The sequence below is a fragment of the Ammodytes marinus genome (genome assembly GCF_949987685.1).
Source record: "Ammodytes marinus genome assembly, chromosome: 19".
NCBI lineage: Eukaryota > Metazoa > Chordata > Actinopteri > Uranoscopiformes > Ammodytidae > Ammodytes > Ammodytes marinus.
In genome coordinates this window covers 21047847-21119935 of record NC_137223.1, presented here as the reverse complement: position 1 = coordinate 21119935, position 72089 = coordinate 21047847, and the positions used below count along the sequence as shown (strand labels likewise).

The window sequence follows — 72089 nt, the reverse complement described above, 5'->3', positions numbered from 1 at the left end:
CAAACAGCTTTTTGCGTACTGTCAAATATTTTATTACTGTGAAATGAATCAGCATGGCTCTTAAACGCTGTGCAAAGTAACATTTAATGGGTGTAACGTCAATATGGACAAGCTACATATAGAAAATAAGAGATTAATAATAAACATCTTTTTGTAGGGTAGCAGAGAATATGTTTATTGGTTAATGTAGCTAGCATGCTAACCTTAAAACAAATAAAAGTCCAGCTTGTTAATATGAAACCTTAAACTAATGCAATTTCAAAGCAGACTTTGAGGGAACTAAAAAAACAGGGGGAAAAAACTCTCAAAGCGTGCCTTTTTAAATGGTGGTTAATATGGAGCTGTCGCCAGCTAGCCTACCTTTGAACATAGACAGGCCAGCTGTTTCCACATGCTATGCCAAATGTCATGTCAAAATGTTTATTCGCAAAAGCTATCCTAGCTTGCTAATGTTAGCTAAAGGTTACATTTTGTTGATGTGATTGCAACAGTTGCTGAGTCACTGAGTGGAGTGCTGTGTAGGCTACTATGGCACCATGGGCTAATGTAGATACTTAAATAAAATAGATTAGTTTAGACCAAATATCAACACAAGTCAAAACCAAATGAAGATTATAATACATTTTAATATTGTTTAAACTTGATGGTCCATGTTGTTTAATGAGGTAACTTACTAACTTTGTCTAGCATACGCACAGTACTGAATGTTCATGAAGTTGCAGAAGATGCAGAATTATGTTTGAGGCTTTAGAATAAGACCAATTATGCGATTTTATTTTGCACCGTTTACCTACAACATGAGAATTTAAGTTATTTTCTCTTAGGAGATTCCAGGTATTTTTTAAATGAGCCTGCTTCCCCACGGCTAAACAAAATGTGCACCGTGGGTAACAACATAAAAAGCAAGAGAATCCTGCGCCCAACCATCCGAAATTTCCTGTTTCATACCAGCATGCCCTCTCTTCCGCTGCCTCTCATTACATAGTTAGTGATACACCTCAATTATGGGAATGTTCAAGGCATGCTGTTCAAATAATAAAAGTGTACAAACAAGCATAAAAGAGCCACGGGGGTAGCATCCATTGTCCCGTAAAAAGCAGAATGTTCCCATTTACTCCTGTGTGCATTCCCTCCCCACTTTGAATTCTGATGTGAATGAATGCATTGACGTTCCTGATGCAATTGGAACATGCTCTGATGTTTATGGATGAGGTTCTGGGAATGAACACAAAGAGCCGAAATGGGTGGTGTGGTGAGAGGGCAATAGAGCGATAAAATAATATACTTTAATTGTATTAGCACTAATCATAAAACGAGTTTGTCTTACTTTAACTGTTTTACTGCGAGGAGTTTGTTGAACATTTCTCTTTGAATCCCGCTATCCCAAGTAATAGTAGTAAAAATCATACCAATTTTCTCAGCAGTGGATTGCATTACCACAGGATGTCCAAATGAATTAAAATACATAAAAGAGCAGAATTCCTGATTTATATATGAAGTCAGTTTATCGGCCCCAAAGCCCCTCCACTTCCAAAATTAGCGTGATGCTCTGGTACTATGTGAGTATGACCCTAAACAAATGCTTTTGTTCACGGGATTCATTTGGATGATCCGCACTCAAAGATGATCATTCGTCAGCAAAATTCTCCCCTCAGTGCATCACTTCAATCCAACCGGCCCTGTTTGTTCTGCATAGGCACACATGGCCTGCTAATCTTCATTCACATTTGTCTGAATACAGAATACACACACTCGGCAGGCAAGAACACCCACAAACAAAATACAGACCCAGGCTGTGGCTTTTTGGCCACACATGCTAGGGAATGGTCCTGGGTCCTTTGTGTGAAAGCACCCTGATTGTTCAACTATACAGATTGAAGCACTACAAGAATGATATTAGCTCTGGGGCCAATCACAGCACTGCTGTTGGCATCACACCAAGTTAATAGGTGATTGTTATATGGTTACACAAACTAACTGGGAGAAGGCCAAAAAATACAAACATGCTAGACTTTTTGCAGTGCTTCTGATTTGTATTACCACATTCAGTTGCAGTGATTCCGCTAGGCACTGTTCACAATGTGTTAAGTCCCCATGATGACAGCAAGATGCACATTCAAGTATATTAAGTGATACACTCAAAACATCTGCAATATATATCTCTATGGCACAATGTTTAGAATCGTTTTTAAAGTAATGACTTTGATAGATAGATAGATAGATAGATAGATAGATAGATAGATAGATAGATAGATAGATAGATAGATAGATAGATAGATAGATAGATAGATAGATAGATAGATAGATACAGTATCTCACAAAAGTGAGTACACCCCTAACATTTCTTCACATTTTTCTTTATATCTTTCCATGCGACAACACTGAATAAATGACACTTTGATACAATGTCAAGTAGTCAATGTACAGCTTGTATAACAGTGTAAATTTACTGTCCCCTCAAAATAACTCGACACACAGCCATTAATGTCTAAACTGCTGGCAACAAAAGTGAGTACACCCCTAAGAAAAAATGTCCAAATTGGGCCCAAAGTGTCAATATTTTGTTTTGCCATCATTATTTTCTAGCACTGCCTTAACCCTCTTGGGCATGTAGTTCACTAGAGCTTCACAGGTTGCAACTGGAACCCTCTTCTACCCATTCATGACGACATCAAGGAGCTGGTGGATATTAGAGTCCTTGCGCTCCTCCATCTCCCGTTTTAGGATGCCCCAAAGATGCTCAATAGGGTTTAAGACTGGAGACATGCTTGGCCAGTCCATAACCTGTACCCTCAGCTTCTTTAGCAAGCCAGTGGTCGTTCGGAGGGGTGTTTGGGGTCGTTATCATGTTGCAGTACTGCCCTGCGGCCCAGTTTATGAAGGGAGGGGATCATGCTCTGCTTCAGTATGTCACAGTACATGTTAGAATTCAATGAACTGTAGATCCCCAGTGCTGGCAGCACTCATGCAGCCCCAGACCATGACACTCCAACCACCATGCTTGACTCTAGGCAAGACACACTTGTCTTTGTACTCCTCACCTGGTTGCCGCTCCACACTCTTAACACCATCTGAACCAAATACATTTATTTTGGTCTCATCAGACCACAGGACATGGTTGCAGTAATCCATGTCCGTAGTCTGTTTGTCTTCAGCAAACTTTTTGTGGGGTTTCTTGTGCATCATCTTTAGAATAGGCTTCCTTCTGGTATGATGAGCCATGCAGACCAGTATGATGCAGAGTGTGGCGTATGGTCTGAGCACTGACAGGTTGACCCCCCACCCCTTCAAGCCCTTCAGCAATGCTGGCAGCACTCATACGTCTATTTTCCAAAGCCAACCTCTGTGTACGACGCTGACCATGTGCACTCAACCTTCGTAAACTGGGCCGCAGGGTGGTATTGCAACATGATAACGACCCCAAACACACCTCCAAGACGACCAGTGGCTTGCTAAAAAAGCTGAGGGTAAAGGTTATGGCCTGGCCAAGCATGTCTCCAAACCTAAACCCTATTGAGCATCTTTGGGGCATCCTCAAACGGAAGGTGGAGGAGCACAAGGTCTTTAATATCCACCAGCTCTGTGATGCTGTCATAAATGGGTGGAAGAGGGTTCCAGTTGCAACCTGTGAAGCTCTAGTGAACTCCATGCCCAAGAGGGTTAAGGCAGTGCTGGAAAATAATGGTGGCCACACAAAATATTTACACTTTGGGCCCAATTTGTAAATTTTTTCTAAGGGGTGTACTCACTTTTGTTGCCAGCAGTTTAGACATTAATGGCTGTGTGTCGAGTTATTTTGAGGGGACACTAAATTTACACTGTTATACAAGCTGTACACTGACTACTTTACATTGTATCAAAGTGTCATTTATTCAGTGTTGTCCCATGGAAAGATATAAAGAAAAATGTGAAGAAATGTGAGGGGTGTACTCACTTTTGTGAGATACTGTAGATAGATAGATAGATAGATAGATAGATAGATAGATAGATAGATAGATAGATAGATAGATAGATAGATAGATAGATAGATAGATAGATAGACACTTTATTGATCCCTTGGGAGTGTTCCTTCAGGGAAATTCAAAAATCCAGCAGCAGCTGTAGTACATGCAACAAGACACAAGCAAGTCACTAAAATGCATCAATATACATGGTAAAAAAGTAAAATACAGATTTATATTTATAAATACATTTTAAAAAGAAGCAGCAGCAGCAGATGTTAGCAACAGTTATTCATTTATATCTCTGTTTGACCTTAGTGTGTAGTAATAAATAAATAAATAAATAGATTATGCAAGCTGTTGCGGTTATGTTCCATCAGCCACCCCCCTCCTCCCTCCATGTGTGGAGTTGTGGAGTATGATGGCACGATGGACAAATGAGTTTTTTAGTCTGTTGGTTCTGCATCTGGGGAGGAGCAGCCTGTCACTGAAGGACACGCTTTGAGTTGTAGCATCAAAAAATTAACTTTGGCAAAGTGAACTCTTGCTGCCCAGTCCCCTTTGTTAACATTTATCTACAAACAAAAACCAATCAAGTGCAGATCATTTGAAATATGTTACACACTATGGCTTTTATTTAGTTAATGAACAGAGGGATGGCAAACCAGTGCCCCTGTTTTGAATTGTGGAATAATAAAGAATAAAGAACCATCAGTCCTCTAGCATCAGGGTGCCTGGTGTTATTGCCTTGACATGACTCAGTGTTATTCATTCCCCTCAACCCGGTGACCTGTCTGCTTCCCAGCAGAGTCTAGAAAAAAAACATCAAAGAAAAATACAAGGAAAGCCAGAGCAATATGTCCAATAAAAATCTCAGTTGTGGTTGTAAAGGGAATACTCAATGCTGGGAACTCAACGGGAGAGGGACAGCATGAGTCAGGGGAGTGACTACGTTAAATAACCTTGGATTAAATGGGATTCTCAAAGGATCTCATCAAAGCAGCGTCATACTTTATGTTGGGAACCCTAAATAGCAGCAACGGGAATTGGACCTCCCAGAATCCTTTTAACTTGACACGGAGCATACCCATGTCTGCCTGCACGCTCTGTGATGTCTGATATCAAAGTTGTACAATGAGAAATCTGAAATGGGTGACAGATTGGTCTGGGTTCCTACGGCTTGCTCACTGCTGGTCCGGAAACAGTTTTGGTCAAAAACAAAAAAATATTAAAAAGTGCTTGAAAAAACAATGTTTTTGCCTTCCTTGTCTCACCTTAACTCCCACACTTCTGTCTCTCCCCAGATTTTGTGCACACTGCTGGTTGTCATCTCAGCCCGGGTTTTGACGACCACCAACCCAGCTGCCCAGCCACTCCTCTCTCCTCGCCACTATCAGCACACTGACCCCAACTCGGGCACCCAGCTGGTCTGTGACAAGTGCCCGGCAGGCACCTACGTGTCATTCCACTGCTCCCTAACAGCGGTAAGGGAATGCAGCCCCTGCATCGATGGCACCTTTACACGGGGCGAGAACGGTATCCAGCAATGCCATCGCTGTCGGGCTCCGTGTCCCGCAGGCCTTATTGAGAAAGCGCCGTGCACTGCCACCCAGGACAGAGTATGCGCATGTCCCCCCAACAGATATCTGTCAGGGGAAGGTGTCACAGAGTGTAAGCCCCACTCGCGGTGTCCTCCGGGGAACAGGGTGAAGAAGCGGGGCAGTGAAACCGAGGACGTGCTGTGTAAGCCGTGCACCAAGGGGACTTTCTCAGACTTTGAGTCGAGGGCGGTGAGGTGCCGAACCCACACAGACTGCCAAGTTCAGGGGCTGGTGCTGCTAACACCGGGGACTAGAGAGACAGATAATGTCTGTGGACCCTCTTCTACAGCCCGCGCTCCTACATCGTCGGTGTCCACAACCACCCAACTGGGGCCTCTACAGGCCATGCTTGTACAGGAACACCAGACTTCTTCATCCTCTCCATCACCATCACTCAATAGACCTGCACATAAAGGTGAGAGCAGAGACCCTGTTTCTTTTTTTGTTTCCAATCAAATTTCAAATCTAGTCACATATTATGCAAAACATATTTTTTCATGTTTTTGCAACATAAATATGGGTCCCTGATATGGGACTAGAGACTCCCAGAATATGTGCAAAAACAACTCTTTTCCTCCACCTCCAACTTTGCAAAAACTTGTGTTAAATAACCCCTGTTACTGTAGATGTCTCTCACAGTTTTACATAACATATCAATTAACTTCCTATCTTGCCGTTTTAAAATAATCTGTAAAAAACGGAATGTAATATATATTGTATATTCACGAGTTAACTGTTACTGTGTAATCAGAAATTTGAAGACACTTTGAAACATGTTTTTTTTTTCCTGTGGGAATTTTAGGCAGTGGCGAAGTTTTTTTTTTCATTTAACTTTTATTTATCCTCGAGAGACCAATTGAGGGGTGACCCTCATTTTCAATGACGTCGAGTCGAAGTGGGTAGGGAGTTCGCCTCTGGTGTGCAGGGTCGGAGGTTCGATCCCCCGTCTCCCCGCCACATGTCGAAGTGTCCCTGGGCAAGACACTGAACCCCGAATTGCTCCCGATAGTTAGCTTAGTTAGCTTAGCACCCTAGTGCTAAGCCTACCCTGCGTGGTAGCTGCTGCTATCGGTGTATGAATGTGTGTGTGACTGGGTGAATGTGTACAAAAAAACAATGTAAAGCGCTTTGGGTCTGTGATAAACGGAGATATAGCGCTATACAAGTCCATTTACCATACCATTAACAAGGAAGGACATATGTAGGCATGGAAACAAACTGGCGGCAGCTCCCTATCTCAGGAATGTTACTATTTGTGGCCAGGAGAAGTTATGGGTATTTCTTTCATCTTGCGTCACACTCCCTCTTTCCTTATCCCCCCCGCCCCCCTAACCTTTACAATGGCTGATGTACAGATCCCTCTCTTTCACTTTTGTCTTCCCGTTCTCTCTTCCCGCCCTCGTCATCTCTATTACTGTTTCTGTGTCACCCATGTCTAAGTCAGCCAGACAGTAATTTCTCAGAATCGACCAACCCTGGCCAGTACACCCATCCTTCCTGCACGGACACCCACCTCTATAATACTGTCACAACTGCTTGTGTTGGCATGGGACCGATGGCTTCTAAGCCCGTTAAATTTGACCTCTTCTGTAGAAAAGGGGAAAGTGGGGGTGGGTTGGTGTGGGAGTTAAACACTCATGACTGTAATTTCTCACCCCTCGTTTACCGTCAGCAGACGGGAAAGAAAGAACTTCCTTGGAAAAAGGAGGGGAGAAAGAGTTTTAGTACCCAAAAATTTATTTTCCACTTCACACAACAATAACAAAAGCTGAACTGTAGCCACTATATTTCCCATTATACATTTCATTAGGTGTAAATTAGCTTTGAAGTTACATCACAAGTCTCCATGCAAAGATAAATGTCCAGCACATATATTGCTTTTCTTGTTTAAATATGTATAAACTGAGTCTGACAAAAGAGCATCTGGAAAGCAATGAACGCATTTGCTGGACACAATAACATGCCTTTAAATACTGTTTATCATGGTATACGTTAGATTAACTAGAGTTTTTTTTAAGCATATAACATTTTGTTAGTGAATCCCATATATACACAATCACTGTTGACAATCACGGCCGCTTTGGCTGCACAATGTACATCAAATCAGGGTAGGTTTGATTCTTGCTTCGGGTGCGATACAATCCCGGACGAGCCCCCAATTTGTTATGGCTGGCTCACGGACCATAAAATAAACATGCCACATGTAGTTTTCAGCAAAAGGAAATTATTGTATTTAACAAAAATACATAAAATAGTGAAACTAAAGATGACTTTGTGTGCTTATTTAGCCGGCCCTACAAAACACCAACCTTAATTTATTGACCTGCACCTCTGTTGATAAGGGGATGAAATGGATTTACACACATCCAAGTGACAAGCCTAAAAAGCAGCAGCCCATTTATGAACTAATATCATGACACAACACCAATCCCATTAGCAGCAGAACACAGGCACAGAGCGAGCAGCAGGAAGGTGGTAGCGGCCAAATCGATAATCAATAAAGGTTTATGACGCACTTAAATTCAACTGACCAGCAGTTTGTTCCCATGTCTAAAATAACACTGTCCCTGCTGTCCTTGACGTCAAACAGGACAATCCCACTGTTCTTTTCCCATTTCAAAAGATTACAGAGATTTGTTTGGGCGTGAACCAATCCCAACGACGTTTATACAAATCATTCCTGTAATTGAAGCTAAATCTCATTGGATTTGACCTTCCTTAATCTTAATCCTGGAGCAGACTGTGGGGAGAGCAATTCAGGGCCCAACTGTTGTTATATTACAAGGTATAGCATGGACAGGACATCAGCATGGTGGAAGAGTAGAGGCAGAATAGACTTTGTTTGCAGTTTTGGGGTGGTAGATGATTTAACCTGATGCACATTTTTGTAACATGATTTTACAAATTTTACAATTACATTCATTTCATGCAAGGTTTCAGTTAATCATTTGCTCCCAGGAGCTCTAGAGTTATTACTGTTCCAGCTGTAATGACACACTCTTTCATCTGGCTTAAACACCTACATCATATTTTTACAGCTGATTTATTTACTCTGGAGTAAAGCCAGACCAACATATCAGTTGATTTGGGGCACTTTATATTTTCTCAGTGACTGCTCATTGATCTGTTATGACTTGAGCTGTACCAAATGACAAATTAACTGTAAATGTAATGTGAATATCAAATATCCTGCTTCCTAGACATATTTCCACTAAATCTCTGATAAAAAAATGTATACAGGATCCTAATAATTGTGTGTGTTATATTACGTAAGTAGATAACTTTTGAAACACTCAAACATTGGGATCTGCCGTAAAGATGTGGTATCTGCATGGCTCCAGCCACTTTGATGTTCAATGCCCATCCCAGTATCTAGGATGTCAGCAGGCCAAGCAGATGAGAGAAAGGACAAGGGGTGGAGGTTATCCTTCTTTCTGTTTGTGTGCCAGATTGCTAGCATGGATTAAAGCGTTAGGATTCCCTCCCGTGTTGCCTTCTGTTTTCATTGGAAATCTCTCCAGTGAGGGAATCTAACTCCCCTCCCTCTGTCTGTGTTGTCTCTCATCTCTTACTTCGGAACTATCTTGTGTCTCTTTGTTCTCTCTCATTTGTCTTCTTCTTCTTGCTTACTCTATCTTTGTCTCCAATCAAACCAGGGACCTATAGCCAGTCAGCAGCGATTCAACTGAGGGAAACCCCAGTTGAGAAGGACCAGGGTGCAGTGGGGCTACTCCTCAGCCGGTCTGGCACTCCCACCCCACCAAGCCCTGAAACCCCACGGACTCCACTGCTCCCAGCTAGCAATGAACTGATGGAGCGCGAACACCTGCCACCCAATTCCGACATTGTGCCAGGCAACAGCAAGAGAGCCATGGAGGGTCTTGAGGGTACAGAGGTAGTCAGGGTTGGGATGAGTATCGGGAAGGTATCTGGTCAGGGGAATGGAGGTGGTGGAGGTGGGGTCTCCAGCTACTACAGGCCCACTCGCAGGGGCTCCCCGAGACCGAGCACTCACAATCACTTTGACATCAACGAGCACCTCCCCTGGATGATAGTGCTGCTGCTTCTGCTGGTGCTGGTGGTGATCGTGGTCTGCAGTGTGAAGCGGAGCTCTCGCGTGCTGAAGAAAGGCCCCATGAAGGACCCTAGCAGCATCGTGGAGAAGGCCATTCAGAAGAAATCATCGGCGCCGCCAACGCAGGTCAGAGAGAAGTGGATCTACTACTCCAGCGGACAAGGTAAGCCCTTTGTATCATTGACTACAATAATGGTACCTAGTGAAAGGTTGAAAGAGAATGCTTTAGCATCCAGATGGCTACCACAAGCCTCCAAAAAGGCTTCAGTGCTTCTCTTCATTTCTCTGTATTTGGGGGATATACAGCATTCTTTCATAAAATGTTGGTGGAGATGTTGGATAGCAAAGTTTAACACATTGGTTTGAAATCTCCCATATTTCGAGTAGGTTGACATTGGTTGACTATGAAGGCCCAGACTTACTATTTTCTTTTTTCATACTCAAGCCATTCCGTTTGCTTTCCTCAACAAAACCTTCTTCAAAGTTGTATTGAAGGGTACGTACAGTATATGACGTTATGTTCATGTTATTGTGACATCCTGAGTAATACAATACTAGACAGCAATGTACCCTCAGAGAAAGTGTCTCACTGCAGGTCTGCCATGGTGTTATTGTAATCTGAGAGCTGATAGCTCTATATGGCCCACATCTGCAGCCATCATGGGAGGTTATGGATCTCTTAGACCCTGTTTCCACCTGGGATTATGATGTGATTTTGGTAATCCGATCAAAGGTGGCCAGCTCTCAGTCCGTGTGTTCACACTTGTCTTTTTACATGTGATTTATTTGTCTACTTGTGATCCCATTGCATTTACCCTCTCTGTATGTTTATCAACACGTGGCTTACATAATTTCCATTTGCATTGGTGTTTTTAACCGGTGGGGTTCAAACAAGTAAACATACAGGGCTGTACAGTGCCACAGTTTTAATCACATTTGGTATTACAATGCATTACGTGCGAAGATAATTACAAGTCTAGGTTGACGAGATAGGCTACTGTCTCATTTAGACAAGGAGGGGCGATGCACAACACTGCTTAGAGGGCTCTACATTCGCCAAATGCGGGTAAATATCATAGATAGTATATAAAAGTAAAACTCTTAGGCAAGTAAGTTATTACAACACTTTGGCTGGTGAACGATGTGTGCTCGCCGGGCGGCTTTTCTAACGTCTGCTACACTCTTGTCACCACCTCCAGTACACGGCTTTCTATATGCAGTTAAGTTACTGCATGTGTGAACAGAATATTTCCTGTGAGCCTTCACATTAAAAGCATGTTACTAGCCAAACGGGAGTTGACTTTTACTTTTAAGCAAATAAGAACAGGAAGTCGCTGCCTTGCAGCTCACCAGTCAATAGCAGCGATTTCCGTGTTTTCAGTTTACGTAGTAAAATGAGAACAGAGGACAGAAAGCTTGTCATTTGCAATATACTGGCGGATGCAACTAACGTTCATGAGGCTTCTATAAAAGCTGGATGAACGCCAGTGATGCATTTTCAACGTATTTCCGCTCAGGCAGGGGGCGGCAGTTGAGTAGGAGGTCCCTAATGTGGACAAAAGTCACATTGTTGTTTCCACTACCATTTGAATGCGGAAACATCGGACGCAAGCGACGTAAACCACCTCCGAATGTGGTTTTTGTGATTCGATCTCAATGCTTCTTGAAAGTGTTTTCTCCTGAAGTTAGAGCTGTATTCATGTGATCAGATCCAAAAACCAGACGTTAAAGACAAGTGGAAACGTGGTCTTAGTTGCACTGAGTGATGTCTCAGTCTGCTGTCATAACATGTATTAGTGCTGTTCCTGCAAGGTGCAGAACCATCTGTTGATGTGACCTCACCACCGTCTGTGGGTATTTGAACCTATCCATTCTGCCCCTCCACAACACAAGGTGTGGAGGTCAGTGGTAACCAGGTAATGACGTGACCCTGCCGTAGTATCCTCCTGCTGTCACCCCCCTAACACACACCCACACACACACACACACACACACACACACACACACACACACACACACACACACACACACACACACACACACACACACACACACACACACACACACACACACACACACAGGTTGCCTTGCTCCTATCAGTTCTCCAATTTCATCTTGGTGTCGCCTTCCTTTCATAATCTTTCGTTTTACTCCCTTGTTCTCAAAATATCTCCTCATAATCTTTAGACGGGTATGTAAGCAAAGGCGCCCACCATCATGCTGCTGAATCACTAATTTTCACAAAAAGTGAATTCGACAACAAGCATTCTCCAGAATTACTGACTCCACCATTAATTGTAGCTGGTCCCTCTCTGTTGTAATGCCTTGTATTTCCTCTGTCCGAAGCTTGGTCTTTCAATTTTGGATTTCACCCCTGTCTCTATTACCACTGTTAGCACTGTCTCCATTTCCCATCTGTTGATGCTGCGGCGTGGTGGAGTAGATTTTGCCCCACAGCTGAGCTCTTGATTTCACAATGAAAGCGAGGACAGACACAAACCCAGGCGACACCTCCAGCTTGAAGCCCTCAACTCGCCACTTTGAAACTCAGTATGTGTGTGTGTGTGTGTGTGTGTGTGTGTGTGTGTGTGTGTGTGTGTGTGTGTGTGTGTGTGTGCGCGTGTGCATGCTTTCATAACGCCTAGCCACTCGCCACCCTCTCTCTGCTTCCTCAGTGCCTTACCACAGAGAACCGGAATAATCTGGTTTCAGCTGCATCAGGGTTGTTGTTTGGTTGGCAAGGCACATTAATGGGTCAGTTGGGTCTCTTACGGGACGACAAAGACATACATAGTCAGACGGAAAGGAAGAAAGTGAGTGAGAGGGTGGGATGGTGCACGAGTTGTGTAAGTGGGTTTGTGTGTGTGGGGGTGGGGGGTGTTATTGTTTTTTGTTCTGCTGTTGTCGGTTAACTACAGTGGGATTTCCTAGCTGTTGTCTAGCAGCCCAGATACTTAAAGGTCACCTATTATGCAAAAAGCAGTTTATTTTTTATTTTTATAACATTAATATGCGTCCCCGGTGTGACTAGAGGCTCCCGAAGTATGAATAAAAAAAAGAACCTCTCTCTTCTTCCCCACCTTTCTGAAAACCTGTGTTCAAAAACCCCAGTCAGATTGCTCTCCCCTTCATTGTTTTTTTCATTGATTCAGCAATGTAAGAAATATGTTAAATAAATGTGTTTTTTTTTGGACACTAATATGAAAAGTAGTAGAAACCCAAATGAATTAAGCCTGACAAAAAGTAATGGACATTGAGAGAGATGGGTACATATTAAGCAACTTTTTCACTGTATAAAAGATAAGCACACGTTTACACCAAGTCACCCACCCATGAACTGTATGTAACTTCTCAACAAATCAGCTGGGTTGGCTAGTGCCACTGCAAACTAGGCATAAGCATAGATAAATAACTCATTTTCTTAAAGATGCACTGATTCATATTCTTACATTAACAATGGATAACTATATATTATATGTAATGTGAAAAGGGTCATGAAAACAATGATCACCCAAAGCAATTTCTCTGAAGTATTTTAGCATCTCTATATACAATGTGCTGTTTTTCAGAGCCTGCAACATAAGTTTGCCCAACTTAATGTCTCTGGGACCTATTGGCTTTTATTCTGGACAAAATAGGAAACACACACACACAAGCACACACATACACACACACTGGCATCCTCCCTGACCTCCCTCCCCCTTCCCTTGAGACATCACAATTTCACAGTATTGATACATTTACTTCTGAGAAAAACATTAACAAACATCATTTGTTTGTCAAGAAAGTACTAGAGTGTGAACATGTCCAGATAAAACCCGTTTCTCTGTGCCGATCAATGTTAAAGCCTTCAAGAATGTAAGGCCCTTTAAATCTGACTTTTTATATTGTTGCGTGTGTGTTCTCCTGATTGCATGAGCAATCCTGTGCCCATGTGTATGTATTTACGTGGTGATGTATGTATGCACATGCAACCCAAAGAGCCATTTTACACCGCTATTTAATCTCTAGAACATAAAACCAAACAGCTTCTTAATTCTTCCAAGGTGCGTGGCTGGCTCCCCTTGAAGGTTGTAATGCCCCTTTACTAGAGCAGTTAAAACACTGGGGCAATAAAGGAAAAGAGAGAAAGGAAATGTCAAAGCACAGATCACACAAATAACAGTACTTGGCATTTGCTATAAGAGCCGGTCAGGAAGTAGCAAAAACTGCTACCCCTCATCAAGAGGGTTGATTGGGGCTTTCCAAGAACAAGAAATAAGGATGTAGCAGTCAAATTCAATGAAAGGCAACCACAAAAATTTTGTATAAAGGTTAGCCCGAGGCTACAGAAAGCAGAACGTGCAAAACGTTGCCTGAATTTTGACCCAGTTTGTCATTTTGACACATATAGTCTTGGTTACGTAGCTGTGTAGTGACACGTGAATATATTTTCACATTCAAAACAACCTTTTGAAGTCGAGGTGGGTTAAATTCAGGACAGTTTTGTGACTTTTCAAAACAGAAAAGAAAAGGTGGGCAGGATTTCAACTTCTCTCACTTGAGGAGTTGCTTTCTGTTCATACAGGTATAATGCTGTACCTTGACGGAGAGAAACTGTGCTTCCTTATCGCCATTTATTCATTGTGTCAAGACAAAGACAAACATTAAACCACACATCTTGGAGAGTGATCGAGAAGTCAATAAAGATTCAACCAAGACAAGATGAGGATATGACAACAAGTATCTTGTGCTTCCTCCGAGTGTGGCCATTCGGAACAGATTACCTTGAAGCCTACTGGGCTGTGTTGATAGGAGCGCCTTGTTTAACGTACCGATGAGACATGAAATATGATCCGGGAAGTCCTGTTTGAGTAAGAGACCCATAAGTCTAAAGGCTTATAAGACAACAAAAACAACCCTTTGGTAATACTCAGAGAGGATTTTAAAATGCTGGAGAGTTGTCATGGTGACAGCTATTTTATCCTTGGTTGCATACATTTCGAGTTGACAGCACAACTTGCATGTATGTAACAGGGCAACACAGCACCTTGCTGAATGATGTTAAGAGGCACCAGAAATCAAACTGGTTAAACGTTCTTGCTTGTAATCTTTACATAACATACAGTATATGCAGTAGGTAGTTAATGGTCTCAAACATGGAAAACACCATAATGGTCTTGTAAGAGAACATTATAATAAGGGCAGGTTGCGCTTGGTGTAGACACCGGCCATATTATTTACAACATATATTTCAAAAGGCAGATGCAGATTGTAGAGGAAAACATGAAGGAAAACAACATTCTACCTGCCCACCATCCTCCCTCGTTAAACATCCACACCGTTAATAATGCCAAATTCCACATCCAAGCCCGGTGGGGAGCCACGTTTTAGAATATACTGTTCTGTGCAGTACCAGGGTGGGCCAAGGTAGATTGCTCTCAGTTCAGCCTGGGTTTGATTGTGAAGAGCATAGTGTGTGTGTGTATGTGTGTGTGTGTGTGTGTGTGTGGGGGGGAGGGGGGAGTGTTGCCTGGTTGGAGGTATACAGCGTCTGTTTTTTGTTCAAATCAACACACACACACACACACACACACGTTTCACCAATTTTAACGTTGTGTTTTCCCAAATGGGAATGGACCTGGAAGGACTATGTGATGTTATAAACAGAATGGTGTATTTAAAGATGCTGATGCACATGACACCACTCTGCTTCACATCATGTTAGACACAATAACAGGCTAGCTAGGATGACACCACTAGTTTGATCCATGTTTTCTTTACCCACTTTACCATTCCTGATTTGATTGGTACATTTCTAACAAAACCGTGTTTCATCTTTGTTTCTGACAAAACACATTTTTTCTATTTATATGGTGCTATGGCCAATAATGCTACAGTGCCCATAAGTCACAGCTGTTGTTGCTTTGAAGAAAAGATAGGCCAGAGCTGTGGAATTGCATGCTTTGCACATTCAGAATGCTGTGTCATCGTATTCAGGTCAGCAGATTTTTTGAACGGATCATAACTGAATCGCTTCAGATTGCTCAATTTGTTGAAACCCCTCTGCAAAGGTCTTCATTTAAACCACATTTGTGGGGTATTTTAAATGTAGTGGCTACCCAAATACACTGAAGAGAAGTACAAGAGTTCAACTGGAACATGAGATGGACAGACGGATTGGCATCAACAAAAAGGCTGACACTGTTACCAAACTGCCGTGGTGAAGGGGGATTAGAGTGATCCATTAACCAGTCAATCTACAGTGGATTTCAACCGTCACCTGTGGTCATTAGTTTACGATAATCTCCAAATGAATATGATTATGGATAAATGAGTTTCTTTTGCAAGGCGGCTGCATCTCAGAGACTTTTAGAGATAGAATGAGGATGTCATCTGGATGAAGTGTTTGAGTCAGAACAGTCTTGGGGGGGATACATTTCCCATCTGGGAATGCCTCTGCATCCCCCATGAAGAGATAAAGGCAAGGCTTGGAAGAGGTATGGCCTACATCAGCTGTTGTTAAGCAAGAGAGGAGCATTTTTTCCTTGTGAATGCAAAAGGAGCATGAGGGAATAATGAGTTTTGGTTACTGTATTACGATCCCAATCACACAAGCACATCCGATTCTGATGGTTAATCTGTGCAGCATATCAGTGTATAGGATGACATGGCACCTTTGTGTTACACAACCAATCTTAAAAAAAACTCTGTCTCATTATTGGCTGTAATACATGCAAAAATGTCTGACTTGCCTCAGGACAGCTAGATAGGAAAAGGCTGTCCCCTTTAGGCAGCTCTTCTGTGCATTGTATGACAGTTTGACTAAATGTGTCAGTCTCACGTAAGCAGCTGGGGTTTGACAATTAATTTGTTATGCTTTGGAGAGCTCAGGTGTCTACATTACAATACATAGAAAAATAATGTACAAACTCCAATACACACTATTAAACACACACCATCCTACTACTACTTCCCCATGCGAACACATCCGCAGGCTGACATACTGAATCATCACAAGAATTATATAGGTCATTTAAATGAGTTGCTATGCTGAACAGGCAAATTTCTCTTCTGTCGCTGTGTGGTATGTCGAGCAAAGTGGATAAGAGGTCAGCACGCGAGGTCCTCTGGGTCCCTTTAAGACTCACACGAGTCTGTATTAATGTGTGTGTGTGTGTGTGTGTGTGTGTGTGTGTGTGTGTGTGTGTGTGTGTGTGTGTGTGTGTGTGTGTGTGTGTGTGTGTGTGTGTGTGTGTGTGTGTGTGTGTGTGTGTGTGTGTGTTTTGTGTTCAATTACGAATTTGGTTTAGGTCAAGGTTGTGGTTAACCATGTATTAGTGAGCGTTTATGTAAAGGTTTGGGAGAGGAGGGTCAGTGTGAAGGGTATATGTTGCTGCATGCACTAAGTATGTGTCTGGCAGTGGCACGTCAGAGTGTCTGTGTAAACATGTGTGCAGAATTCACGTGTCTATTTCTACTTGCCTCTTGGATGTTCTTGGCTTGTATATCCCTCTACAGTATATGTACATGTTGGTGTGCATATGACTGTGTCCAGCCATGATTCACTAACGCTGGCATCCATCCATTTAATCTCTCCAGTCCAATCTCCTTGAATCAGCCTGGATTTATGCAATGTGCATTTTTGCTCGACCAAACATTAATCGGGGATCAACTTGTTAAAGTGGTGGAATTAATTCTCTGTTTTGATATGTTGGAAGTGTAATGGCCATGTAGTACATAAAAGCTAGTCGGTAAAAAATGGTTTGGTGAATTCACAGAATAAAAAAATACACCATTTTAATAGATCTTTTAGATACAGGTAAATAAGCCATCAAAAATAATAAAAATAAAATGTTGAAGAAATAGTGATTATGGGTGGTGATTAATTTGAGAATATTGAGAGGAATATGTTTCACATACAGTAAATGTATACAGGTTTATAAATACATTGTTAACGTATGTTGAGTCACATGGAAAATAGTCAAAAACGTTTAGTGCAATGAACTGTATTCTACTGTGTACGACAATTTGGTTGACAAGGATGAACAAGGTTCAAATCAAACAGCTGTACGTTGATAATGAGAGTAGTTACGGTTGATTATCCAATTATTGTAAGAGAAAAATCAAAGGAAAACAGACAAAGAGCCATTCAGGTAAGTAGGTCAATAAATGCTTCCTGACCTAATTGTTCATGAACAGACACCACCCTACTGTCAATATTTTCCAGAGCCATAAACAAAACGTCCTGTCATGTCAAACGCTGTAATGTGACTTGCATTTTTCGTGCTGCATTCTGCATATTAGTAACATATTATTGAGTTTCTGTGTCATGGTTATCTCATCGCAGGATGTGGCCTATTGTGCCGTATTTGAATGATATAATTTGTTTGAAGGCATGGATAATTCATGCAGCTGAGAAGCACACACACACATATTAGCATTGCCTTTCCTATTACACAATCAAATTAGATGCAACTCCTTTTTTTTTGGCAAACAGATGAGACTGCATTTGTATTTCCGGTCAAGTCACATGACAGGAAGTGCGCTTTTGGAGCACAGAGTCTGTGAAGAGGCAGCAGAACATCTGAAATGGAGAGATGCTTTTGAAAAATCACTACTCAATTGTCAAGTGGTGATGAGTGCGTGTCACAAAGTACAATGTGAAGTGCAGGTTATGTGAGATGGATGCTCTTACTGTGACACACGTACAGTTAATAATGACTGACGTATTTCCTTAAAGCCGTTCCGTACCAATACATGTCAAATGTATTTTCATAGCAACTTGCTCCAGTTGTCAGATTCAACTCTAACGTCTGCCTGCACAGCTGTGACTAGTTGAATAAACAAAACCAATGTTTGCTTCTCTAAAAAATAAACACACACAGCTGTTCCCAACTTTAGAAAGGTGCCTTTTCTCGAGGGCCACTGTCTGTCCGTCCAGCATGTTATACAACTGTTGGCATTTGGAACACGTGCAGAATACTTTCAGCGTATGTTGTAGACCAGATGCATGCCGGTGAACCAGTAGAAATCAATAACAGGTTTCATGTTTGTTTTTCTGATATAGACATTTCACTCGAAATATGTCGATGTGAGTAACTTGACCCACAAAGTACATGGATGTGATTTACTTACAGCTTTTATTCAAACATTAGCTACATCCAAAATGTGATTGGAATCCATCTTTGTTTTCCAGGGCAACAATCAGATCAGGGTCTGGATAACATGGTTAAAAAAAATGTATGTTAAAATCTCTAAGAAACAGCCAACTAATTTGCATAGCCATGCAGCCAACTTAATAATACTAGTTCTGCAAACTGACCATTTTAAGTTAGGAACTTTATAAGACAAACTAAAGAAATTGAGTTGAGCTTAATTGTATGCATTTTTTTGCCAACTGATTTCTATTCCACTGTCCAAAGAATACAGCCGTTTGGTAACTACCAAAAATGCCAAAATAATAACTTGTGCACGTGAGCAGCAGAGTTCCAACCAGCAGTCGAACTGATGATTGCAAGGGTGTAACAGGTTTATATGTACACTGGCTCTGACTCATGCCACTCCGTTACCACACATATCAATGCAGTGTTTGCACTGTTGACATATTGGAAAATTAAAGCATGGTGGTACACCTTCCATGTGTTGAAATGGTTTGATCTGCGTGCCACCTGTCGCTTTATGTGACAAGGAGAATGAAGAGTAATGATTATATAGAGTAGTTTGTAGGGAGTGGCTTAGCCCACATATCGCTTACACCTGGAAGGAGTAAAGATGTCTAGTGTTTCTTGGTTGCATTTAGACTTAGCTTTGTGTCATTGGATAGCAATCTGCTCAACCAACTGTGCATTGGACATACAACTTCACATATGGGCCTAAGACTTGTTGGCTAGGATTCAACAGCAGAATCCAGCCTTTCCTGAAGCTCATGCTTTGGTATGTGTTCAGTTAAACTTAGCTGGTACCAACACCACATGCAAAACCAGTGTAGACAGGTCCTTCATCATGCTTGCAGGGGTCTGCTGAAGTATGTGTGACTGCTCTGCATAACACGTTAGAATTCCTGGAAACACAACACATTTTGAGTCCATGTGACTTCTATTTAAAAGCACTGCTTTTCCTTGAAAGACTGGTGTGAATAAAATGTAACAAAAAAAAGGAAAAATGCTAACAAAATATTCCAGTAAAGCATGCTGTTACATTGTAAATGACGAGCTCTCCTAGGTGTGAACTCAGCCCTACGGTTGATTGTTGCTTGAAATGTTACTGAGGAAATTTACACTGAAATCGATTAGAACAACACAAAATCTGTCTTGTTTGGTGTAATCGAAAAAGCTTTGGAAAATCTGATTATTCTACCAGAGCAGCAGTGGCTTGATAAATGACTGTGTGTATCCCCCCCCCCCCTCACTTCTGGGGACTGCCCACCATAATTTGGACAGCTCAATAGCCAAACATATTTCCACCGTTGTGAAGTTAGTTTTCAGTTGGATATTCAACAGATAGTCATCAGTGAGGTCCACTTATTTGTTTCACCCACAGTAGGTAGCAAGAGCACAGTGAGCACACCCACCAGCCCTCACACATAACTGGCATACTGATTTAGGGACAGTCAATAAAAACACTACTTGGAAATATGTCTGACTATTGAGTTGTCTTGATAATGAGCTGTCGGATTTATGGCATGGCACCAAACGTCCAACCAAGCAGCAGGTGTTTGTCTACACACTAAAATAAGAGATAGCTCCAGCTGATCCGGAGAGATCCAGAAACATGACATGGCATGCCTCTTTCATCACCCTGATCTGTTACACTTAGGGGATTCTTTGAGATCCTCGAGTGCCAGCAGCATAATGTCCCACAAGTGGTGCATTAGACTGCTGCTGTGATTTCATATATAGATATATCTCCCAGTACAATTTAAAACATCTACTGGTGCAAGTTAGACAAGAGTTGTTGTTGCTCTGGAACCAACTTTAGAGCAAGCATGTTCAATTGGCTAGCTTGGGGAGTAAGGCTGTGACTTGTGGTCGGGTGAGTCAAAACAAGTCTCACAGGTTCTGGCCTGGAGTGGACAAATGATACTTAAGTAAATATTATACATTTCAAATGAATGGCAGGGAAGATTAAATGCTCTTTTTGATAACATCTAGTAACATTCTTAACACTGCTTGATGGAGGTCACACATGTGTTTATCATAATAAACCTAAAGATATCATGAGATGACATACGAATTGCAGGAGCTGAACGATTATAATTCAAGACACACACTCATACACACACCATATAGATGTGCAGTGTAATGGACAGAATGAGAACAATGGTGTATTGTGTGGATCATAGCAGCAGGGCTCCATTAGTTAGAAATGAGGCAATTGCTTTCTGCTGCATCCTGTAAGCAAAACCCTCATTCTCCAATTAAGAGGGAATCCAGCAATCATCTGATTCTCATTTTCTTTCCGACTCGCAGATAAACAAATGATCAAATCCCCTCTTCTTTCACCTTTAAACTTTGGGTTCTCTAACGTTTTTACCTTCTCTCTCTCTCTCTGCCCAGGGGTGGATATCCTGAAGCTGGTGGCGGCCCAGGTGGGTACCCAGTGGATAGACATCTATCAGTCCCTGGCCAACGCCACTGAGAGGGAGGTGGCGGCTTTCTCCAATGGCTACTCGTCAGACCACGAGCGGGCGTACGCCGCGCTGCAGCACTGGACCATTCGGGACAACGACGCCAACCTGGCCAAGCTGATCAACGCCCTACACCGACAGCGCCGCATCGATGTGGTGGAGAAGATCCGCTGTGTCATGGAGGACAACCCACAGGTAGGTTGGGTGCACACAGTTGGCAAGACATTCAACTTCTATTTTACCCAGTTTTGTATCAGGTTATCAGATTTTGGGGGGGATGCAAGGGATATTTTCCTCTCAATATTTAGAAAAGAAATCCCTCAAAAAAAGTACCCAAATGTTATTTTCCTTTACCAAATTTCCACCATAAACTGATGCAGAAAAAGCAAAAAATGGTGCATTACAATTCACCACAATGCAGGAAATTAAGTGTTTGACACTCAACATTTTCCCCTGCTTAATGTGTCCCCCCAAACATTGAAATGAAACCTGCAAATTTGTATCAGGTGACCGTCTTGAGCTGACAGCGTCACTGGAACATGCTGTGGTACACACTGTTCTTTGCATCCCTCTCCCACTGAAATCTAATCTGTGAGGAAAACTGCCGTGTCTGTCCTTCTGGAGCCAGTCACTGAGGATAAGCTGCATTCCTCACGTTAAAGCAACAGTTCACTAACTACTTTTGATGTTAAGTACGTTGATTTTTAAAACCATTATTTCCATTCATTATTGTTGCAGCCTCTGTCGGCATAGGTTACTATAGGGTGAAGGAAAATGCTTGTTTGGATGAGTGAGGGAGAAAGTGGTGTGTGTGGATGAGTGAATCTCCCAAGAGGTAATGTGTCACATCCTGACTAAGGCAGAGCCAAGGTCAGGAGCAGATTGTAAACCTCCAGCACTAGATGGCAGCATAAAGGATGTTTTTATCCTGCTTATGTTGTTATTTTTCTGTTGATTGAGATTTGTTAAAGATCACTAATTGTGCCGATTGAACATTGTTATTTGGGTTTCTACTAGAAACTCTTTTCATGGTGTAGTTTCCAAAAAAAAATTACATTTCTCACTGTGCCACTGCTAAATCTCTTCTTTCAGCCTCTGACTGAAACACTCCGATTTAGAGTCTGTCCCTTTAAGCCCCACCTTCCAAAAAGCTCAGTGTGGCGTGGCATCTCCCCTTATGACATCATAACTTGAGTGGTAGGCGTAAGAGTTCACTGCAAACAAACTGGAACTTTCTACTTATGCTCTTCTGTCTTTTATTGAACAGTTTGTTTAAGAAACAGAAGTCTGATACTCTGTTTTTCCTCTCAAACCTGCACACACACAGTATGTTGACCTTGGGCAGCCTGGTGCTATCACGTAGAAGGATGACTCTTATTGAGTAAACAACTCTGGACCTCTTAATTGAGCAGCCTGGTATCAGCCTCATACTGTAATCTCCTCAGATATAAGTTAACCCCCCAACACACACACACACACACACACACACACACACACACACACACACACACACACACACACACACACACACACACACACACACACACACACACACACACACACACACACAGAAAGCCAGGAACACAGGGGACACAGAGGACACACAGAATCATTCATCACCATTTACTTTCCTCCTTAGTCTCTAAACTTGCCAGTGATTTGTATCAGTGGAGCGCCCTTGACTGAGTATATCGAAGGTCAGCACTTCAGCATGTTGCACACGTAACAGTCTTGTTCTGTTTCTGAAGACACAGCAGTCGTCTAAGCTCAGTGTCTCAGCTCTTTAGCTGCCTGTTGTGATTGGGCCATTCCTCACAGCTAAATGATAACGAGCACATCATCTTTCGCAATACTTTTGTGTCCATCTCACTGGATCGATATTGGATGAGACAGCAGATAATACAAATGTGTTGTGCGTAGGAGGCATGGTGATTGAGGAGAATGCAACAGCTTAATGAGACCAGAGGAAGTGGGAGCAGTCTCAATGAGTTTTTAATACTTAGTCATTCAGAAAATGACTCAGGGAATCCACATCACTGTGATTATACAGTATGGAATAAATGGTCTGTTTATCATTAACACATTAGCAAATGGCTCCACACAGAGGAAAACGTTATTTTGACGATAGGCAAACTGAAAATACCTAATAAATGACCAGGAGCCAGGATCAATTTGAGACTGGTAAGTGGTTTCTGAAAACATGACTCAGTCTGATCTATATTGAGGCCATATGTTACAGCCACCAAATCCCGGACGAGCCCCCAAAATGATGTTATGGCCACTAAGTTAAACCCCTCAAAGGAAGCCAATAACATAACATGGAAAACGGGTTCAAATGCAAAAACATTATTTATTCTCCCCAAAAACTTGATGCACTAAACCTGAACCAAAACAATAAAGAAGGGTCAGATGGGATGGCAAAAATGAGAATAAAGTGTGTTCGGGTCAACCACACGATGGGCCGTTGGACCTTAGACTTTAAACAAAGAGTGGATATAGGTATAGTGCCATCCTTCCCAAGAAAAAAGTAAAAAAAAGAGAAAAGAGAAAAACTGTTCATATTAAACCAGAGAACAATCCAACAAAGCTAAAGGCTGCTAAGAGACATCTAGAGAAACAAGCAGGCCGACAAAAAGAGAAACCCTTTCAGTAAATGTGCTGTTGTCAATCGGCAAGTCAGTGTGACTCACTTATGGGAAGCATGTCAATATATCTGTTACTTAACAGCAATGCATGACATTGACGTTTGAACTCACAGCTCAGAAAACATTGGCTGTATCGATGGTATTCCCATGCGAGTGTCTGCTCTTTGACGGATGTTTCTATTTTTATCTCAGCTGCTGCACGAGAGTTGAAACCAGACGGCAGATTGACGGATGTGATTCCCTTTGGCTTCAATCTCCTCTCTGTTCATCCTCACTGGGAACTTTGAGCAAGAGGAGTTTGCAAAGCAGAAAAATATGAAAATATGACCTTGAATAACTTTTAATCTCCACACTGTTCCTGAATCTATAATCAGATGAAAGCAGAATGTTCACACAGTACAAAAAGCATTGCTAGTTTTAGTGTATATGACAGGAATTTATTTTTCAGAAAATATATACAGTATAGTCTGAATGATTGACAGCAAGATGACTACATTTATTTCACCTCTTCAAGTAACATAACTCGTGACATTTCTAATCAACTTCGGTAAATACATCTTTCATGTATTTCGTTCATTTAATGAATGTTTTATAGAGATGCCGCTGTGCCTGCTTGCTTTTCTGGCCCAGGCATCAGAATGTACAACTAAGTGCTTAAAGAGCAGCCATGCTGTTCCATTTCGATGAGTCTCCTGTGTGTGGCTAATGAATGCATCATGTCAGAGACTGCAGCCGACAGAGCGGCTGAGGAGTGAAAAATATCTCTTTATCTACTAAAAGCAGAGTCAAGTATGTGTTTGCAAGTCTTTCAAAAGTTGGAGGAAAAAAACTCAAAAGGGCAAAGAATTATCACCACAGCACCACCACATTAACAGCTCTAGGAAGTAGTATGGTTGGTGTTGGTGTGAATGGGGCAATGTTGACTTCATGATCCTACTCACTACTGATGTTTCAGTTTGCAAACTCATGTAGAATGGATTATCATGTGAAAATGTACAGTGTTGATTATTTATATCTATCCTCCAACCTTATCACTTGTTTCAGAGAAAAAAACAAAACAGGCTCAGCACATCAGGAAGTAACCCTGTACATTTGGCTCCAGATAGATATATACCATACCATTCATTTGACTGTTCACATACTGTACATTACAGTGAGGTTAACAGGTGTCAAGTGTGCACATTTAGTAATATAAGCCAAAGGTCAACTTGCCAAAATAAAATTTTCCAAAACACAAGTTTAAACTTGGTGTATGTACTCAGTATCAAGTATTTTACGTGTGGCTAACATATAAATGGTCAAACATTGGCTTAAACGGTTCATTTGTATCTGAAAGGGGCCTAATACTGTCACTGGTCTAAAGCACAGTGAAAGAGAAAACACTGCTGCAGTGTGTTGATGGGATTGTGGATCAATACCAATGACTCAACGATTGCTTGGCCAAGTGCTGAGAATTCTGGCTCCAAAAAATGTAATTTCATTCACTTTTGGAATACGAAGTGCCCAGCTAATTGAAATTTGAAGATGGCCCATTACCAATGTCTGAAGGCTGTCAGCACCTGAGTTATGAGTCTATGTCTCTGTGTGAGTGGGAGCACTGAGGACGTAGGCTGTCCAATCTTTGTGGTAAAAATATAACGGACAAAAAATATCATACAGAATAGAGGGGCCCAATCTATGAAAGCTGCAGGTAGGGATAAACTAAGGAACACACACACACACACACTGCTTGGTTATTGAAATTCTCCTCTGGAAGGAGTTACATCCATCCAGAGAGTGCGTCGTTGTTTTTCCCTTTTTATCACCTGTTAGAACTAGAGTCTGTGAGAACCACAACATGCGCAATCTGCTCTAGACTCACCTTTTCTGCTTGTTCATTCTCAAAGCATAATACTAACACTCGCATGGGGAATTATTTTGTTTTCAACCTCCTGCGTTCCATTCTGAAAAGCTGGTACTTTGCTAAGGTAAAAGAGGGAATCGCATATTTGAATAATGCTTTCCAAGCACTCTGAAATACAGTGCAGGCCCAGCAGCCCTAGAACCAACTTTGTATGTCCATTAAGTTATATAATAGTTTATTTTAAGATAATTGTGTCTGGTTTCCAGTGATTAGATTATTTAAACAAAGCAATAGACATACACACTCAAGAGACATAATCTTCTATCCACTCTCTTTGTTTAACTTCTTTCTCTTGACTTTCTGAATGCACAAAAAATATACCAGCAAACCGTGGGGATTTCCCCTTTGACCCACAGTGAGGCACCATAAATTGCAATTTTTCCCCTTATTAGGTGTTAATGTCCCAGGTCCCATTATAAGCATGCAGTCGCTTCCATAACGAGCCCAATGTGATCATAAAATCAAACCACAACCATTTATTTCCGGGGGAAAAAGGACAAAAGAGTAACAGAATCGGCATTCATGCTTTTGAAAGTAATTACGAGCGATTGTCTGCAAAATGCTTGTTGAGTGTGTTCGAATTGAAGTAGGCTTAAATGCAGTGTGGGAGTGGGCGTATCTATTGAAGATTCATTGAAAATCTACTTTAAATGTCACAGAGGAATAAGTGGCAATGGCCGTACCTCGTACCATGACATTATAGTGGGCGAAGTTCCTATCTTAACCCCATCTTAGTTAATAGCTTATCTGCTTTGGTAGTAATTGCAGCGGAGTGAGATTCCTCGCTGTAACATTTTTGATGTAATTATTAATTTAAAACGTCCCTCAGTGTGCTTGTCTGTCCCCTGTGCCCTTCATACTGTAGCAATCTGCCAACCCCTGCCGTACAGGCGGGCTGGCTCTGTCTGTATGCGTGTGCCACATCTGAGTGTTAGGCTATGTGCCAATTCTGTGTGTGTATGTGTGTCTGTGTCTGTGTGTGTCCCTGTCCCCCAGCAGAGCCCTGTGTTGTGCTGACAGGAATAGTCAGCAGCAATTCTGCATGATCCTTTCCCCTCTCTGTCTGACACACACACACACACACACACACACACACACACTGGCACAGCGGTACGGTTCTTCCTCTGCAGTGACCCCTGTGCTCCAGTTCGGTCCTGGGTAACACAGCTCAGATTGCATGTGGTCTGGCGGAGCTCGCAGACAGAGTGGCAGACGCAGGCAAAGTGCTCTACCAGGGTGGGCAGAAGAGACTGAGCTTTTCATATGGCAGAGGGCGGGCAATGTTTTTTTTACTGACAATGTAATCTGTTTAGTGACAATGATTACATTCTCGATGTCATCACAAGTATGGCCATTATGTAGGGTTGGGTAAATTAAGAAAATGGATTTCTCTCATTTACACAGCCTAGGGTCTGTACACTGTTGTGTAAACAAAGGGTGTGTAAACAAAGGGGGCCCACCATAGCTAGCAACATGCCAGTTTACAAAGCCTTGGCCCTGCAAATTTGTGTCCAATATGTATTTACTTATTTATCCAAAACAGCAATTAAACAGGAATTTGATGGATTAAAGCTATAGCGCGTACCTTCTGTAGCCCCCATGAGGAATTCTGAGTAATTACAACAACACTGTTGGCGCATCTACATGAGGTAAGCCTTCAGTGAGTGTGCATGAATTTGATCCCTTATGCTGTACGTCCAGGTTTTTTCCTGGCAGTAGAATCAACAACTTAAACATTATGTGGGCGCTTCTTGGGATTTTTTCTGAGCTCCTGCGCCAGTGTCAGGGGGTGACACCAGTTTGTAAACGCTGCCATACTGAGAAATGGTGAGTGTGTTTTGTGGAGCTGATGGGCTTAATCAACTCTGTGTTAACTTGTTTTACGATGGCTTGAATGTAAACGACATTCATTTATATGACAAAGTTACGCACTTTAGCTTTAAAATGAGCCAAAAACGGTAACCAAATCAGTTCTAAATGTGAATGTCAATAATATTTTTAACTAAAATGACGGAGAACAAGCGACCGCAATGCATTTAGCTGTGAGGTCCAAAGTGAAAGATCGGTTTCTGTCATTTAGTGTCCCCCTGGCTTCCTGTCCCTCGTGGCATGCTATATTGGTCATCCCTCATGGGTCTCTCACTGTGTTGCACTTTCCAGCATCTGCTCCTAGAATCAGTTGTTCCAGTTACATCTGCCACTGTGTTAAAGTCAGCATGTCGTTGTCGTTTGTTTGTGTGCGCCCTTGTAGGAGAGACAGAGCGTGTTTGTTCTAAACCAGAATCACATAAGTTGTGTCACGCTGCAGCCCAGTGACCCAGACGTTACGGAATAGAGGAAAATAATAAACAATGTGAGCAAAGAGAGCAGCGCTGGTGTGTGTCTGTGTTGTGTCGTGTCCTCTTGGAAACTCATTCATCGGGCATGACGGGGAACTCAGCAGAAATCCATCAGAACTGATTGAATCCTCCACTGTATGAAAATTGATTTTCATTGTAAGAAATAGCATTCAGCCTTGTTGAATTTTCTTTTGACGTGTGTGTGTGTGTGTGTGTTTGTGTGTGTGTGTGTGTGTGTGTGTGTGTGTGTGTGTGTGTGTGTGTGTGTGTGTGTGTGGTGAATTAAATGACCTCTCTGCTGCTGCGATCTTTAGGACTGCATGCTGGGAAAAACAAGACATGCTCTCATGATCTCATCCCTAGAACCAGTCACTACTGGTTCAAACCACAGGTTCATTACCACACCAAAAGGAGAGAGAGAGAGGGAGAGAAAGGGGGAAGAGGGACGGGAGGTGCAAAGAAGGAGGATGGACCAAGGGGGAAAAGAGACAGACAAGGGTGGAGGTGTGGGGGGGGGGGGGGGACATTGGCAAAATGGCACACAGAGAGAGTGAAAAAGAGAGATGGAACTTTCCCTGAAAAAGTATTTGTTGTTCACCAAACAACATGTGTCTCAGGCTGCGGGATAGTCTGTCCTCAAGTTGCTCACCGACAAAGTAAAGTGTGTATTATGGTCTTTTAAGTTTAACCACAATAAAAATATCCCTGGTACCTTTGGACACAACAGATGGTTCAGAGAGCGCCTTGCATGGCAGCTACTGCCATCGGTGTATGAGTGTGTGTATGAATGGGTGAATGTGGTAAGATATGTAAAGCGCTTTGGGGCTGAGAAAATCGGCTAGAAGGCGCTATATAAGTCAAGTCCATTTACCATTTACAAAAAACAGCCAAGCTACTGTTGCTGTAAAAAATAAAATAAAAAAAACAACAACAAGACAGCCTTCTATGACACAGCACGTTTCTCTGAGTGGCAGAAGGACAGATGGAAAAGCGCCATTAGTGTCTTAATAAATGGTTTACACTTAATCTTGAATGAGAGTCCTGACGGAAATAAGTGGGACTGGAGCTCATGTGCTCCGTGGGCCGTCTTTGTTGTTGCTTTAGCCTTGTTTAAGTCACACGCTCGCTCATGTTTTTTTTTCTGCTCTTCTTGCTAACCCCCTACACCCCTTCTCCCCTCTGTCTCCATCTACAGTTTGACATCAACCAGCTGATGACCTCAGTGAATGTAAGCCAAAGCCTCAGTCCCATCCACAAGCCGCTGGAGTCTCCCAGCAGCGTCGGCAGCCGAGGGAGCAGCGGCAGCCACAGTGGTGCTAGCGTGGGCGGTGCTAGCTTGGGCAGTGCTAGCTTAGGTGGTGCTAGCTTAGGCGGTGCTAGTGTGGGCGTGGAGCAGTCGCCGGTGGACCGCACCAAAGGCTTCTTCACCGACGAATCAGAGCCCCTGCTTCGCTGCGACTCCACCTCCAGCAAAGACTCCGCCCTCAGCAGGAACGGCTCCTTCATAACCAAAGGTGAGCCAATTTAGCCACGCAACCTATTTTAATTTGTTTAGACTAGAGTTCAAAAACTCATGGTCAATTAAAGGTGGAGTCAGCTATTCTGGAGTACGCTTGTTGTCAAAATCAGCACATTGCTCCTCACAATCCAGTACCTGTCCCTTACGTGGCTGCGCACTGTTAATACACAGTCTAGGCTTTGTTAACAGGTATGTAAAGAAAGGGTGGGTAAAGAAAGGGGGCTAGAAACATGCCCGTTTACAGAGCCAAGGCAGTGAATTAAAACTGGATTTTCTTTTTCAGCGAACACACAGTACGGACAGGTAGGATCCTTTGGAGATATTCTCTGACATTCACATCTTACTTAATGCAGTTTTAACTTTTCCTTTTCTTTACTGTGGCAAAAAAAAGATGTTAAATTGCAGGTGTCGACGGATGTAATTGACAAAACTGTCATCTGTCATCATGTCATTAAGTGACTTTTACAGTTTTTATGATCAATTTCAGCTATCAAAGAGTTTTATAATTCCAAAAATAACATTAAAAAAATCAACCCAAATCTCTACTGCAGACTAACACACATTTACAACATTCTTAACTGACGAGGCACTTCGGGATCCCAGACATATCATCAGAGGAGAAACCCCGGTTTGTTTTCAATGGCCTGTGTAGATACTGAGTATCAGCAGTTTCCCATTCTTCACACCCCCAGCAAATTATTTATACACTCTCTACTGTGTCTCACACTTATCGAATTGAGTTGACAACAGTGAACTAAGGTCAAACATGGATGTGTGAGTGCTTACTGCCCCCATGTGGTCAATGTGGGTATTGTTCTTTAAAACTTATATATCAATTCAACTCAATTACCTTTATTTGAACTCGTTAGACACTGAGGTTGCCCTCCTTTTAAAGTGATGACGAGCAAATTGTGTGACGATTCAAGAATCGCTGACTCCACCTTTTATTTATTTTTCTCTGATGGTGGCTTCATCCAGCCCCATTTTATCCCATTTTTTTCCATAGTATTTTTTTCACACTACTATGAATTTTCGAAATGTTGCATTATGATTTATTTAAGTATTTGTCATCAACCTATGATACCATGCGACATGGCCCTGCCCCTGTCTACTTTATAATGAGTCTTTCTGATTCAATCTAGCCCTGGTGAAGACCCTTGTGTGGGTCGAAAAACGGTTGGCTTTGGTGTCATTTTAAAAACCTGACATCCCCTAACCATTAAAGCCTTTTTAAAATGATCCTTGGCTCTGTGCGAGTGTGCCTGGAGTAAGCCCTAGTGCCTCCTTTTTTTCAGTCCCATTTTATGCTTTGGGGTCTCTAGCCACTCCACTCCTCGGTTAATCCATGTATGTAAAATATGTCAGTAGGATGAGGGGTTTAGGAAAGCTGTAATGACTGTTTTCCCCTGTCTGTGCCCCCCCCCCCCCCCCTCCCCCCTTCCAGAGAAGAAAGACACTGTGCTCCGCCAAGTGCGCCTGGACCCTTGTGACCTGCAGCCCATCTTTGACGACATGCTGCACATCCTCAACCCGGAGGAGCTTCACGTCATCGAGGAGATCCCCGCCGCCGAGGACAAACTGGACCGGCTCTTTGAGATCGCCGGGGTCAAGAGCCAGGAGGCCAGCCAGACACTGCTGGACTCGGTCTACTGCCATCTCCCTGACCTGTTGTAGTGTGTGGGGCCGTATAGGAATGTCTCATTTGGGTGTGGGGTGGGAGGCGAGTCGAATCCAGCTCAGATTAAGCTTAGGTTGATATATGATAATAATAAAAAAAAGTCTTGATTCTGATATGGGTGTGGTAGACAAAAGTCCCCCTCCAATGACTCTTTAAAGCTATAGTGTGTAACTTCTGTGGATCCCATTAAGAATTCTTAGTTATTACGTGTGACAACACTGTCGGCAAATCTACATGTCTTCGGTGATTGCTCATGGATTTTATTCCTTTTGCGGTACGTCCAGGTTTTCTCCTAGCAGTAGAATCAACAACTGAAACATTTCGTTGACACTTCTTGAGCTCCTGCGCTAATGTCGGGGGGCGACATAAGTTTGTAAACGCTGCCGTACTAAAAAGTTCAGACAGAGTTGTGTGGAGCTGATGGGCTTAATCACCTTTGTGTCAACTCATTTGGCGATGGCTTGAATGTAACCAACGTTCTTCTATATGAAAAAGTTACGCACTATGGCTTTAAAATCTTTAGTGGTACTACTCTGTTGACACCCTCCGATCTCTCTTGTCTTATAAGTACGCACTCTTACTCCTCCTTACACCTCCATACTCTACCATGAAAACAGGGTCAACACTCAACGCATTCTCAATGAGGAGTCCTTTTTTTCTCACTTTTTTTAAGTATTTTCAGCCTTCGAGCTGGAATAACGAGAGTCTTGTGACCTTAACGATGAGGCTCATGAGCCTTAAAACAAAGAATAAAACTGCTCTGAAAAAAAGCAGCCTACCCGAAAACATTCAAAGCACTTTCTTTATCCTAACTGGCCTGACTGAATTATCCAGGCTTCCCATGCCTACCACACTATTTCACCTTAAACAAAAACAAAACTAAATGATCGCAAGAAAGTAAACTACTACTGCACACAGACAAAAGTAACTATGCGGAAACTCTACATGATACTGGTATTATTCCTGGGGTTGACAAGGGTCTAAGGTTCTTCTAAACCTATTTCACTTGATATTTTGGCCCGTGGTACGACTTGGCCCTTAAGTCTAGTGTCGAAGTATCCCTCACTTCAACCTATGAGCTCTCTTTTTTTTCCCCCACCCCCTCCAGTTGCATACACCTGGTGCTGATCATCTGTGGGTCTATAAGCATTTAAGCTTGTAACCCACTCTGCCAGACCAGCAGGGGGCAGTGTTAGATTTTGAGGGCCGGACCTGCTGCTCTGGAACCAAAGCCTTATATCAAAATACTGGATTAAAATAATCAAAAATAAATCCAATATTTCAATAGTGGAGTGATATTTACCTTATCTAATATTATGATATATGGCTTTGCCTTTGAAGTGAACTGACGATGAACTGAAGAGGGAAGTCGGGTGCAGTGTTTACCGCCACTGACTGACTGCTTCTCTGGAACCAAAGCCATATATCTAAAAGAAAACCGTTTAGATACGTCGCTTTGGAAGCTCTGTCACTGTTGCCATTGACGGTTGAACATTAAATACTTTGTACCAGTACGCACATACACAGATCTCCGCTAGCTATAGCCCTGTTCGCCTCAACAGATGTAGCGTTGATAAAGTGTTCTTGATACGTTTTGGAGCTTCATGTCTGTGCGGTGGGTTGTCTGAGTGTTTCAGTGCTATAGCGAAAAAACATTACAATTGATTTCATGCAGTGGCATGTTGTTATAAGCTCTATGTATTCAAATGTAATAACGGTGCACTAATTATATTTTCTATTGGAGAGGCAGACGTTTATTTTTTGTCCTTCTGATTTTTTTTCTTTCATTCTGAAATGTCGTTAACTAACATTAATTTCATTGTACTCTTTCTTACATTGATTTTATTATAACATTGTAGCATCTTTTTTGTTAGCATTTCGACTTCTTTGTATCTAATGTTTTTTTTTCTTCTGGGCATTCACATGTATTTCCCTTCCCTCGCTTGGTGTGACAGGATGACCTGGCTGGGATATAAGATATGCATACCTCCATACTCTACTTGAAGTCTGTCTATTTGTGTTACTTGATTCAAATGCGGAAGAAATAATGTACTCTTTCAGTTTCCTTCCAAGCCACCACCACCACCAAAAAAAAGAAGAAGAAATCCACGCATGGAGACGATTTTGCAGGCACCCATGGGCAGCAGCAAATGATGAACTCTTCTGTTTTCACCAAGCCAGTTACTATCTAAAGCTCCCGTGGTGCTATATGTGAACACTCACCTGTTGGCCTGACATAGGGGTCTTCTTTGCCCTGAACTAATGACTATTTATAGTATTCCAGACTGAGTGAAGAAGAGTGACGCTTGTGCTGCTTGTGTGGACTGTGGGATGTTGATTGATTTAGATGGTGATGAGGAGAATGTGTGAGCCATGCTGTGGAGACTCAAACCCAACGGTGTGAGCCTTCCATTTTGTAAGGAAGTCTGAACGGATGAAGATGAGATGTGAAAAAAAGCACATGTAGCTCGAGTGGATGATTGCATCAAATGTCACGCGTATACTCGTTATGTTTACTACTATGTAACCTCTTAAAAATCAACCAATTAAAGCTCAAAGCGTTTTCTCATAACTTTGTGTACAGTGGTCACTTTTTTCTGCTAAAAACCTGAATATAGATATATAACATCTTAATAAAACCGTCGAATGACTGCTGATGCTGAACAAAAAAATAAATTAAATTGAGTCAAATATCCTAACTCAAATAAGGTGCAAAAACATTCAATTTTTAGACGTTTTCATTGAATGATTTGCATAGAAACACTGTTATTTAACAGACTTTTTTATCACGATGAATTACCTTGAATAAATTGATGGAACTAAAGGTTCTGCAGAGAAAAACTGTGAGAGCTTCCCCAACACTGCAAATGGGACATACCTTAAAAGCAATGCCAGAAATGTTGAGTTGTATCATGCCGCAATGATGACAGAGAGTGTTGATGTGTTTTCCTTGAACTGTTGACAATTTGTAACCTTGTCACTCATAGCCAGAAGAGGCTTACATAATAGAAAGGTCTCTCAGCGCTAGCATTGGATGTCACTTGGTGTGGGTCACAACGGTGAGACAAACCGTTTAACACCTGCTAAAAAAGTACATAACTCATATATGACAAACAAGTAAGTGGAATTTTTTTTAGAAAAAAACTAAACGAAGCACACAAAAGCATATTGACGGACATAGCACATTTCCGAACATCCATCATTCATATTATTATTTACGACTGTACTTCTTAGAAAGTATGTCTTATAGGGCTATAAACGGTTCAAATGTTACATAAATGATTTTCTGTGCTTCTCTTCCTCATTCTTGCTCTATGCTTTGCTAAGAAGGCAGTGCACGTGTCAATCTTTTGTGACCTACAGTATGTGCAAATCCTATCACTTCTTTCCCATCCCCCTACACACACGCACATTTACTTTTTTTTCTTTCTTTTTTTTTGCACATGCACATACAGACGCACAAAAGACAAAAAGTTCACTCTCTGGCGTGTCCCCATTGTTATAAATCCCACGCTTTCTTGTGTAACTGCCCTACAATGGGCAGCAGAAAAGGTCAGTGTGTCTCAAGTTACACACAGTTGCGCAGCAGTCTTTCAATATGATTCCTGTGTCCTGTACATGTGTGTGGGTTTGTGAATTCACTGCACACCAGACCACAAAGGACCTGCCGAAAGTCTGAGTCACATAGATGCCTTCAATCCCCCAATGTATAAAGGACACCCACGTCACTAAACAGAGCAAGATAGAGCGTGCAGGTGATGTAATATATCCCCTGCAGCCATGTTGGAGATTTTACAGTGGCCAGACGAACGGAACTTAAATTAAAATCATTTATGTGTTTCTTTTTGGCTTTTTCTCTTTTGTAAATTGATTGCAATTTAGCTAACACAAGCTAATCTTTTTTTGCAGACAACAATCACTTTGCTGTTGTCTTAGGTAAAGATCAAAAAGTTGATAGTAAAAGTGCAAGATAAATTGTGAACAATTGTTCACATTTATTGTTCAAACTGCAGGAAAAGTTGTTGACCACAGTTTGCTGTTTATTGCAGCTGCCTCCAGCATCTTACAACAGCAGTGACTATACATGTGTCTCCAAAATTAGAAATAGGCTGTGCGATTTTCGTTGTCAATGGTGTTAAACAGCACCACTATAATGCAATTAGAACTTGTCTTTAATTGGATGGTATTTACTGCAAGTCTTATTAGGCAAGATACATATTTATTGGCCTTCCACATCTATAAACAATACACCTTCAGTGCAATGCAAACTATTTGCAATCTGTGTCTTTAGTCTTTTGTTGTGAGAGACTAATAAAGAACAATGGAAGTTAACATTTTCTATTATGAAATTGCTTGCTGAATTTTAGACCACGTTGACTCATTTACACTATTCCTAATTATGTCTACTGCGTCATTTACACTAACGCAGCTGAACAATCCACAGTATAGCACATATACTTAAACCTTTAATTGTCATATTGGATTGTATATACTGTATAAACTCAAAGCAATGACCTACAGAAAACTTTTGGCTTAGGCAGTGAACTGTTCATTTCCCTGAGGCAAAAACATTGGAGGTTGAGGACATTTCTTAAGAGTTGATTTTCTTGTTGGCTTCTTGAAGCAACAACCCTATAATGTTATCACAACTTGTTTAACAATGCAATGGAATCAAGCCAAGCAGCAGACATTGCTTAATAAATCAACTATCAAATGATGTAGGGGAGGACGGGGGAATGTGAGACATCGGGTAATGTGAGACACCCCCTGTATCTAGGACACAGAACACATTTTTGGCCATGTGAGATATATGTTTTCAAGCCCCTCTCATTTCCCCTTGACCATGAAAGAGAGGACCTCATGGTGATGTTGTAAGCATGTTTTTTTCACAAAAATGTCTTTTTTGCATGTAAAAGTAAATTTTCTTGCTGCCAACTTAATCGATTGTTGTGCCTAATCAAATTGATTCAGGTAGAAAAACTTGTATCGTACATGTTGATGAACTGCCAACATATGAAACCATGTGATGATGATAACTGAAGATTAGCCTGAATTGCTGAGAGAGGTAGTTTTACTCAAATTGTGGCAGTGGGGTAAAGTGAGACAAATGCTGTGGGGTAAAGTGAGACAGTGTCTGTGCCCTCTTTAAATTAATCCATTATATGTGTGGTAGCTAGGAGACTAGTTTGAAAAGACAAAAGACAATGTGGGCTGGAGGTGGGGGTTGATGGTTGAAGGGGTGTCAGCAAGGGCATGGTTTGGCACGTATGTATGTGGGGGACAGGAGAGTGACCTTTAACATCAATAGACTCTAAGAAATATGTCTTTATTCAATGAATGATCCCAATAAAACAAATGCAGAAAAAAAGACTTAAAAGATGGAAAATGACAGCTGGGTCTAGTCCTGTTCTGAGTCCCAGACTGTTCTGGTTCTGATTGTCCTTTGCTCTGACCCCCAGACACTAGCTGGCTCTAAGGGTCCTGTGTTCTGACCCCCAGACTGTGTTTTAATCTAACTGGTTCTATCTGTCATTTGAATGTTAATTATTGAATATGAATTATACGTTGTATTTGATCAGAGTTCCTTTCAAGTGTTTAGAAAAATATTTTACTTAATTGACCAAACCCCATGATTTTATTACTAGTCTGACATTAGTTTTGTAATATTTGGTTTTCAAGCAAGCTGTCAGGATTCTAAAAATGAGTGTTGTTATGGTAGTTTCAGAGTGGAAAAAGTAAGTGGTTCAGTTTACCCACTTGATTTTTCTGGTCTGTCTCAGTTTACCCCACAGCTGGGGTAAAGTGAGACACATGACAACTTTTTTTTTAAACAATCATATTTTCACTGCCCTTTGTCTTGAATACATTCTGCTAATGCCCATTTCTATGAAACATCCTGAATTAATGGGAAATGTGTTAAATTGAGTGATAAATCATTTTAGCTCGCTTAGAGGGGAGCAAATGTAAAAAGTGTCTCAGATTACCCCGTTCTCCCCTACTATGTTTGAGTTTGATAATGTTAATGTGCCCAATCCACATTTTTTCTTTAGTCTCTCTAAAACCCATTCATTCTTTTTTGGCAGAGCAAACTGAGAAAAAAGCCAACACATCAGAAAAAAAAATTATATCAAACAAGCCAACTGGTCTGTGATTCCACCACTGTTTGAATGCTGTCCAAAGCTCTGATAGTAGTAGAGTGTCCAGTTTCAAATTACATTGACTGACAGACAGGAGAAGAAACAAATCTGCCTTGAGTGCTGTCAGCTTTCAGATACTTCCCGTAAGAGCTGTGAAACCTGCAGAGCAAGTACTTCAGCGTGGATGCTGACTGCTGAATGTTTCAATGTGCTTTACTTATGTGCTAGTCATCAGTGCCACTGTGTACTGTATCACTGCTGCTATGGAGTCTGTTGCTGAGTTTGACCAATCAGAAGTGGATTTAATTAGGGCTAATGTTTTCTACCTTGGGTTGTGAACAACAAGCACACAGTAAGGCCACTGTTTAATTTGAAAGTATTGTGCAGATTTGTTTTATTTGACTGTAAAAAAGAATCCATTGGGATCAATTACATCTGCTTATCTGTTGCCAGTGTGTTTTTTGGAAGAGGTGTAAGAGGAAGTGATTTTCATGTTTGTATAATAGGCGTATGTATGTAGGCAAAATGTCAGCTGTTTGGGACACAGCAATGGGGTTTTCCACTCACACAACACAGGTAAAAAAAAAATGTAAACTCCTAAACCGTAAACCACAGCTAAATTAATGAGAGCTACAGGCGAAAGCATTTCCCAAGCCCAGCATTGTTTATAGACAACAAGATGCTGATATCAACCACAAGGGTGGAACACAAACCAGTTCTTTTATGTATTCTAAAAAAAGACCTCAGGTTTCACTTCTTGATATGGCATTACACTTCTGTTCACAGCAGTAATATCAACACCTGTGCACACATACAGTGCTGTTTGAAAGTTTGTGAACCCCTTGAGCATTTTGGAATTTTATTGTGTTTAACCATTATTAATTCATTTTTATCAATACCAGTATTTTTATATGAAATAACAGATGTTTGTTTATCAATTCAACATTTTTCTTTTCCAGAAATCAATTGTTAAAAGAGATAAATCAAATTATTTGCCAACTGTTGTATCTGCAAAAGTGTGTGAACCCTGAGCTGCTTGGTTTTTTCTTTGTTTTACCTTGTGCCACCCAATTTATTCCCTAAAGATCTCTCATTACATTGGTCTATTTCATCAATCAGTTTGGCCCACCTGATTGTTTTTACCTGCTCGATTTAAGCAATGCTGCTCAGGGTTCACAAACTTTTGCAGATACAACAGTTGGCAAATAATTTGTTTTATCTCTTTTAACAATTGATTTCTGGAAAAGAAAAATGTTGAATTGATAAACAAACATCTGTTATTTCATATAAAAATACTGGTATTGATAAAAATTAATTAATAATGGTTAAACACAATACAATTCCAAAATGCTCAAGGGGTTCACAAACTTTCAAACAGCACTGTAGTTGAGTGGAGCTGGCACGAACCAGTGTGGCTAGGCTTCACCAAAAGGCAGGCCAATCAAATTCCAGTGATGGCGAGCTTGCCAAACCTGTTACAAGATCATTCATACAGGATTTCACTCTGCTGCATACAGTCGTTGTCAGTCTATCAGCCACAATTTAGCCTTAAAGCGGCAACGAGTAACTTTTAAATATCTTTTAAACAGCCTCATGTTTCCTCTCATAATCATAAATTACCTTTAACAGCAAACGAGACCATCAGTGCAAAGAAAGACGTTTTTATATAGTTTTTATTACTGCATTTGATCTGGTCGTACACCCAGTCCGATTTTCGGTTCACGCGTGCATGCTCTATGGTCACATATCCGTATTGGTCACAGATTTCAGTGTGGCGCAGTTACGCGATTTGAGAAGCCTATCCCTCCAGGTGAGGGAAGGGGAGCGGGAGCCTTGTTTGAGACAGTTGTTTGTCGTCATAATGACTGATAACGGGGCTGAACCATAAAAGAAAAAAAAGAAAATGCAATGAAGAAAAGCGAAAAGGGAGAGTGATAGTCGGGCGGGAGGGCGTTGCCAAGCAACGTATACACAATTTCACGCAGCGAACGTAGACTGCAGTGTTTACTCCTAAATGAATGAGCGGTAGCCTACTAAAACAAAGTTTACTTTGCCTCACCAGCATCATCAGATGACCATTATTCATCTGAAATAGTCATTATTTACAACATAAACACATTACCTCATCGTGATCCATTCTAACTAACTGCCATCGCTCGTTCATTCGCTTTGTGTGGGGACACGGACTCGTTCAGCTCCGTGAGAGGTGACAATGCATCAACTCATTGCAATCAGGTGTGTTTAGCACTTACTGGCATTAGTTGATGCTGTGTCACCCATAGACTCACGGAGCCGAAAAGAGTCCGGTGCCCTCACACTTTGCTTTCAACACACGGACACGCACCATATTGCTTCCTGATTATTTGAATCTGAACGCCCTGCACGAGCTAGAAAACAGCTTCACGACAGCTGGCGTCGTAATAATACTACCGCTTTTGTTCAAAGGTGTCGCCAACGTGCCGACTTACTCGTAGTGGCTTTAAGTGGATGGATTCAGATTTAAATATGCTTTGTGATAACATCCTACCTTTTTTGAAATTGGTTTCAAGTTGCTGCTTTTCTTCCTGCTTCATACATTTTCTGAGTATCAATAGATAAAGAAAAAAATGTGTATTTGATTTGTGAATCTAAAAGGTGGAGTCGGTCATTCTTGAGTGAATTTCTCCTCACGATCTGCTACGAATCCGTACTGTGTGTGCATAAAAAGAAATCCAGTGTCAAAACACAGCCTAGGTTCTGTAAACTGGTATGTAAACAAAGGAGGCCCACCATAGGAAGCAAGTCAACATGTCGTTTACAGAGCCTGGGCTGTATATTAACACTGGCTTTTTTTCGGCACACACACAGTGCCTTACGTACAAGTAGAGGATCATGAGGAGATATTCCTGATTTTGACCAAAAGTGATTTTGACAACGAGCATTCTCCATAATCATTTAAAGACTACACCTTTAAATCCATCCCGTAACACTTTTGCTGACTATGTTGAAGATTTCCAAGGGAAGCAAAAGAAACCCTGAAAAATAGGGAAAGCCATTACAGTTGTGTATGCTGTTACGAGATTAATACATCATCTTGTTAACACAACTATTTCTGCTGCAGGAGTAGTTCTAGAAAATAACTGATTAACACTGACAAACACTGATCCTTGAAAGACGTGTCGCCATTTACTGATGAGTGAGCAACACAGAGATAGCGATCTTTGAATATTATCCGTCTCCTTTCTTGTGAAATGATTATCTCTGGTTCAAAAACACGCCCATGTTCAAAGACAAGGGGGGAATGCAATTTCGGAGAAAAAAAGCAAACCTGTTAAGCCACTGAAAGTAATGAGTGTCCCTTACCAAATTTCAGGAAGTTTTTACCGCGGCATGCCTGTCATTGTTCCACTCAAGGGTTGACAGCCTCTCACACAAGCTCACAAGGTGTGTTTCTTTTAACACAGACAGGACTATAACAGCAGAAGAGAGATGGAAAGAGAGCAATGGTAAGAAAGATGTCTGGTTTAAATGTCTTTGTCAATGGCCCATGTGTTGGGACTTTCTCTTGGTGTTGTGTTTTTTTCAGGAATGGGCTAACCTAGGGCTTTTCACACAGTGACCTATTTTCTGATTGTACTACGAAGCCTTTGCAACAAACTGCAGCTTTGCAAATTGTTCTGTCTGAGCGTGTGCAAGGATTAAGGTAGTACTGAAATTGTTTTGATAGTCAGTCTGTTCGCTTTGAGTCATCTGCACCTGACTGGTTTGATTGACCGACCGAGGCATAAATCATAGACAATAATTCCTTGACATGAAAGTGGATTTAAAAAAAAATATCCCATTAAAGGTCATTCTGGAGAAAAGTTTTTTTTTTCAATCAGTGAATAATCATGATATACTTCTTGTCTGTGCCTATATGCTCTGTGAACCGATATGTAAAAGGGTATGTAAACAATGGCTCGCCGTAGCTAGCAACATGCCTGTTTACAGAGCCTTGTAAAGTCAAATCACTGCAGATTTCTACACTGGCTTTATTATCTAACCTATCTCTGTCAAATATCTTTCTTTAAAAAATGTCAGATTCTGTTTTAGAATTATATGTTTACATTATTCTTGATTCTTTATATTGTTCACATGTTCTTGAATATTACATTCATTTTCATGTAGTTCCATGTATAGTCCATTTGTGGTTGATCTTCTTTTAACGGTTCTGGATATAATGTATATTTAATGATACAATTTGTAAGATGTCAAAATGTGTGTGTGTGTGTGTGTGTGTGTGTGTGTGTGTGTGTGTGTGTGTGTGTGTGTGTGTGTGTGTGTGTGTGTGTGTGTGTGTGTGTGTGTGTAATAAGAAGACTTAGACATGCTGATTCCGAAATAACTTGTGTGCTATATTTAATGCCTGCAATTTAATTTGACTGAATTATGGGTGTGTAAATGTATCCACAATATTCCAGTCAAATATTACTCATATTTGTGGTGAGGCTAAAATTGAGCGGTGTAAGCATGAACCTATAATGGAAGATGTGTGTGGGTGTGTGTGTGGGTGTAAGGTGCAGGATTAATTGCGAACATATTAATTAGCCTCAAACCACATGACCAACCCTTTTTTTTATGTGGTGCACCTGGATCCCAACCTTCACACTAATACCTACTAATGACACGCCACTCCGATTAATTTTCTCACCGATATGACAATGTTGACAAAACACATCATGGCTTTGTGCTGTGTTTAATTACAGCACTTTGGATCATCTTTAAACCCAACTCAGCACATTAAAGTTGGAGTCAGCCATTCTGGAGAATGCTTACCTTGTTGTCAAAATCACTTTTTGTCAAAATCAGAGAATATCTCCTCATGATCGGGCTACCTGTTATGTACTGTGTGTGCGCTGAAAACAAAATCATGTGGCGAGCTACACTGGGCCCTCAGCAACACTTTTTTTCAGTGACACACAAGAAGATATTCACTGATTTTGACAAAGTGATTTTGACAACAAACGTTCTCCAGAATCTCTGACTCAACCACACTCATTGGATGTACACCTTAGCATGCATGTCTTATTATCTTCACCTCTGTATCATTATGCTTTTCTTACTCGCTTCCACATCTGAACAGGTCTCCATCCAACAACACTCTTGCTGACTCACAGCCAACACTATGTGGAAGATTCTCTGTTCGGTGCAGTTAAAGAAACCCTGACAAAAAGGAAAAGCCAATACAGGTGTGTGTGTGTGTATACTGTCACAAGCATACAATACAACATCAAAAACTGCCGACAGTGAGCCATGAGTTATTGGCACTGATCCTTGAAATGTGTGTCAGCATTTACTGATGGGAGCCAGCTGGAGATGGAAAAAAACAACTCTGTTTTTTGGCTAAATACCACTAGTGTCTTTAAAAGACTTACTGTAATTGGGACCTCTTGTTCCTGTTTTTTTTTTATAGGACATCTAAACTCAAATGATACCGAGGTTACAATGCACATTTTATAAACAGTATCTTAGCTTCAGGCGTCTGAGTCACTGATTCTCACGTCGGCTTAACATTTTTGGACCAGCCCCAAAGCCGCACCGTAAATTGTAATGACAAAGCTGGTAAATAGATGATGAGCGTCTATAAAATGAGGCAATTATCAATTTCAGAAACATGCAAGGCATTAATAATTGGCCTGGCATTCATCTGTTCAGTGGCAGATACAGTGTCAGAGTCAACCATGTCTAGTTATACAAACAACAGGCTGTGAAACAATGCAGTAAAGGGAGTAATGCTGGATGGAATGAATCACTCAATGATGTTTAGTGCCCTCAACGGAGCCTTCAAGGCAGCGCTGCCCTAACCCTAACTGTTGTGGGCACAACACACCAAACATCGAATGAATCACTATATAATTCATCTTTTTTGTCCCTCTCTAGCACTCTTGAAAAGGAATGGCAATATCTAAGTATGGATTGACCATATTTGGCCTTCTGGTGACACTCATCATTTATGAATTTTCTAATCCGGCTCTACCGGTAGGTCCACTGTGTTTAAGATACTGGGCAAAAAAAAAATATGGGACTTATACATATAAATAACGCAGAGCAATTTGTTGAATCTGACCACTGTTTTGTTTTCACAGGCACACAGTAAAGAGGAACAATTTCTACCTCACACCAGGGAGAAAAGAAATGGTTTGTCTGATTAATTAATATTATTGAAAATGATTGACATTTTGCCAAATACCTTCCTTTCTCATATTTTCTACATATTAAGGCGAGGCGAAACACTGCAGGCAGAAATGTCAATCACTGGTCAATTTTGAATTTTAATTGGTATAAATAAAATGTACATTTAAGTGTTTATTTTACTAAACCTTGTCTGTTTTCGTCTGTATCTTTTTCATATACAACCATCATTAACAACCATTATCTCAAAATTGTTTTTCAAAATACCCAAAAATTTCAACTTGTAAAGTACGTACCTCAACTAAACTTCCCATGATCATTCTTAACACTATTCTGAAGGTTATTAAAGAATGATCTCTTCATACGCTATTAATTCTCGGATTTATGATAAATGTTGTTGTCGAAAACATGCCAAAAATACCTTTTTAAGACTTATTTGTTATCTTCTTGTCATGCGGTTAAAAGAAACCAGCATGAAACCACCCTGAAATCCACAACTTGTATTTTCCCTTTGGATTTAGTCTACTTAAACACCATATGTTTAGGCTTCAGTTGTCATAAATTAACATATTTTTTTCCTATCACTTCAATCCTTGCAGTGCCCACAGGCCAGTGGAATTACATCATTGATGTTGTAGTTAACGCCTCTGATTTAGAAACACTTGAGTTGATTCGCTCCTCCCTCAATGTTAGTCTTCCCATACAAGTGGATAACAACACAGAGATCTCTGAAATTAACATCACCACCGGTGAGAACCAATCTTGACCTTTTTTTGAATGACTTGATGGTAAACATATATAGCCAAGGTTCAGAGGGGGCTATAACAATACTATAATCTTCTCCTCTTGACAGTTTGTTCCTCCACTGACAATGGCTACCGGTGCAGATGTGAGGAACAATATGCCTGGCCATACAGCAGCTGCGTCACATACGGAACCTGTGATCACATAGCCGATGGCACCTGTAAATGCATCAATGCCATTCCAGCTGACGGCGAGTCCTGCCAGCTAATTTCAGGTAATCAAGTTGTTAGGTATAATTAATTCCAGTCACAATGAATTAAGAGGCGTTTCTTTCTTGGTATTGCCTATTACTGGCATTGCCAAGGAAGAATAGGAAGTTGCGGTCCGTCATCATCGGACAATTTACTACAGTTCAGGGCAATTCAATGCATTCCTAGCATGAACACAGTTAAATGGGTTACTATCCATATTTTTGTATTAACAATGGATCAATTCAAGCTTACCTTAAACAAAAATGGTAGTGCAGGTTTTTTAAAGACTGTTCAGCAGAAATAGAGGCACACCTAATGTATCAAGTTTTGATTTGGAGGTTTATATTATGCTGCAGATGCTTAATATGGTTAGTAAAGGCTTCCCACCCTGTGCTCACCAAAGTGCCTTGCTTCATATTTCAGTGAAAAAGAAAATCGTCCGTTCCACTTGTAGAGTATCCATGTCCATAGATTTAGAAAAGGCCAAATGCAAATTTCCATTTTTAGGTTGCAGTGGTTGATATCAATGAATAATACTGGTTGTAAAGTTGCCCTCAGTATTTCAATTGTGAAAGTATGTGCGATTAAAGGACCATCCCAGGAAACACAAGATTAAGTTTAACCTCCAACAACATGTCTATATCCATTTGATAGTGTCCTGAAACCATAAAGCATGTTGTATTTTTTTCCCTATAGCGCTGCTTACTGAGGTAGAATACATAGTGGATGTGGAGGTGAATGTTACAGATGTCGAGACTGTGGACTACCTAAGGAGTCTCCTAAACAATGGCAGCTTTTCCATGGCTTTGGGTCCCAATGTGAATGCCACACACATTCACATGACTACAGGTAAGCATGCTGCTTATTCCTGTCCAGACATGGCGGCCGCTAATTTAGTTAATCAATGTGAAGGCTGCAAAGGGTAGCCATGTGTGTGAATGGTAACTAGTCATCGGAATCCACTTATATGGCCTTTCTCTCCGATTTTCTCAGCCCATAAGCGCTTTACATTGTTGTTCCTCTTTCACCCTTTCACCCTTTCACACACACACACACACACACACACACACACACACACACACACACACACACACACACACACACACACATACGCACGGACACACACACATACATGCTAATATTGCCAACTGTGGACTATCAATTATAACCGCCAAGTCTGGACTCCTATTTCTGGTCATTTATACAATACAAGAACCAATAGAATATTTACTTTTAAGGACTTCTGCCATAATAAACTTTAAACGTGCTTTTGATTTTGCTAAGAGGAGGGGACTTGAATCCTTGGGTGATATCTACATATGTAAGAGGGGACTCCATTCACTACATCAATGGCGCCGTCTGTGCCTATTGTTTCACTCAATGAGTGGTTGCTTTCTGCAGTTACCTCCTTTGTTTCTTTTTAAGATAGATTATATAACTTTAACTTTAACACTAACTAAACATATCCCTATGATACAAATATTATGAACATAATCATGGCCATTAGTTGCAAATAAATATCAAATAAGAAGTAACTAGTTGGATGCAATAACACAAACACTCAAAAACACACACACACACACACACACACACACACACACACACACACACACACACTCATACACCAATCGCAGCAGCCCTACCAGCTTAGCCAAAGCCACATTTTTTCATGAAAGCATTTCTCATATTAAAGGTGCACTATGTTAGCATGTTATTCTTAGTATTGAATAATTCTATCATCATAAATCAAAACAAAAATTTCAGGTGCCATTGTCTGGCACCTGGAATTAAATGTAAGACTAGAATATGTTTGTAAACAAAACTGTGGGCCCCGCTGCTGTAAATTACAGTGAAACTAACTTTTATAGCCTTCTAACTTCGAACTGTGTTCCAACAAATTCAGTATGGAGAGTTTGTTTATTAAGGTAGAAGAATAAACCTTACAAAATGTTCACTTATTTGACACACCCAAAGTTACCTCTGGCCAGTCCCCTTCTTTGCATCAATGCACATGCAAGTGTATCCTGTTTAATTGCTCACCTATTAACTCCAGATATCTGGAGGAAGTGATAGAGCGACTGCAGACTCACATTATATTGGATTATTGCTGAGCAAATAAAAATTAAAATACATTTCTGAATAATGACTACAGGTAGTCCCTGGTTATTTGCTTCAGCTGCTTGTGAACAACATAAGGACACTTTATATTTTATAATCTGACTACACAGATTTACAAAAAAGGCAACGTTAATTATTTACCACAACATTACAATGTTGGCTGTAACCCCTTGGAAATGTATACAACATTTTGTTGTTTTGGCTTTGTGGTCCATTGATTTTTAGGTCTAGGTAACACTTTATAATAACTATCCGTTGTAACTTGTTAATAGATCATTAGTAAACTCTTAATTAATGATTATTAATGATTTGTTAAGTGTTTGTTAGCAGTTTGTTAAGGATTTATAACAATGGTAGATAGTTAATAGCTTAATAATTGAATCAGTTCATCTGGGAGGTAATCCGAGATTAACTGAAAAAATATTTGAAAATGGGGCTGCCCTCAGTTGCCCATGCACTGTATATAGTCTATAGCCTATTTCAGCCTCGTCGGTATCTCGGATTACTTCCCAGATGAACTGATTAAATTATTAAGCTATTAACTATCTACCATTGTTATAAATCCTTAACAAACTGCTAACAAACACTTAACAAATCATTAATAATCATTAATTAAGAGTTTACTAATGATCTATTAACGAGTTACAACGGATAGTTATTATAAAGTGTTACCTCGGTCTATAATGAAATGGCTAGTTGAAGTCAATGTGCTGGGCGTTTGCTTTCAGACTGGTCAAACAATCGGGGAAATTAAGCCGAATCATTGTCTGACTGCATGTTTAAATAAAGACCTAAAAAGATAATCACCACTTGAACCCCAGTCCCTGTTTCACTTGACAACAGGTACACTGGAGTACAGAACCAACATTATATAACTGTCCAAATACTTCTAAACCACAATGTGTGTAAACAGGAAAATCCCTCCGGGGCTCAACACAAGCATGCACACATGAACTAGTTAAAGTTCAACTAGGAAGAATATAAAATCGTAAAATCAATGACTGCAGACCCAGGTGGCCTATCAGTTAATAACCTAATAGTTGTCTCACATTTTATTAATGGCTCCCAACCAAATTAGAAAAGTACTGTATATCAAATAGGCTGTGGATGTGTTAAATGACAGCATACATTTGAACACATTATTACTTCTCTCTTTTTTTCTTGTGTGTGTTATGGTGTGTGTGTGTGTGTGTGTGTGTGTGTGTGTGTGTGTGTGTGTGTGTGTGTGTGTGTGTGTGCGTGTGTGTGTGTGTGTGTGTGTGTGCGTGGGTGTGTGTGTTTTCTTAGTGTGTTACCCAAATGGTACCAACTTCCAGTGCAGATGTGAGGATCAGTATGTTTGGTCATACACCAACTGTATTACATACCGAGCCTGCGATGAGATTGTTGACGGCACCTGTGGGTGCATCAGCAGTATTCCACCCAATGGACAATACTGCCAGCCAAAGAAAGGTGATAACTAAAGCTGTACTTCAACATGTCAAAATACATAATGAAGTTTATATGTGATATGGAAAACACTGGCTCTTTCAGTCTTGAAATGAAATTCCCCTTCTGTTTTTCTTTACTAGAAGCTGACAAGCTGTATGAATACGTACTCGAAGTGGAAATCAGCATCAGTGACTTCGCAATGATAGAGCGACTAAGAATTGTTCTGGAGAACATCCGCTTCCCTGTTAGACTCAGCGACACAATCAACATCACACAAATTGAAATAATATTTACTGGTAAGAATATAATTCTCCTGTTATCTGTATGTGATTAATTGAACAATAGATTACTATATGCTTTGTTGCCTTTTTTCTACATAGACTTAATGTAGCACAACACTAATTGAAATGCTACACAGAAATATGATTGAGTATTGACCTTTCAAGAAAGCATAGACATACAATTTTCTTTTTCTAAATCATAGGTCCCATTATAAGAATGTGGCACTTCAATGGCATCTCACAGTCCTCATTCAGCAAATGTAGTTTGCTAAGGTGTCGTCACTCGGCCTGAATTTGTAGCAAAGTCATGAAAAGATGTTTTGCTCTTTTCCAACAGAGCCTCCAGTTATTTATGAATATCAGATATTCATTGAGTTGAACACTACAGACACAGATCAGCTGAGAAGCACCCTGAAAAGCATCACTTTCCCTGTTCTCATCAGCAAGCAAATCAACATCTCCGAGGCAAATATCACCACAGGTAAGAAAAAATGGTTTGGCCCTCATAACATTTTTTTGCAAAAAAAAAACTGGTAATGTTTGTTTTTAAAAAATGGTGTGGCCCTAAGAGGACAGAATTGTGTGCATGTACATCTTAAGCCTTTTGAAAATAAAAACGTGGTAATGTTTTTTTTATTTACAGTTTGCAGTCAAGATGGCAATGGATTTCAATGCCGCTGTGAGGATGAACACCTTTGGCCTTGTGACAAGTGTGCCACCTATGGGAAATGTGATGGTGATACAAGCAACACATGTAGCTGCATTAAAACTATTCCCACAGATGGAGAGTATTGCCAGTCAGTACACCATCAAAGTGAGTACTATGGACAGATGACATTTTCTGCTATTCTTCTACTTTCTAATGTTGAAACTGATTTTGAGATTTCTCTTCAATTTTTCCACCTGCAAAGTGCCTACACTTTGACACCTTTTCACCAAATGGTTTTTGTTCCTCTCTACAGACTTTCCAGTGTGTCCTTTGACAACAACTTCACCATCAACAGGTAAAGTTCAGGAGGTGCTGCCGGTTTTGTCCAAAAAGAAAACATATGGACAATATGCTTGTTTACCTATGATCCATTCGATTTCTATCTCAACTAACTTAAGCTGTGCAATTTTTTGTTTATTCTCTGCCTCCCAAGCTCCTCCTGTTGTCCATGAATACATCATCTCTGTTGAGTTGAACATCTCAGATGTTGCAGTAATAAATCGACTGAGGACAATTCTGAGAACGATCATTTACCCCATCAACATCACCAACCTCACACAAATCTCTGATGTCAACATTTCTACAGGTTAATTTAATAGTCTTTTTTACTTCTTGTTTACTTGATTAAGAGACTCACGAACACTGAAATAATTATAATTTTTCTTTCCAAATTATTTTTGAAAACATATGACTTTTTAAAAGTCTGATTAATATATCACAGTTAAAAAAAGACACACTACCTTCAGCAATAATAATTAATTTTAAACTTTACAGTAAGCAATAAGCTGATGATGTTTTTTCATCTCCAGTCTGCTCCCCGAGCAGTGGTGGTTACCAGTGCAGATGTGAGGATCAGTACCGTTGGTCATGTGACCGCTGCCTCCTGTACGGATCCTGTGACAACATCACTGATGACACATGTGGATGCATCAATGCCATTCCTCCTGATGGACAATACTGCCAGCCTGTTAATCAGCTCAGTAAGCTGTGCTACATAAACTGAACAGTTTAAAAAATATATAATAATAATTTGAATCTTAGCCTCTTTAGATGGAAGATGAGATGACAACATGTGGGTGTTTATAACTGTAAAGACAGACATTAAAAATGGTGTGTGTTATCTTTTAATTATTTCAGTAACTACCTTTCTCTCTATTTATTCCTTCTAGACTCCACCTATTGTCCTGTTACAACAGCCTCTCCTTCTACAACATCCTCTCCTGTTACTACACCCTCTCCACCAACAACAAGTGAGACTGAGTAGATTATAATTATTTCATAAACTGAATATAACATTTGCATTGTAAGAAAAACAACCTTTTCCATCTTCTTGTCTTTCTTCCTTTGCAGTTTCTCCTGTTGTCCATGAATACATTATTTCTGTTGAGTTGAACATCTCAGAAGTTGCAGTAATAAATCGACTGAGGACAATTCTGAAAACCATCAGTTACCCCATCAACATCACCAACCTCACACAAATCTCTGATGTCAACATATCTACAAGTATATCTTTGCTTTGGTCAATGCAAATCTATTTCTGAACTATTTTTAATTCAAAAGCTAGTTAAAACACAATGTGTCACAGTAAAAAAAATTTAAAACACATACAGCTCCTCATGTCATGTTCATTTTTAACTTTGACATTATACAAAAGTGAAAGTGATGTCATGTTTTTTCATCTCCAGTCTGCTCTCAGAGCAGTGGTGGTTACCAGTGCAGATGTGAGGATCAGTATCGTTGGTCATGTGACTTCTGCTTCCTGTACGGATCCTGTGACAACATCACTGATGACACATGTGGATGCATCAATGCCATTCCTCCTGATGGACAATACTGCCAGCCTGTTGATCAGCTCAGTAAGCTGTGCTACATAAACTGCTGTTTGTTAAAACAAAACAAAAAAACTATTTGAATCTTAGCCTCTTAGGCTATCTTAGCCTATATTTGTAGATGGAAGTTGAAATGACAACATGTGGGTGTTTATCACCCACTGTATGGACAGACAGTTTTATTTAGTTCAGCTTTTACCTTTCTCTGTCTTTATTCCCTCTAGACTCCACCTATTGTCCTGTTACAACAACCTCTCCTTCTACAACACCCTCTCCACCAACAACAAGTGAGACTGAGTAGATTATAATTATTTCATAAACTGAATATTACATTTGCATTGTAAAAAAATAAATAACCCTTTCCATCTTCTTGTCTTTCTTCCCTTGCAGTTTCTCCTGTTGTCCATGAATACATCATTTCTGTTGAGTTGAACATCTCAGATGTTGCAGTTATAGATCGACTGAGGACAGTTCTGAGAACCATCAGTTACCCCATCAACATCACCAACCTCACACAAATCTCTGATGTCAACATATCTACAGGTACATCTATTATTTGGTTAATGCAAATCTATTACTGAAATATTTTTTATTCAACAGCTAGTTAGAACCCAATATGTCACAGTAAAAAAACACACATACAGCTCCACACATCATGTTTATTCTTAACTTTAATGTTATACAAAAGTGAAAGTGAGTTCATGTTTTTATCTCCAGTCTGCTCTCTGAGCAGTGGTGGTTACCAGTGCAGATGTGAGGATCAGTACCGTTGGTCATGTGACTTCTGCTTCCTGTACGGATCCTGTGACAACATCACTGATGACACATGTGGATGCATCAATGCCATTCCTCCTGATGGACAATACTGCCAGCCTGTTGATCAGATCAGTAAGCTGTGCTACATAAACTGCTGTTTGTTAAAACAAAACAAAAAAACTATTTGAATCTTAGCCTCTTAGGCTATCTTAGCCTATATTTGTAGATGGAAGTTGAGATGACAACATGTGGGTGTTTATCACCCACTGTATAGACAGACAGTTTAATTTAGTTCAGCTTTTACCTTTCTCTGTCTTTATTCCCTCTAGAGTAAGTATCTTAGCCTTTCTTTTATATATGGAGGATGAGATGAAAACATTTGGTTTATGATCCATTGGATAGTTTCTTCCCCTCTTCAGTGGGGATCCTTAACAGGTCCAGAGACCGCCTCCCCCACTGACTGTCACTGACTCGGGCACTCATAGCCATCACCATTTTGTAAATTCTTACAATTTTTAAGTACCTTACCTTAGTTTTTTATTCTATTTTATAATATTTTTAACTTATCACTTATGTTGCTGCTTATTTATATATGTTTAAATATTGTGTTATATATTTATGATAGTTACTGCTTGTTTATTGTTTATTGTATGCACCTTACTCACCAAAACAAATTCCTTGTTGGTGTAAAACCCTTCTTGGCAATAAACTCCTTTCTGATTCTGATTCTGATTCTGATTCTGATACACAGAAAGTACAAGTGGTGTGTATCTACATTTATTCCTGTTTAGTAACTACCTTTCTCTCTCTTTATTCCCACTAGACTCCACCTATTGTCCTGTTACAACACCCTCTCCTTCTACAACAACCTCTCCTGCTACTACACCCTCTCCACCAACAACAAGTGAGACTAAGTAGATAATAATTATTTCATAAACTGAATATTACATTTGCATTGTAAAAAAAATAACCCATTCTATCTTCTTGTCTTTCTTCCTTTGCAGTTTTTCCTGTTGTCCATGAATACATCATTTCTGTTGAGTTGAACATCTCAGATGTTGCAGTAATAAATCGACTGAGGACAGTTCTGAGAACCATCAGTTACCCCATCAACATCACCAACCTCTCACAAATCTCTGATGTCAACATTTCTACAGGTACATCTATTATTTGGTTAATGCTAAAATATTTCTGAAATATTTTTCATTCAACAGCTTGTTAAAAACCAAATATTCACAGTTAAAAAAACACATACAGATCCACACATCATGTTTATTTTAGGGCTGTCAAACGATTAACATTTTTAATCAGATTAATCACAGGATTCTGTGGATTAATCACGATTAATCACGATTAATTTTACCATTCGAAATATGCCCTAAAAATTCGAATTTTCTCTGTATATTGTTGTATGAACAGAAAGATAAAGGACAGAAGGTGGATATGTACATTTAAAATGACAAATGATGGTTTTAATACTGAAAACACATTTAAATCAAACTAAAATATATAGGCCTACCTACCACACTATAATTCAATTGGTCTGTCTCTTTACTATGTCTTTGGGCAAATATTGGCTATACAATGGCATTTATTTTGTGAATCTATAGGTTGTGCATTCTTGAATAGGCCTACAACTTGATTAGCCTACAGTCCGCGGTGTGTGTGTGTGTGTGTATGTGTACGCGCGAACACGTCCTAGGGGACTGTTCATTTGTGCCAGGAAGCCGACGTTATGTTGATGTCTACTCACACACACCTCTGAAAACTGCAGACGTGTGTGTCCTCGCGGGCTCTGAACAGAGCGGACAATGTTTCTCCTCCTGTTGCTCCCAACATCAACTGTCACCCGCGGCAGTTGATTTTATATACTATCTATGCCCGTGACACAGACGTGGCCGTTAGCAGTTTAAAACACGGCATGGGCTAGCGTGCTGCTATTTTTGGCTGCGCGCAGCTACTGATCCTGGGTCAGCCACAACGTTAAAGTGACTGTAGTACAGAGCCGGTGGGACGCACGGGGCGGATCATTCTGCACATGCGTTAATCGCGATAAAAAATTAACGCCGTTAATTCCAGAAATTAATCACCCTGCGTTAACGCGTTAATTTTGACAGCCCTAGTTTTAGTTTTTAACGTTAATGTTATACAAAAGTGAAAGTGATTATGTGTTTTCATTTCCAGTCTGCTCTCAGAGCAGTGGTGGTTACCAGTGCAGATGTGAGGATCAGTATCGTTGGTCATGTGACCGCTGCTTCCTGTACGGATCCTGTGACAACATCACTGATGACACATGTGGATGCATCAATGCCATTCCTCCTGATGGACAATACTGCCAGCCTGTTGATCAGCTCAGTAAGTGTTGCTACATCAACAATACTATTTGTTAAAAAACATTAACTTATATATAGAATATATATTTTATATTCACAAGTTAAGTTTCATAACTACATATACTGTACATATTCATAACTATGTATATATATCATTATTATTAAAAGTGGTGTTTGTCTAGATTTATTCCCTCTCTCTTTTTTCTGCAGACATCACCAATTGTCCTGGTACAACAACCATTCCGCCACCAACCAGTAAGCCTGATAAGATCATGTTTAATCAATAGACTGTATATATAATACACATAATAATTGATTCCCAAAATCACCTTTTCCTTGTTAATATTTATTTTCTTGCAGCTTTTACTGTTTTTTATACAAACAGAAATTACTATTGAGTTAAAAATCTCAGATTTTGCAGTCAACTGTTGGCAATGGTGTTATGTGTTTTGGTATTTGAGCAAACAGTCTTTGTATTTTATTTCATTTTTTAAATCACAGATTGCACAACTTTTGTGGAATCAATACTGTAGCTAGTCCAAGAAACTTATACACAAACATTTGTGTTCAGATACAACCCCTGTTGCTACAACTGATGGGAACACTATAACAGCTGAAACATTCAACACTACTGCACTCACATATGTACCAACGACTGCAGTAAACAGTAAGTGTTTGAGAAATAGATGCTAGGTAAGTCTTAGGGAAATTAAAAACAAATAGTTCCAATATAGTGTTAAGAATTACTTATTGACAGATTTTTTTTAAAATCATTTTAAAGTAGTCATTGCAGAGACAACTCCTAATGGTACTACACATTTGAACACCACAACACCCATAACCTCACCAACAGCTTTAGCTACCAGTAAGCTTTTTATATAAGGGAATGATAACATTCCTCTTGTTCATATTTGATTGGAAATATACAGCAATGTATACTTACTGAAGTACATTTTTAATTTGTAATGCATAGTTGTAAATTTCTTTAGATTCCACACCTAATGCTACAACTGATTTGATCTCGACAACAACTGCAACAACACCAATAACTGGAACAAGTAAGTGTTAGAAAGTTATTATTTTTTTTTTTTTTTATCGTCAGCATACATATTGACATAATATCTACTGGTAAGAGTATAATTCTCCTGTTATCGGTATGCGATTGATAGAACAATAAATTACTATACGTTTTGTTTTTTTCTTCTACATAGGCTTAATGTAGCACAACACAAATTGAAATGCCAAACAGAAATATGACCGTGGCAATGGATATTTTACCTTTCATGAAAGCATAGGAATGCAATTTTCTGTTTTTTAAATCATAGGTCCCATTATAAGAATTTGGCACTTCAATGGCATCTCACAGTCCTCATTCAGCAAATATAGTTTGCTAAGGTGTCGTCACTCGACCTGAGGTTGTAGCAAACTTTTTACAAAAAATGTTGCTCTTTTCCAACAGAACCTCCAGTTGTTTATGAATATCAGATATTCATTGAGGTGAACACTACAGATGTAGATCAGCTGAGAAGCACCCTGAAAAGCATCACTTTCCCTGTCCTCATCAGCAAGCAAATCAACATCTCAGAGGCTGATATCACCACAGGTAAGAAAAAATGGTGTGGCCCTAAGAGGAGAGAATTATTTGCATGTATATCTTAAGCCTTTTGAAAAGAAAAACGTGGTAATGTTTTTTTTATTTACAGTTTGCAGTCAAGATGGCAATGGATTCCAATGCCGCTGTGAGGATGAACACCTTTGGCCTTGTGACAAGTGTGCCACCTATGGGAAATGTGATGGTGATACAAGCAACACATGTAGCTGCATTAAAACTATTCCCACAGATGGGGAGTATTGCCAGTCAGTTCACCATCAAAGTGAGTACTATGGGCATATGATATTTTTCTACTTTTTTTCTACTTTCTTATGTTGAAACATAATTGATTTCTCTTCCCTTTTTCCACCTGCAAGTGCCTACACTTTGACACCTTTTCACCAAATTATTTTTGTTCCTCTCTGCAGACTTTTCAGTGTGTCCTTTGACAACAACTTCAACATCGACAGGTAAAGTTCTGGAGGTGCTGCCGGTTTTGTCCAAAAAGGCACCAACAATAATATAATAATAATATGAAATAAGTGTATTAATTAAATGTACTTGTATTATAAGTGTAATACATTATTGTAAATGTTCTTTTCAGATTCAACAACATTTCCTACAACACAAGTGATTACTACAACACCAACAACAAGTGAGTGCTTCACAGTCTATGGAGCTCGATTTATATGTTATAACAAGCAGTAATTATCTAAAATTAATTTGTACAGCAATCATAACTTAAAATGGTCTTATCAGATTTTAAACTTAAGTTTTGACATTAATCAGTTAACTATAATGGGTTTACAACGTGTTTCATCCAGATTCAACAGCTGTCACCACACCAGATTTCACCACTGCAACACCAACAACAACTGTTACAAGTCAGTGAATAATTGTCTGGAGGGGTCAGAAAACCAGTCTTTTAATTTTTTATTTTTCTATTTAGTATCAATATGATTTACCTGTATAATTAAAGGTTTCAAAAAAACTGACTGGTTGAATGATTTATTGTTATAAATTGTAAGCAATACCTCATGATAATTAACACTGCTAAACCCAAGCTACATTGGGAATCTACATAGATCTATACATTGGTCTTCATGTATATGACATGGAAGTTAAACCATGGTACAACATTCCAACATTCCCTTAGATAAGAGTTTATTGGAAATATACAGCAATGTGTCCTTACTCAAAGTTGATTTTCAATTTTTAATGCATTGTTGTACATTTCTTTAGATTCCACACCTGATGAAACAACTGCTTTTACTTCCACAACAACTGCAACAACATCAACAGCTGGAACAAGTAAGTTAACAAAATAACAAATACAATCATATGAAAAAGTTTGGGAACCCCTCTCAGCCGGCATTATAATTGACTCTGCTTTCACAAAAAAAATATAAAAGTGTTATGTCTTTAATTTACCAGGAACAGCTAAGTACTGGGATGTTTTCCAAACAAAGATTTTTTGAAAAGCAGTATTTGGTTGTATGAAATAAAATAAAATGTGAAAAACTGGCTGTGCAAAAATATGGGTACCCTTGTGGTTTTGTTGATTTTAATGCCTGTAACAGCATGTAAAACTGATGAATTTAAACACAAAGTTGGTTGGATTATGTTGTTAAGCCTTGAACCTCATAGAAATGTCTGTTTAATCATGAGAAAATGTATTTTAGGTGCCTAAATGCAAGTTGCACTTCTCTTTGACTCTCTGCTGAAGTGAGACAGAATGGGATCATCAAAACTGCTCCCAAAAGATCTTAAAAACAAAGATTATTCATTATCATGGTTTAGGGGAAGGCTACAAGAAGCTTTCCCAAAGGTTTCAATTGTCAATTTCTACTGTAAGGAACGTTGTCAGGGAATGGAAGGACACAGGCACAGTTGCAGTTAAACCCAGGTCTAGCAGACCAAGAAAAGTACAAGAGCGGCATATGCGGCGGATTGTGAGAATGGTTGCACACAACCCAAAGATCACCTCCAAAGACCTGCAAGAACATCTGGCTGCAGATTGTGTATCTGTACATGGTTCAACAAATCAGCGCAATTTGCACCAAAACATCTGTATGGCCAGGTGATGAGAAGGAAGCCCTTTCTGCGCCCACGCCACAGATACAGTTGCATGGAGTATGCAAAAGCTCAATTAGACAAGCCAGATTCATATTGGAAGAAAATGCTTTGGACTGATGAGACAAAAATTAAGTTATTTGGTCTTTATAAAAAGCAGATGTTTTGGTGCAAATTGCGCTGAATTGTTGAACGATGTACAGATACACAATCTGCAGCCAGATGTTCTTGCAGGTCTTTGGAGGTGATCTGTGGGTTGTGTGCAACCATTCTCACAATCCTCCACCTATGCCGCTCCTGTTTTTTTCTTGGTCTGCCATGCCTGGGTTTAACTGCCACTGTGCCTGTGTCCTTCCATTTCCTGACAACGTTCCCTACAGTCGAAATTGACTATTGAAACCTTTGGGAAAGCTTCTTGTAGCCTTCCCCTAAACCATGACAATGAACAATCTTTGTTTTTCAGATCTTTTGGGAGCTGTTTTGATGATCCCATTCTGTCTCACTTCAGCAGAGAGTCAAAGAGAAGTGCAACTTGCATTTAGGCACCTAAAATACATTTTCTCGTGATTAAACAGACATTTCTATGAGGTTCAAGGCTTAACAACATAATCCAACCAACTTTGTGTTTAAAGTCATCAGTTTTACATGCTGTTACAGGCATTAAAATCAACAAAACCACAAGGGTACCCACATTTTTGCACAGCCAGTTTTTCACATTTTATTTTATTTCATACAACCAAATACTGCTTTTCAAAAAATCTTTGTTTGGAAAACATCCCAGTACTTAGCTGTTCCTGGTAAATTAAAGACATACCACTTTTATATTTTTTTTGTGAAAGCAGAGTCAATTATAATGCCGGCTGAGAGGGGTTCCCAAACTTTTTCATATGACTGTAATTGTAAAAATGTTGTAAAAACAAATGACAGTATGTCTTCCAGGATCTTTTATTGTCAGCATAAAGGCAGTTTAACACATTTATAATGTTAAATCTTCTTAAATCAAGTGTAATCATGAGTAGGTTTTCTCAAAGTTAAATTAAATTACTAATATTTCTGTTCAGATTCAACCTCTACTGCAATAACTGATGTTAACACTACAACAGCTACAACACTTTACACTACCACACACACAGACGTAGCAACAACTGCAGTAAACAGTAAGTGTTTGAGAAATAAATTGTAGGTAAAGTTTTAGGATTTTTGTTTTTCAAATATACATTTACAAATGATTTATTGACAGATATTTTATAATTTTGTTAAATGAAAGTATAAATGGTCTATGCAGATACAACTCCTAATGCTACGACAAACCTGAACACTGCAACACCCACAACTTCACCAACAGCTGTAGCTACCAGTAAGCTTTTTGATACAAGGGATGGATAACATTCCTCTTGCTTATATTTGATTGGTAATATACAGCAATGTATCCTTACTTTAGTACATTTCATATTTTTTATGCATTGTTGTACATTTCTTTAGATTCCACACCTAATCCTACAACTGATTTGATCTCCACAACAACTGCAACAACACCAATAACTGGAACAAGTAAGTGTTAGAAAGTTAAAAGAAATATAATTTTTTTATCGTCAGCATACATATTGACATAATATCTACTGGTAAGAATATAATTCTCCTGTTATCGGTATGTGATTGATAGAACAATAAATTACTATACGCTTTTTTTTCTACATAGGCTTAATGTAGCACAACACAAATTGAAATGCTAAACAGAAATATGACCATGGCAATGGATATTTTACCTTTCATGAAAGCATAGGAATACAATTTTCTTTTTTTTAAATCATAGGTCCCATTATAAGAATTTGGCACTTCAATGGCATCTCACAGTCCTCATTCAGCAAATATAGTTTGCTAAGGTGTCGTCACTCGACCTGAGTTTGTAGCAAACTCTTTACAAAAAATGTTGCTCTTTTCCAACAGAACCTCCAGTTGTTTATGAATATCAGATATTCATTGAGGTGAACACTACAGATGTAGATCAGCTGAGAAGCACCCTGAAAAGCATCACTTTCCCTGTCCTCATCAGCAAGCAAATCAACATCTCAGAGGCTAATATCACCACAGGTAAGAAAAATGGTGTGGCCCTCAGAGGACAGAATTGTTTGCATGTATATCTTAAGCCTTTTGAAAAGAAAAACGTGGTAATGTTTTTTTATTTACAGTTTGCAGTCAAGATGGCAATGGATTCCAATGCCGCTGTGAGGATGAACACCTTTGGCCTTGTGACAAGTGTGCCACCTATGGGAAATGTGATGGTGATACAAGCAACACATGTGGCTGCATTACAACTATTCCCACAGATGGGGAGTATTGCCAGTCAGTTCACCATCAAAGTGAGTACTATGGGCATATGATATTTTTATACTTTTTTTCTACTTTCTTATGTTGAAACATAATTGATTTCTCTTCCCTTTTTCAACCTGCAAGTGCCTACACTTTTACACCTTTTCACCAAATTATGTTTGTTCCTCTCTGCAGACTTTTCAGTGTGTCCTTTGACAACAACTTCAACATCGACAGGTAAAGTTCTGGAGGTGCTGCCGGTTTTGTCCAAAAAGGCACCAACAATAATATAACAATAATATGAAATAAGTGTATTAATTAAATGTACTTGTATTATAAGTGTAATACATTATTGTAAATGTTCTTTTCAGATTCAACCACATTTCCTACAACACAAGTGATTACTACAACACCAACAACAAGTGAGTGCTTCACAGTCTACGGGGCTCGATTATATATTATAACAGGCAGTAATTATCTAAAATTAATTTGTACAGCATTCATAACTTAAAATGGTCTCATCTGATTTTAAACTTAAGTTTTGACATTCATCAGTTAACTATAATGGGTTTATAACGTGTTTTATCCAGATTCAACAGCTGTCACCACACCAGATTTCACCACTGCAACACCAACAACAACTGTTACAAGTCAGTGAATAATTGTCTGGAGGGGTCAGAAAACCAGTCTTTGAATTTTTAATTTTTCTATTTAGTCTCAATATGATTTACCTGTATAATTAAAGGTTTCAAAAAAACTGACTGGTTGAATGATTTATTGTTATAAATTGTAAGCAATACCTCATGATAATTAACACTGCTAAATCCAAGCTACATTGGAAATATACATAGATCTATACATTGGTCTTCATGTATATGACATGGAAGTTAAACCATGGTACAACATTCCAACATTCCCTTAGATAAGAGTTTATTGGAAATATACAGCAATGTGTCCTTACTCAAAGTTGATTTTCAATTTTTAATGCATTGTTGTACATTTCTTTAGATTCCACACCTGATGAAACAACTGCTTTTACTTCCACAACAACTGCAACAACATCAACAGCTGGAACAAGTAAGTTAACAAAATAACAAATAATTGTAAAAATGTTGTAAAAACAAATGACAGTATGTCTTCCGGGATTTTTTATTGTCAGCATAAAGGCAGTTTAACACATTTATAATGTAAAATCTTCGTAAATCAAGTGTAATCATGAGTAGGTGTTCTCAAAGTTAAATCAAATTACTAATATTTTGTTCAGATTCAACCTCTACTGCAATAACTGATGTTAACACTACAACAGCTGCAACACTTTACACTACTACACTAACAGACGTAGCAACAACTGCAGTAAACAGTAAGTGTTTGAGAAATAAATTGTAGGTGAAGTTTTAGGAAATTTAAAAATGTTTCAAATATACATTTACAAAAGATTTATTGACAGATTTTTATAATTTTGTTAAATGAAAGTATAAATGGTCTACGCAGATACAAATCCTAATGCTACAACAAACCTGAACACTGCAACACCCACAACTTCACCAACAGCTGTAGCTACTACTAAGCTTTTTGATACAAGGGATGGATAACATTCTTCTTGCTTATATTAGATTGGTAATATATAGCAATGTATCCTTACTTTAGTACATTTTATATTTTTATTGCATTGTTGTACATTTCTTTAGATTCCACACCTAATGCTACAACTGATTTGTTCTCCACAACAACTGCAACAACACCAATAACTGGAACAAGTGAGTGTTAGAAAGTTAAAAAATATTTTTTTTTTATCGTCTGCATACATATTGACATAATATCTACTGGTAAGAATATAATTCTCCTGTTATCGGTATGTGATTGATAGAACAATAAATTACTATACGCTTTTTTTTTCTACATAGACGTAATGTAGCTCAACACAAATTGAAATGCTAAACAGAAATATGACCATGGCAATGGATATTTTACCTTTCATGAAAGCATAGGAATACAATTTTCTTTTTTTTAAATCATAGGTCCCATTATAAGAATTTGGCACTTCAATGGCATCTCACAGTCCTCATTCAGCAAATATAGTTTGCTAAAGTGTCGTCACTCGACCTGAGTTTGTAGTAAACTTTTTACAAAAAATGTTGCTCTTTTCCTACAGAACCTCCAGTTGTTTATGAATATCAGATATTCATTGAGGTGAACACTACAGATGTAGATCAGCTGAGAAGCACCCTGAAAAGCATCACTTTCCCTGTCCTCATCAGCAAGCAAATCAACATCTCAGAGGCTAATATCACCACAGGTAAGAAAAAATGGTGTGGCCCTCAGAGGACAGAATTGTTTGCATGTATATTTTAAGCCTTTTGAAAAGAAAAACGTGGTAATATTTTTTTATTTACAGTTTGCAGTCAAGATGGCAATGGATTCCAATGCCGCTGTGAGGAAGGACACCTTTGGCCTTGTGATAAGTGTGCCACCTATGGGAAATGTGATGGTGATACAAGCAACACGTGTGGCTGCATTAAAACTATTCCCACAGATGGAGAGTATTGCCAGTCAGTTCACCATCAAAGTGAGTACTATGGGCATATGATATTTTTTCTACTTTTTTTCTACTTTCTTATGTTGAAACTGATTTTGAGATTACTCTTCCTTTTTTCTACCTGAAAGTGCCTACACTTTGACACCTTTTCACCAAATAGTTTTTGTTCCTCTCTACAGACTTTTCAGTGTGTCCTTTGACAACAACTTCAACATCAACTTCAACATCGACAGGTAAAGTTCAGGAGGTGCTGCTGGTATTGTCCAAAAAGAACTACAAAAGCACCAACAATAATGTTTGAAATAAGTGTATTAATTAAGTGTATTTGTATTATTTAAGTTATTTATTTCTTATAGCCCTTGTATATTAATTAATTGAGTAAAATAAATTACACAGTAAGTGATCTTGGTGTGAATCATTTTGTTTTATTCTACCACCTTCAATACATGATTGCAAATGTTGTTTTCAGATTCAACAACATTTACAACATATGTGAATACTACAACACCAACAACAAGTGAGTGCTTCACAGTATGGTGCTCGCTTATATATTATAACAAGCAGTAATTATCTAAAATTAATTTGTACAGCATTCATAACTTAAAATGGTCTTATCAGATTGTAAACTTCAATTTTGACATTAATCAGTTAACTTTAATGGGAATGTGTTTTATCCAGATTCAACTGCTGTCACCACAACAGATTTCACCACTGCAACACCAACAACAACTGTTACAAGTCAGTGAATAACTGTCTGGAGGGGTCAGAAAAGCAGTCTTTTTATTTTGTATTTGTTTATTCAGTCTCAATATGATTTACCTGTATAATTAAAGGTCTAAAAAAACTGACTGGTTTTCTGAGCTAAACCATGGTACAACATTACAACATTCCCTTAGATAAGAGTTGATTGGAAATATACAGCAATGTGTCCTTGCTCAAAGTTAATTTTTAATTTTTAATGCATTGTTGTACATTTCTATTTAAGAAATAAATTGTAGGTTAAGTTTTTGGAAATTAAAAACAGTTCAAATATAGTGTTAAAAATGATTTATTGACAGATTTTATCATTTTGTTAAGATAAATTATAAATGGTCTATGCAGATACAATTCCTAATGATACAACAAACGTGAACACTGCAACACCCACAACTTCACCAACAGCTGTAGCTAGCAGTAAGAGTTTTGATATAAGGGGATGATAACATTCCCCTAGATAAGAGTTGATCTGAAATATATAGCAATGTATCCTTACTCAAAGTTAATTTTCAATTTTTTATGCATTATTGTACATTTCTTTAGATTCCACGCCTGATGAAACAACTGATTTGACCTCCACAACACCAACAGCTGGAACAAGTAGGTTGAAAAAAAATAATAATAATTGTAAAAATTTAGTGAAAACAAATAACAGTATGTCTTCCAGGATCTTTTATTGTCAGCATAAAGGCATTTTAACACATTTATAATGTAAAATCTTCGCAAATCAAGTGTAATCATGAGTAGGTTTTCTCAAATTTAAATAAAATTGCAAATATTTCTGTTCAGATTCAACCTCTACTGCAATAACTGATGTTAACACTGAAACAACTGCAACACTTTACACCACTACACTCACAGACGTACCAACAACTGCAGTAAACAGTAAGTGTTTAAGAAATAAATTGTAGGTAAAGTTTTAGGAAATTAAAAAACTGCTCAAATATAGTGTTACAAATTATTTATTGAAAGATATTTTATCATTTTGTTAAATGAAATTATAAATGGTCTATGCAGATACAACTCCTAATGCTACAACAAACCTGAACACTGCAACACCCACAACTTCACCAACAGCTGTAGCTAGCAGTAAGATTTTTGATATAAGGGGATGATAACATTCGTCTAGTTCAGAGTTGATCTGAAATATACAGCAACGTATCCGTACTAAAAATACATTTTGAATTTTTAATGCATTATTGTAAATTTCTTTAGATTCCACACCTGATGAAACAACTTATATGAAATCTCCAACACCAACAGCTGGAACAAGTAAGTGTTAGAAAGTAAAAAATTATTGAAGAAAAGTAGTAACAACGTCTTCTAGTCTTCTTTGTTGATCGTCAGCATAGAGGCATTATTGCGAAGGCAAATTTGGGCCACTGTGGAGAAAAACAATGGATAATCTCAGAGATAAGTATTTGATATTCTAAAAGAAACAAATGTATGTCTGAAAATACTCACATTTCTATTGTCAAGGAATAGATATTACTACAATTTAAAAGTCATCCATGGCAGGCAAACCCAACTCCTATAGTTTGATGAAGTTGATCCAACCTTTTGAATTGAGCAGATAGCTTCCTTTACACAGTCTTTGTCTAGATTTTTTATGCTTTTTATACTCAAAACCTTTGGGTAGAAACATCTGAACAGTATAACACTCACTCATTCAAATTAACTTGTTGTCATAGGTTTTCTAATGTTATTTTAATTGCAAACATTTGTGTTCAGATTCAACCCCTGTTGCTACAACTGATAAGAACACTGCAACAGCTGCAACATTCAACAATACTACACTCACAACTGGACCAACAAATGCAGTAAACAGTAAGTGTTTAACAATTAAATGCTAGGTCAAGTTTTAAGAAATTAAAAACAAATAGTGACTTATTGACAGATCATCTATCATTTTAAAGATACAACATTTCCCTATATTAGAGTTGATTGGAAATATACAGCAATGTATCCTTACTCAAAATTAATTTTCAATGCATTGTTGTAAATTTCTTTAGATTCCACGCCTGCTAAAACAACTGATTTGACCTCCACACCAACTGCAACAGCTGGAACAAGTAAGTTAAAAAAATAACAAATAATTGTAAAAAATTTGTTAAAAAAATTAAAGTATGTCTTCCAGGATGTTTTATTGTCAGCATAAAGGCATTTAACACATTTATAATGTAACATCTTCGCAAATCAAGTTTAATCATGAGTAGGTTTTCCCAAATTTAAATTCAATTGATAACATTTCTCTTCAGATTCAACCTCTATTGCAATAACTGATGTTAACGCTACAACAGCTGCAACACTTTACAGTATTATGTACTATACTATGTATCAACAGCTGCAGTGTGGGATAGGTAGAAAATAAGGGATAGGTAAAGTTTGAGAACTACATTAAGAAGTCAATCATTGATCAATTATTATCTTTTTATATTCAGTCTTTGTTGGTACAAGATATGGGAAGAGTATGATGACTGCAAAACCCACAGTTTCATTTGTGATATAGTTCGTTATGGTTTAAAGAAACAATACGGTTTTTATTATCAGCACTGACATGTTATCATAAACTGGTCCTTGCAGATTCTTCAACTATTAATAGTAATACAGCACATCTGAACACTACAAAGACAACTGCAGTAACTAGTAAGTGTTTGTGAAATACAGGAATAGGGTTAAGTTAAAAGAAAATAATAAAAAGTTATTAATATTTAAATTATACGTAAGGTATACATAAAAAATATAAAACATTGTCTATCCAATAAAAAAATATATAATTTCAGCTTCAACACCTAATGCTACAAGTGGTTTGACTATCACCACAACTGCAACAACACCAATAGCTGGATTAAGTAAGACTAAGAAAAAAAGAAAAAAAAATATTGTATAAATGTAGAAAAAAGCAAATGAAAGTCTGCCTGCCTTCTTTTTTTTTGATCAGCACAAAGGCATTAAAAGAATAAAATTATAATAAATACTTGAAATATTTGCAGACTCAAACTTCAACCATAACAGATATGAACACTACAACACCTGAGGGGTATACTACGAAGCGAGATTAAGGGCTGAGCGAGGTCTGTTGAGTCTAAAGCCTTAGTTTTCAGTATCACGAAAGGTGGCTCTCTTTCTACCTGGCTAGATCACCGTGGTAACAGAGGCTGCACGGCTAACCTGCCCAGACCAGTTTTTGTTTCAGAGTTTGAGCTTAAATTCGGCTCTTAGACCGCTGCCCTTTAAGGAAACTACACATTTTGAAATCCCGCGGACCTGACTATAATGTCGGAGCGATACTTTTCACTGAGTAAACTAGTTAAATCAGTAAACTTATTGATCAGCAAGTTAATGAACGAAACAAAGCCGTGACATAAGGCTTACATTAGAGTGAACTGTAACATCGCGCTGCGGCTTTTTTCCACATGCATAGTTATTGATGCAGAAAATGTAAAATAGCCTAGACCTACTGTATGCAGCGCCACTCTATGCTCTCACCTCAAATGATTTTACCTGGCGATCTACACACACTGGCTCTTAATGAAGCGTTCTATAAAATCACAGGTTGCAACATTATTTCACTGTGGGCTTCTTTCTTTTCATCAGTAGCGATTACAGTTGGGACGTGACAGGTGACAGCTGTCACAGTTCGGACATCGCTGCAGACTCGCAGGTTAAGCTTCTCACAGTAGATTCATATTTGTCCGGAAAATACAGACTACAGGTTTTGTATATAGGCTATTTATTTTAATGGTATTTATAAGATGCAAATAAAGGGCTATTAGCCTGAATCAAAATCAAAATTGTATTAATTTTGATGTGGACAGTGGCCCAAAACTAAAGTGATTTTCCACATAGGCTATGCTATTCATTAGGGGACAATGTCAGACTTAAATCAGATTCTTAAGTGTAGGATTATCAACTAGGCTAAATGGTGTACTGTTTAAATCCGAGTTCAACCTTTAATTGCTTTATAATGTCACGTTACGCACTGCGAGAACGATCTGTAAAATAAATTAATCCCAATTTTTTCTGACAACATTCCACTCTCCTTATTTGCAGTAAGAGTTTTTTTCGGCTCTCTGTTTTCTGCTGTTCTGTGTTCATTCAGACTGACATACTCTTCCTCTTAAGTGAAGTTAGCGACGCACTTTTTTTTTTACTCAGCTGCTCGCAATCAGTCCATTTGTGTAAAGTTAGCGGCACAAGATCAGTCCAGTCTGTGCGGAAGCAGAGTCAAATGACGGGTCAAACGCCCCCTTTCATGGGGACGTGCACAGAGCCTGAAGCCGAAACCCTCGTTCAACATAAGAGGTTGATAACTTCCTTCGTGATACCGGTTAGTTCTGAGCGAGGGTATGTGTTATGTTGAACCAGATCAAAAAAAGAGAGCGAGGCTCTGTTGAGTTTCTTTCGTAGTATACCCCTCATCAAGTGAGTTGTAGTAAGTTTATGGTGCTAAATTATATATTATAATAAGCAGTAATTATCTAAAATTAATTTGTACAGCATACATAACTTAAAATGGTTTTATCAGATATTAAACTTGAATTTTGACATTAATCAGTTAACTATTATTGGAACATGTTTCATCCAGATTCAACAGCTAATTTAGGTTATGTGAAATATGTGTGTAGCTAGATGACGTAAAAGGTAAAAAATATATATATATAATTTCAGCTTCAACACCTGATGCTACAAGTGGTTTGACTGCCACTGCAACAACACCAATAACTGGAAAAAGTAAGTGTAAGAAATTTTAAAAATATTTAAAAAGTTTAGAAGAAAACAATGAAAGTCTCCTAGGCTTATTTTGTATTCATCAGCAAAAAGGCAGTAAAAGAGGAAACTTATAATTTCCTTTAATATTAATAAATACTTAAAATATTTATTTTCTTCTGCCACCTTCACTACATGATTGCAAATGTTCTTTTCAGATTCAACAACATTTACAACACATGTGAATACTACAATGCCAACAACAAGTGAGTGCTTCACAGTCTATGGTGCTCGACTTTATGTTATAACAAGCAGTAATTATCTTAAATTAATAATTTGTAAAGCATACATAACTTAAAATGGCCTCATCAGATATTAAACTTGCATTTTCACATTAATCAGTTAACTATAATTGGAACATGTTTCATCCAGATTCAACAGCTGTCACCACACCGGTTATCACCACTGCAACACCAACAACAACTGTTACAAGTCAGTGAATAATTGTTGCTGTGTTGTTCATTGCAGATACAACTCCTAATGCTACTACAAACTTGAATACTACAACACCAACAACAAGTGAGTGCCAAAGTCTATGGTGCTAAATTATATATTCTAATAAGCAGTAATTATCTAAAATGAATTTGTACCACTGTGTGAAATATGGGAATAAGTTTAAGTTAAAAGACAATTGATAACATGTAATACATATTTAAACAATATACAAGGGATACATGAATTTATAGAAAATATAACAACACCTACAACACCTGTTACTCTATATAGAATAGGAGGTATTTCCTCTATTGTTGTTGCAAGGCAGTTACTTTAGACATCGTGTTCAGATTAAACACCTGTTGCTACTACAGATAAAAACACTACAAAAACAACAACAATAATATTTGAAACAAGTACTTGCATTATTTAAGTTATTTATTTCTTAAACCACTTGTATATTAATTGAGTTAAACTACACAGTAAGTGATATTGGTGGGAAAAATGATGTTTCCTTTTGCCACCTTCAATACATGATTGCAAATGTTCTTTTCAGATTCAACAACATTTACAACACATGTGAATACTACAATGCCAACAACAAGTGAGTGCTTCACAGTCTATAATGCTCGACTTTATGTTATAACAAGCAGTAATTATCTTAAATTAATAATTTGTACAGCATACATAACTTAAAATGGCCTCATCAGATATTAAACTTGCATTTTCACATTAATCAGTTAACTATAATTGGAACATGTTTCATCCAGATTCAACAGCTGTCACCACACCGGTTATCACCACTGCAACACCAACAACAACTGTTACAAGTCAGTGAATAATTGTTGCAGTGTTTTTCTTTGTTTATCTGTGCAATTTCTCCTTTAATTAAGGTCATGTGAAATATCAGTGTAACCAATTGACGTAAAATGGAACTGGATACGAATTGTTTATTGATATACATTGTAAGCAATACCATTTATGATCATTAACACTGCAAAACCCAAGTTACATCAAAAATAGATACATTGGTCTTCATGTATATGACATGGAAGTTAAACCATGGAATTTAACTGCACATGCAGTAGAAATGTAGTAAAAGATTTTGTCTTCAAAAATTGTGGCATTGTCTGTCAACATTTTCTGACAGATATTATATTATATTATTATATATCATTTTAAAATGTTCATTGCAGATACAACTCCTAATGCTACTACAAACTTGAATACTACAACACCAACAACAAGTGAGTGATTCACAGTCTATGGTGCTAAATTATATATTCTAATAAGCAGTAATTATCTAAAATGAATTTGTACCACTGTGTGAAATATGGGAATATGTTTAAGTTAAAAGACAATTGATAACATGTAATACATATTTAAACAATATACAAGGGATACATGAATTTATAGAAAATATAACAACACCTACAACACATGTTACTCCATATAGAATAGGAGGTATTTCCTCTATTGTTGTTGCAAGGCAGTTACTTTAGACATCGTGTTCAGATTAAACACCTGTTGCTACTACAGATAAAAACACTACAAAAACACCAACAATAATATTTGAAACAAGTTCATTAATTAAGTGTACTAGCATTATTTAAGTTATTTATTTCTTAAATCACTTGTATATTAATTGAGTAAAACTACACAGTAAGTGATATTGGTGGGAAAAAATTTGTTTTCTTTTGCCACCTTCAATACATGATTGCAAATGTTCTTTTCAGATTCAACAACATTTACAACACATGTGAATACTACAATGCCAACAACAAGTGAGTGCTTCACAGTCTATGGTGCTCGACTATATGTTATAACAAGCAGTAATTATCTTAAATTAATAATTTGTACAGCATACATAACTTAAAATGGCCTCATCAGATATTAAACTTGCATTTTCACATTAATCAGTTAACTATAATTGGAACATGTTTCATCCAGATTCAACAGCTGTCACCACACCGGTTATCACCACTGCAACACCAACAACAACTGTTACAAGTCAGTGAATAATTGTTGCAGTGTTTTTCTTTGTTTATCTGTGCAATTTCTCCTTTAATTAAGGTGATGTGAAATATCAGTGTAACCAATTGACGTAAAATGGAACTGGATACGAATTGTTTATTGATATACATTGTAAGCAATACCATTTATGATCATTAACACTGCAAAACCCAAGTTACATCAAAAATAGATACATTGGTCTTCATGTATATGACATGGAAGTTAAACCATGGAATTTAACTGCACATGCAGTACAAATGTAGTAAAAGATTTTGTCTTCAAAAATTGTGGCATTGTCTGTCAACATTTTCTGACAGATATTATATTATATTATTATATATCATTTTAAAATGTTCATTGCAGATACAACTCCTAATGCTACTACAAACTTGAATACTACAACACCAACAACAAGTGAGTGCTTCACAGTCTATGGTGCTAAATTATATATTCTAATAAGCAGTAATTATCTAAAATGAATTTGTACCACTGTGTGAAATATGGGAATAAGTTTAAGTTAAAAGACAATTGATAACATGTAATACATATTTAAACAATATACAAGGGATACATGAATTTATAGAAAATATAACAACACCTACAACACCTGTTACTCCATATAGAATAGGAGGTATTTCCTCTATTGTTGTTGCAAGGCAGTTACTGTAGACATCGTGTTCAGATTAAACACCTGTTGCTACTACAGATAGAAACACTACAAAAACACCAACAATAATATTTGAAACAAGTTTATTAATTAAGTGTACTAGCATTATTTAAGTTATTTATTTCTTAAATCACTTGTATATTAATTGAGTAAAACTACACAGTAAGTGATATTAGTGGGAAAAATGTTGTTTTCTTTTGCCACCTTCAATACATGATTGCAAATGTTCTTTTCAGATTCAACAACATTTACAACACATGTGAATACTACAATGCCAACAACAAGTGAGTGCTTCACAGTCTATGGTGCTCGACTTTATGTTATAACAAGCAGTAATTATCTTAAATTAATCATTTGTACAGCATACATAACTTAAAATGGCCTCATCAGATATTAAACTTGCATTTTCACATTAATCGGTTAACTATAATTGGAACATGTTTCATCCAGATTCAACAGCTGTCACCACACCGGTTATCACCACTGCAACACCAACAACAACTGTTACAAGTCAGTGAATAATTGTTGCAGTGTTTTTCTTTGTTTATCTGTGCAATTTCTCCTTTAATTAAGGTCATGTGAAATATCAGTGTAACCAATTGACGTAAAATGGAACTGGATACGAATTGTTTATTGATATACATTGTAAGCAATACCATTTATGATCATTAACACTGCAAAACCCAAGTTACATCAAAAATAGATACATTGGTCTTCATGTATATGACATGGAAGTTAAACCATGGAATTTAACTGCACATGCAGTAGAAATGTAGTAAAAGATTTTGTCTTCAAAAATTGTGGCATTGTCTGTCAACATTTTCTGACAGATATTATATTATATTATTATATATCATTTTAAAATGTTCATTGCAGATACAACTCCTAAT

At 38.8% G+C, this 72089-nt stretch overlaps 2 protein-coding genes across 2 annotated transcripts in view; both read left to right on the top strand.

The window, feature by feature from the left end:
* tnfrsf21 (tumor necrosis factor receptor superfamily, member 21) overlaps positions 1-33051 on the top strand; it is a 37655-nt gene extending 4604 nt beyond the window's left edge. The window contains exons 2-6 of the mRNA XM_080047812.1: positions 5246-5957; positions 9199-9780; positions 21155-21420; positions 29308-29626; positions 31076-33051. Of these exons, the coding sequence (XP_079903938.1) occupies positions 5246-5957; positions 9199-9780; positions 21155-21420; positions 29308-29626; positions 31076-31305 (2109 nt within the window). The 3' untranslated portion in view covers positions 31306-33051. The remainder of the gene's footprint in view (positions 1-5245; positions 5958-9198; positions 9781-21154; positions 21421-29307; positions 29627-31075) is intronic.
* A 7766-nt stretch (positions 33052-40817) lies between these two features.
* LOC307265700 (uncharacterized protein) lies at positions 40818-68524 on the top strand (the record flags this gene model as incomplete). Its single annotated transcript, XM_080047495.1, has 55 exons — positions 40818-40931; positions 42548-42653; positions 43345-43443; positions 43551-43602; positions 44196-44345; positions 44450-44614; positions 45288-45440; positions 47997-48161; positions 48281-48436; positions 48759-48902; positions 49065-49235; positions 49384-49425; positions 49564-49716; positions 49940-50110; positions 50300-50380; positions 50481-50633; positions 50816-50986; positions 51184-51246; positions 51350-51502; positions 51677-51847; positions 52539-52619; positions 52720-52872; positions 53900-54070; positions 54259-54303; positions 54620-54715; positions 55038-55106; positions 55508-55651; positions 55752-55922; positions 56068-56109; positions 56244-56294; positions 56464-56523; positions 56882-56950; positions 58774-58869; positions 58998-59069; positions 59195-59263; positions 59660-59803; positions 59902-60072; positions 60218-60259; positions 60394-60444; positions 60613-60672; positions 61031-61099; positions 61711-61779; positions 62175-62318; positions 62418-62588; positions 62738-62791; positions 63028-63075; positions 63237-63296; positions 63858-63914; positions 64104-64199; positions 64530-64586; positions 65046-65141; positions 65327-65386; positions 67986-68048; positions 68243-68290; positions 68457-68524. The coding sequence occupies exons 3-55, from the start codon at positions 43360-43362 to the stop codon at positions 68522-68524; spliced, it is 5415 nt and encodes a 1804-aa protein (XP_079903621.1). The 5' UTR covers positions 40818-40931; positions 42548-42653; positions 43345-43359.
* Between the last annotated feature and the right edge of the window lie 3565 nt (positions 68525-72089).